At 50.3% G+C, this 72,089-nt stretch overlaps 1 long non-coding RNA gene and 1 pseudogene across 1 annotated transcript; one reads left to right on the forward strand and one right to left on the reverse strand.

Moving 5' to 3' along the window:
- Positions 1-16,739: 16,739 nt before the first annotated feature.
- Positions 16,740-17,960, forward strand: LOC120703163 (annotated as a pseudogene).
- A 15,022-nt stretch (positions 17,961-32,982) lies between these two features.
- Positions 32,983-34,899, reverse strand: LOC120703164. The gene is made up of 2 exons (XR_005686823.1): positions 33,724-34,899; positions 32,983-33,238 (listed from the first exon to the last, which is right to left on the reverse strand). It is a non-coding gene; the product is annotated as an uncharacterized LOC120703164 (long non-coding RNA).
- Between the last annotated feature and the right edge of the window lie 37,190 nt (positions 34,900-72,089).

The raw sequence follows: 72,089 nt of genomic DNA on the forward strand, positions 1-72,089 counted from the left end.
GAAATCCAAATATTCTTGAGATATAAGTTGAAAACCACTTATTTGAACTTCTTTAGAACCTGAGTGACCATAGTGTGCATCCATTTTTGATTGATCATGTCCATGCTCAAGTTACTTAGCCTTAACCCCTCTTAATAGTGCGACCTCTACAAAACTATAAAATCTATACTAACCTAAGTGTCCTTCTCAACCTTATGACACTTAGGACTAGAAAGATCCTTAGTCTTGTTATATATTTGAGTTGAATACCGAGATCACCTTTTTGAGTAATGAAATTTAGGGGCCTCTTTAACGTATGACCAAATGAGCGATAATGTTTCATTAAGCTGCACAAACTCATTAGTCACAATAATGGTTGTCATTTATCACCGAAACATACCTAAAGGGCCTAGATGCTTACAGACCGATAATAAGGGAACAACCGGATTCTAGGGTCGAACTTATCCGGACCATCGATCCACTGAAACAAAAAGCAGTGGCAAGGATTCATTAAATCATTCCACTTTCATACGTAGAATGCTCTACCGGTGGTCTTGGGATGCCTCGATTGCTTCACTACTGCCAGCTGATTGCCCGGTTCACACCGACAGAATGTAACACCCTAATTTAATTTTCAGCTTTAATAATAAATTTAATTGGCTTTATTTAATTTTCTAGGATTTAATTTGCTTAGGCTTGCATTTAATCTAATTTTGTTGCATAAGTAATTAAAATTTATTTTAGGGCTAACTTGTTTGTGCATTCATGCTGGTGCATTGTTTTATTTTGATTGAGTGTTAGGGTTGAATTCAAATTCAAATTTGAATTCAAATAGGTTGTGTGGTTTGAAAAAGAAGAAAGGGAAAAGAATAGAAAGCCCAAACCAGTCCAGCCCAACCCTTCCACGCGGGCCCAGTTTTCCCTCTCCTTGCCTTCAGCCCAGCAGTCCAACTCGCAAACCTTCCTCCTGGCCCAATCCCGCGCTCAGCCCAGTTCGCCCTCCCCCGCGGCCCAGCTGCCTCCCGCTCCTTCCCTCCGCTCCGCCCTGGCCCAGCACGCCTGCTGCTCCGGCCCGATTCCGCGCGCCCCGCAGCCCAGCCCCGCGCGCTCATCGCCGCATGCGCGTCGCCCTCCCCGTCTCTCTGACCGGCTGGGCCCGCTGTCAGCACCTTCCCCTTCCTCTGCCCGAAATCCTCGCCGGACTCCCTGTTCCGCCCGCGCTGCGCCCCGCTGCCCCGTGGGCCATCCCAGACCGCGCGGGCCACTCGCCAGCCACCCTCGCACCTTCCCCTATTGCTGCCCTAGCAGGATCACGCAGCGCCGTTAACGATCCAATTTCCCCATGCGCAGCTCAGTCGCAAATCACAGCGAGATTTCGCCGGGCACGCACGCCTAGGACCCCCGGATCCCTTCCTTTAAACACCGAAACCCTCCTCTGCGCCCTCACGACGCCACACCGCAGCCGCCGCCCCGAATCCCATCGCCTCCACCCTCGTCATTGCCGCACAAGACTCTGCGCCGCCGCTGGCACGCGGGCACGCCGCTCCGCCGCACCGGAGCCCAAGCCAAGCCGCACAGGAACATTGCCGTGGGACCAGCGACTTCCCCGAGCCCGCTGCCCTCCGCTCCGACCTCGGCATCGACCTCGTCACCGAGCTCCGCCGTGCGCCGCCGCGGGTTCTCGTCGCCAACCACCCTGCGCCACTTCCCCGCTCGATTCGAGCCTCTGTAAGCGTTCCCCAACTCCCCTCTGTCGTTTTGGCGCAAGCTTGGACGGGCCGTAGCCCTGGAACCCCCGGAGCACCCGCTCGCCGCCGCGTTTCGCCGCGCCGACCCGCCGCCGCGGAACCCAGCGCCGCCACGGACTCCCTTAAGCCCCGCCAAGGCCGCCAGTGCATTACCCATGTCGCGCACATGCGCCATGGCCAAACTACAACTCAAATCGAGCCTGGGAATGCCGGATTGGCCTTCTCCGGTGAGCCCGACGCCGCGGAGCTCTGCTTCGGCGGTATTCCGCCGCCGCCCGCGCGCCCTTTTGTCCCTGGCCACAGGATCAAGATCCAACGGCCCGAGTCAAACCCGCCCGAAGTCAAACAAAGCAGATACCGGTCAGCGCCGGCTGTTTTGCAGAAAACCCCCTGCGTTTCACTAGAATAAACCCGCACTCCGATATAGTGTAAAAGTATTTACACTGAGGCCCAGTTTTTAGCTCTTAAACCCCCGCACTTTTTCCTTTTAGAACCCGCAATCCTAGCCCTGCAGTTTTGCGAGTTAGATCCTAGATCTACCCGTTAATTATGTTTAGGTCTTCGGTTTTTGCAGAAAACCCCTAGAAACATAGTTTTTCTTGCAGATAGGTCCCTGGATCTTGTTTTAGGCCTAGTTTTCGCATTCTAGCTCCGTTTTAGGTGTTCTTTATGTCCACGCAATCGTTGTAACGCGTAGGATAGTTCTAGCTTAGTTTTGTTCACTGTTTTTATGTATTGTTGTACTGTTTCTTAGTGTTTGCTCTTGTTTGCATGTATGTGTTTGTGCTGGACTTGTTTTTGGCCACGTGTTCGTGAGTAGACGTTGATCCTTCGGAGGAGTACCAGTACACGGAGTAGACACCATCTTCTGAGCAGTTTGAGCAGCAGCAGGAGCAGTTTGAGGAAGGCAATTATAACATGAACAACTTATCACTTTTAAATACACTTTCATACTGCATTTTAATATTGTACGCCTATAAGGATTTCCTAGCCACTTTATATCCTTTATATATATCCCTTGGGTTGCATTTTGGGTAGTTATGCTAGGTTGCTGCGCTCTCACACATTATGGTCCTTTATAATTAATTTGATTAATGGTATATGCAACTTAATTCTGGGAGTGACCCGTTTGAGTGGCTCACGTCTCGTTAAAAATTGGTTTTTTAGAAACTTGGTTTAGGGGGCTCGTACTGTGTTTTGTGCTAGCTACTCTCCATAAGGATTGTACATCATTAGAGTGACAACATGGGACAACCGTGCAATCACAAGACTGGCATGGGATGGTCTTGGCTTACTAATTAGGTCATTTTGGTTCGGGAGTAACTTACCGACGGGGCAAGAGGGGGGGGGGTGAGCTTCAATGGTCCCTGTGCTACGAGGCTTGGTCTGTGTTATCTTGTACCCCCTCGAGGTGGGCCCCATCGTTGCGGAGCCTGGATCCTTAGCGGTTACACCTTACGAACGTGGTCCTTTGTAACGGCCTCGTAGTGAGTTTGCTAGTCATCTCACCTAAGGAAGTGTGATGAACAACTAGCGTAGCTCACGACTTGTGGGTAAAGATGTGCAACCTCTGCAGAGTGTAAAACTAGTATACTAGCCGTGCTCATGGTCATGAGCGGCCCGAATCCTCCTTTTGATTAGTGGGGTTACTTTGGTGGTTTCGGTTTGGTTCTCAGTAGTTCATGATTAATTCTGATTAATTACTATGTAACTGGGTTTATGCTAAATCATCAACTTGTAGTAAATAGCTTTAATAAAATTTTGCCAAGATTAAAAGCTAATGCAGTTGAGTCAGCCAACCTTAGAGCCTCATAGTTTGTGTTATACTTGTTGGGTACGAGTTGTATACTCACCTTTGCCTCCTCTACACTTTTTCCTCTTGCTCTTTTGGGGATACTCTACTGCTGCTCAGTTCCTGCCGACGCGAGGGAGTTCATCCGGAGCTACCAGGAGTACGAGGACTTCTAGGCATTCGTCTCCCAATCGACGTCCCTGTGGCGCCCTGCTTTCGAGAGTTCTTCGTATGTGTATTTTACGCTTCCGCTGTATCAGACATTTTGTCATTAATGTAATAAATAACATTCGTACTCGCTTTATTATATCTTTTTACGTGATATGTGTTGTGATATATTGTTCATTCTATTGTATATACGTGTGACTTGATCCTGGCACGTATATGATTGCTCGGTTTATGTCCTTTTATAAACCGGGTGTTACACAGAATGGAACTGGAAGGGCAGGAGGGACTGGGGCATCCTCATCACACTCGGATGGGTACTGTCCATCACCAAGCAGCTTGTACTGGGCATTGCTCATTGCCATGTCTACTGTAGCTACATAAATTCCATTGCCATGTGAAATAAACAAAATACTTGAGGAAACAAAGTATATGCAAATTATTGACAATATACCAGCGTGTGTTGACGGTCCTTAAGTGTCGTTTTCGACCGTCAACTCTTGTAGTTTTTTACCGGAAATAATCACCAAACATAGATATAGGGCTTACAACTAACCATTTCCACGAGTTTTGGTGAATTGTCATCTGTAGGCACCCACATCTGTAAAAGAGGGAAAACACAAGTGAACACGAGGAAAAATGCACAAAAGATCCACAATGAAATGTGTCACTTACAAGGAGGGCCCACATGTCAGAGCAAACGGGGGAACCAAGGCAAATGCACCACGGGATCTTGACATGGGCCCACAGATCAGAGTCCCCGAGGAAGATAAGGACGAGAGGCGACCAGGTGGGGCCGGCTGACCCCCTGGGTCCGCCGAACCTGGCCGGCCTCCCGTCCAGGTGCACTTCGACGTGGCGTACCCCCTACTCCTCCTGATCACCTTCCATATATGCTTTTGGCGGGAACCGACCCTGAAGACTATAAAAGGGGGCTCCCTCCACCTCTCTCTCTCTCACACACACCATTTCATATGTGAAGGAGAAGAGTAGAGAGGCTCCACCTCTTTGTATCATTAGCCTAGGGAGTGTGTGAGGAAGGAGTTCAGAGAAGAGCCGGACTTGTCGGCATCTCTTCGGCTTTGTACCTCTACGGATACGGTATATTTGGAGTACATATCCGGGTTCTTCTATTCGGTGAGTTCTAGTAAAGTTATTCTTTTGTTCTCATTCGTTCGCGGGTTCATTGTCCGTTCTCGTAGCGGATACTCTAGAAGAGGGCCCTTGATAAAGACGGGATAACCCTGCGCAACTCTAGAGTAGTAGTCGAAGGCATAGGCGTGGTGTCTGGGCCTTAGATTACCTTTGTTTGTCTCGTACTCAGCTGGTATTGTGGGGTAGACGGCAGGTGGTGACAGCCCTGTCCGTCCGCTATGGAGACAGTCTGCGTGGTTAGTGCAGTCCCCCCCTGGGTAACACATAGAGCGATACTGGAGGTCCCTGGGAGACCAGGGTCAGTCCGGTACCTGAAGTGAGCGAGTGAAAACATTAGTGTATCTTCCCTTAAACCCATTCTTAGATCATAAACCACACTACTCTAAGGTCTCTCTATCTCTTATCTTCTTCGGTGTAATCTAGTTAGAAGACAGTTACACACTCGTTCCTTGTAGAAAATACGATACCCTGAATACTCCTGGGTGAAGTGCTACAACGGTATTTCCGTGCGCTTGCGGATTTCTCTGTAAGAGTTAAGAAATACCAACAAGCATTTCTGGCGCCGTTACTGGGGAACGGTTGCCGTAGTTGTCTTCGAATCTAGTTGCTCGTGTGTCTTTTCTTTCATCCTTTCTTTCTTTTTATCCTTATTCCATGGACACCCTTTCTATCCACCAACTCTCTGCTCCCTCAGGCGAGTTCTTAGAGCCACCACAGTCATCCAAACCAATCACAGCTTTAGGCTTTGAACTCTACCATGGCTTCATAGCCATGGTCCGGGAACAACCCTTCTCAGGATATGAGCTAGAAAATCCCTACCATCACCTACGAGAGTTCGAGCAAATGTGCTCTTGCTTGTCCATTGCAGGCATGGCACAAGAAACACTTCGGTGGAAGTTATTTCCTTTCTCCCTTGCTGAGAAAGCGAAACATTGGTACACCCATAACGTAGGAAACGTAAACGGAGAATGGGAGGAATTATGGAACAGGTTCTGTCTCGCATTCTTCCCTATTTCTCGCATTGCTTCCCTGTGTAAAGAAATCCTCGACTTCCGTCAGGATGAGAAGGAGACCCTTGGGACAGCCTGGGCTAGATTCTCACAACTCACAAACGCCGGCCCAGACTTGTCCATTCCCGACCATGTGCTGCTTCAGCACTTCTGGTTGGGGCTGAACAATGACACAGCCCAACAGCTTGATATCACCGCTGGGGGATCTTTCGCCTATAAAACCACTTCCGAAGGGGTGAAACTCCTGGATCGTATTCTGGAGAACACTTCCTTCACAGAACTCATCCCAGTAATACAACTTTCAAGCCAAGAGGAAGTTTCGATAGCCGAGCCCGTTCACTCCTTAGTAACCCATGACGAATCACCGACCGAGCCTTCCCCTGAACCAGAAGACCCGGAGGAGGAAGAAATCCTACCTCCATAATTCCTGTTTAATATTGAGGACGATATGTTCTATGACTATGGAAATACCACATTATATCCCTTCAAAAAAAGGCCTCCAGTCCCTTTAGACCCTCCAAGCAGTCTCAATAAGGCTTCCCTTAAAGAGAACGTAAAAAGGGTAGATGCTATCATGAATAGCAAATGGAAACAAGAAGGGGAGACTTAATCTGAAATGATTCAATTTCATGCCCCCTCCTTGACCATTCCATGCTTCGTAAAAGGGGCTGCAGTCACAGCCTTTTGTAATCCCACAATTGGAGTAAACATCATTTCAGCCTCGTTCGCTTCCGATTACTCAGGTGAAAAGCACGTTACTCCAACCACAAAGTCCCTTAGAATTGGACCGACCTCCATTATAAAAGAGATTGGGATTATGCAAGATGTGCCAGTCTAGCACATGAAAACGGAGATCGCTCTAGACTTTCATATCTTCGAAGTCCAAGACTTCGACATCTTGATAGGGCATCCCGTAGAAAAACTTTTCCTAGATGTTTTTACTATAGGAAGGTTAGACGTGTCTCTTGGGGGAAAAGCCTACTCCTTACCTATCGACCCAGCCAAGATCTCCATGGCTGAATCTATTCCCCCAGAAGAACCAATTGAGGAAGTGTTGGCAGTCATGCCAGAAGATGACTCTAAGCCCTCCTTAGAATGAGATGCTGAACTCTTCATCCAAGAAGAGGACGACTTAGAGGAAAAACTCGAACTGCCCATTCACGGGAAGCCGACACAACCTCCAATAGAACTAAAAGTTCATCCTGACGGTCTCCACTATGCTTTTCTCAATGGTGACACACAAACTCCCTTCATCATTAGTAGTCACCTTTCCGACGAGGAGACAGCTAAACTCTTAGCCGTATTAGAAAAGCATAGATCCGTCTTTGGCTATTCACTCGAGGACCTAAAAGGGATCAGTCCTACCCTTTGCACTCATTGTATCCCTATCAACTCTACCTGCACACCTTCTAGGGAGCCTCAGCGTAGGCTAAACAACACGATGAGAGATGTCGTTAAGAAAGAGGTCCTTAAGCTCTTGCTCGCCGGGATCATTTATCCCGTGCCACATAGCGAGTGGGCAAGCCCGGTACAGTTGTACCAAAGAAGGGAGGTATGATGATCATTCAGAACAGCAAGAATGAACTCATACCTCAAAGACTTGTCACGGGGGTGGAGGATGTGCATAGACTATCGGAAACTTAACTCGACCACGAAGAAAGATCACTTTCCGCTGCCCTTCATTGACGAAATGTTAGAACGGTTGGCCAAGCATTCTTTCTTCTGTTTCCTTGATGGGTATTCCGGTTATCACCAAATTCCCATCCATCCTGATGATCAAAGCAAGACCACGTTTACTTGCCCATACGGAACCTATGCTTATCACAGGATGTCTTTCAGGCTTTGTAACGCTCCCGCATCGTTTCAGCGGTGCATGATGTCTATCTTTTCAGACATGATCGAGGAAATCATGGAAGTTTTCATGGACGACTTCTCCGTCTATGGGAAAACTTTTGATCGTTGTCATGAAAATTTAGATAGGGTCTTGCAGCGATGCCAGGAAAAGGACCTAGTGCTGAATTGGGAAAATGTCATTTCATGGTCCGCGAAGGCATCGTCCTTGGACACCTTGTGTCCGAGAGGGGAATTGAGGTGGACAAAGCAAAAATCGACGTTATAGAACGTCTCCCACCTCCAGTTAACGTCAAGGGGATCCGTAGCTTCTTAGGTCATGCGCGGTTCTATCGCCATTTTATTAAAGACTTCTCTCAGATCGCTAGACACCTTACAAACCTCTTAGCTAAGGATGCGCCCTTTGAATTCACGGATGAGTGCCTTCACGCCATTGAAATCCTAAAAAAGGCACTCATCTCGGCTCCAATCATCCAACCCCAAGATTGGAGCCTCCCATTCGAAATAATGTGTGATGCTAGCGACTATGTTGTTGGTGCGGTCTTAGGCCAAACCAAAGATAAGAAGCATCATGCAATTGCCTATGCTAGCAAAACTCTGACAGGAGCACAATTAAATTATGCCACTACTGAAAAAGAGCTCCTTGCAGTTGTTTTTGCTATTGATAAGTTTTGATCTTACTTGGTTGGAGCAAAAGTTATTGTTTATACTGACCATGCAGCTTTGAAATATTTGCTCACCAAGAAAGATGCTAAGCCCCGTTTGATTCGGTAGATTATCTTACTCCAAGAATTTGACTTTGAAATAAAAGATAAAAAAGGAGTAGAGAATACTGTAGCCGATCATTTGTCGCGTATGCAAGTTACTAACCTGCAGGAACCACCAATCAATGACTTCCTACGCGACGACATGCTGCTCAAGGTGACGGACTCCAACCCATGGTACGCAAACATTGTGAATTTCATGGTTGCAGGTTATGTACCACCTAGGGAAAATAAGAAAAAGCTGATCTTCGAGAGCAGACGTCACCTTTGGGATCCACCGTACCTGTACAGGGTGTGTACGGATGGATTATTGAGGAGATGTGTCCCTACAGCAGAAGGGGTACAGACCATAGAGAAATGCCCTACTGCAGCGTATGGAGACCACTTTGGAGCTTTCAGAACACAAGCAAAAATTTGGCAAAGTGGTTTCTTCTGGCCCACAATGTATGAAGACACCAGAGAATTTATTTGAAGGTGCCGAAGGTGCCAGTCGCAGGGAGGCATCACTGCTCGCAATGCAATGCCCCTCACATACAATCTCCAAGTTGAACTGTTCGATGTCTGGGGTATTGACTTCATGGGGCCATTCCTAAAGTCCCATGATTGTGAGTACATCCTGGTTGCTGTGGACTACGTCTCCAAATGGGTGGAGGCATTACCCTGTCGAGCTGTAGATGCCAAGCATGTGAGGAAGATGTTTCATGAAATCATCTTCCCTCATTTCGGAACACCAAGGATGGTTATAAGTGACGGGGGGGTCCCATTTCGTTGACAAGACCTTCTGCCGCTTCCTAAAAGAACTCGGCGCAAGACACAACATCGCTACACCCTACCACCCTCAGACCAGTGAACAGGCAGAAACTTCTAACAAGCAAATCAAGAGTATTCTGCAGAAAATGGTGAACGAGATGGGTAAAGGATGGAAGAATATGCTACCTGATGCACTTTGGGCATACAGAACAGCATATAAGACCCCCATCGCTATGTCACCATATCAACTGGTCTACGGGAAGACGTGTCATCTCCCAGTTGAGCTTGAGCACAGGGCCCACTGGGCCATAAAGAAATGGAATATGGACTACAAACTCGCTGGGAGGAATAGACAAATGCAGCTGGCAAAGCTAGAGGAATGGAGAGAGAAGGCGTACCATAGTGCCAAGATATACAAGGACCGTACCAAAAGATGGCATGACAAGAGGATCAAGACCAAGGAGTTCAAGCCAGGTGACAAGGTATTAATGTTTAATTCCAAGGAAAAACTCTTTGGAGAAGGAAAACTTCGCAGCAAATGGAAGGGCCCGTACACCGTCGTCAACACATCTTCTCACGGGGCAATCACACTACAAGATGATGACGGTGAGTACTTCAAGGTAAATGGCCATCGGCTTAAACTTTTCCATGAACCCTTTCGGCCCGGTGAAGTTTTCGATGAAATTAAGTTAGTAGATTTCGATTCTACACATGACCTTAGAAGCCCACACAAAGAAACTGAGGCCCAGTTGAGCCCAGAGGGGGGCGGCTGAACCTAGGGGTCGGCCGGCCCCACCTCATGACCGTTGGTGCTGAATCTTTGAATTTGAACTCTCCAACGTCCCTTTTCGTGTTTCCTTGTGTGGAGACACCAAACTTCGGAAGGTTTGGCACCATTTTGATCCTCTCTTCCCTTTAAATTCATCCCCTCTCCTGTCCTTCTCCTCATTCACCCAAGATCCAAGCACTCCACCTTTCCTCAGCCTCTTCCCACCTGCAAAGCACCATCTCCATGGCCGGAAAGTCAATCGTACCGTTCGTTGGGTCCGAGTCAACGTACGGACTCAACGGCGAGCCGTCTCCCGCCAACCAAGCTTTAGCGAGCCCTGCAGTGGAAGAAGAGGCAATGCACATTGCCACGACATCGCTGGCGATCATGTCAGCATCTGGGAGGAAGATAACACTGAGGGACGCCGAGGAGGGGGCGGCTGACCCCCTGGTTCGGCCGAACCAGGGAGGAGGGCCCTCGGCCTCCCCTTCGGCACGGCGCATCGTCAAGAGGGCTACTGCCCAGAGGGGCAGGGGAAGGCGCCCAGGGACTACGCCGAGGCCAACGACGGGCGAACTTCGCCCAAAGGATGTCGCCGTTCGCCTCTTCGCCGACCCGATGCCTCCGATGCCCATGGAAGAGGGAATGCAACATGCTTACACCATGAGGAACAAAAGCGGCGACATAGTTAGCCACCATTACACCACCTCTCTCACCCCCGTTAGCGACAATTCTCCAAAGCGTTTTAGGGTCGTAGGAGTCCGGACTCCCGGAGGGGGGTACAGTAAGGGCCTCTTTCCCACGCTCTCCCCCAAGGAGAAGGGAGAGGCCGAATCAGTTGCGTCCACCCCTAAAAAGGTGAAGAGGCACCTAACTCCTCCTCCCATCACACGTCCTGGGGTGCAGTATGAGAGTGAGGACGAGAAGGTCCTAAAGGGGCCCAAGGTCGTCCAGCTTCTGAGGACTATAGTTGCGTTAAAGAAGGAGAATCAGAAGCAGGGCGACCAACTGGCGGAGTTGTCCTTAGAGCTGAAATCGGTCAAAGATGACCTCGATACCCTCCGCCGTGGCCTCAGCTCCAGGATCTCACGCCTGGAGAAGGGTAAGGACATCGCTTAGGTGTACGCCACCACCAAGCGACAGGGCGCATTTACTTTTCATGTGTTAGTTCTTGAGTTTACCTGTGCATCATGTAATAAGCTCCCTTTTCATTCCAATATAATAAAGTTTGAGCTCCTCGGATTCCAATCCGGCAGAGTTCCCTTTTTATTTGTGCCATATTTTGTCTTGAGATTTTGTACAGGCACATAAACAAGTGTGGGGGGGATGCACCTCACAAAAATGCGACACAAAACTGACACGACCAGCACGCAAAAGAGGAGGGAGAGAGGGCCCACCTCAGGGACGGCCGAACCCATGGGTCGGCCGGCCCCTGGTGAAGCCCACTCGACTCCATCCATCTCCAGATCATTGGTTTGGGTCCCCAAAACCTTAAACCTCCCTGCATTCATTTAAATTCAATGAATTTCTTCGCAGAAAAGTTAAAAAAAAACTCCTTATGCTTCCAAAGAATAAAACTTTGCATGCATTTTATTCTTAGCTTTCTTTTTAACCTTGTGAATAAATTCCTATAGGGACCCCATGCGTTCTAAGTAATTGACCATTGAGATATGACTTGGTTTGATGGTGCCATGCTCTTCCTTGCAAAATCACTTGTTTTCCTTTTCAAAAAAAAAGCTTGACTCCACAAATTATCATAAATTCCTACCAAAGCCAAAGACAAGTTTTCATGCCCAACTTTCAAATGCTGTTTACCTCTGCTTTGAGCTTTGTCAAATTCTTCGACCCTTGTTAGAAACTTGTCATGCTCTCTTGATCAAGATCACATACACATACTATATTTCCACACTGGGAGATAGTCGCCACATCCATCCACAAAAATAAGAACTCTATGACCTTGCTCTCCAAAACGACTTGGGCTATGCAAAAAGAAAATAAAAGATGTCTACCCAAAGAAGGTAGACCACATGCTCAATGAGTATGTTAAAAAAAGAGAAAGAAAGAAAAGATGCATACCCAAAGAAGGTATGCCACATGCTTGCAAAGGCATGTCAAAAAAAAAGTTGATAGCCTGTATTGGAAATAACAAAAGAAAGAGAGTCATGCAAAAGAGTTCATCCTCAAATCATCAGAAATAGTCCAAACACTTGCACATCTTGATCAGACTGTATGACTCATTTCTGCTCGGATCTTGTTTTTAACTCAGCAATACAAGCAAGGCAAACATGCCCTTCCATTCCTACCCTGAGCCCCACATAAGCCTGAATAAATGGTAGGAGAAGGATGGCAACATCTTTGCCTTGGTGAGGACATAAAACAAAAAGAGTGATCCAGAGAGTAATGAGGAGCAGGGCTATCTCTTTGTTTTAAAATAAAACATCCAGGTGCTAAGCAGGAAGAGTCAGGAGCCTGAATTCTGAGTCGTTCCTTTGTTCAATCACCCAAGACTGCATGGTAGCCAAACAAAAAATTCACCAGGGTGAGAAGAAACTTGGAATAACTTGTATGCAGGTTGAATTCAATGAGTAGCATCCACCTTGGTCCTTCAAACTTTACTCGAGGACGAGCAAAGGACTAAGTGTGGGGGTATTGTTGACGGTCCTTAAGTGTCGTTTTCGACCGTCAATTCTTGTAGTTTTTTACTGGAAATAATCACCAAACATAGATATAGGGCTTACAACTAACCATTTCCACGAGTTTTGGTGAATTGTCATCTGCAGGCACCCACATCTGTAAAAAAGGGAAAATACAAGTGAACACGAGGAAAAATGCACAAAAAATCCACACTGAAACGTGTCACTTACAAGGAGGGCCCACATGTCAGAGCAAACGGGGGAACCAAGGCAAATGCACCACGGGATCTTGACATGGGCCCACAGATCAGAGTCCCCGAGGAAGATAAGGACGAGAGGCGACCAGGTGGTGCCAGCCGACCCCCCTGGGTCGGCCGAACCTCGCCGGCCTCCCGTCCAGGTGCACTTCGATGTGGCATGCCCCCTACTCCTCCTGATCACCTTCCATATATGCTTTTGGCGGGAACCGACCCTGAAGACTATAAAAAGGGGCTCCCTCCACCTCTCACACACACACACCATTTCATATGTGAAGGAGAAGAGTAGAGAGGCTCCACCTCTTTGTATCATTAGCCTAGGGAGTGTGTGAGGAAGGAGTTCGGAGAAGAGCCGGACTTGTCGGCATCTCTTCGGCTTTGTACCTCTACGGATACGGTATATTTGGAGTACATATTCGGGTTCTTCTATTCGGTGAGTTCTAGTAAAGTTATTCTTTTGTTCTCATTTGTTCGCAGGTTCATCGTCCGTTCTCGTAGCGGATACTCTAGAAGAGGGCCCCTGATAAAGATGGGATAACCCTGCGCAACTCTAGAGTAGTAGTCGAAGGCATAGGCGTGGTGTTTGGGCCTTAGATTACCTTTGTTTGTCTCGTACTCAGCTGGTATTGTGGGGTAGACGGCAGATGGTGATAGCCCTGTTCGTCCGCTACGGAGACAGTCTGCGTGGTTAGTGCACTCCCCCTCGCCTCGACATCGAGCGATACTGGAGGTCCCTGGCAGACCAGGGTAAGACCGATGCCTGAAGTGAGCGAGTGAAAACATTAGTGTATCTTTCCTTGAATCCATCCTTAGATCAGAACCACACTACCCTAAGGTCTCTCTATCTCTTATCTTCTTCGGGATAATCTAGTTAGAAGACAGTTACACACCCGTTCCTCGTGGAAAATACGATACCCTGAATACTCTCGGGTGAAGTGCTACAACGGTATTTCCGTGCGCTTGCGGATTTCTCTGTAAGAGTTAAGAAATACCAACAACGTGCAAAATATAATGTGTACATTCATAAAACTATGGAATAAAATTGCATGTAACTCATATTAACCTTTCCACTACTTAATCCTACAAATTATATTAATCGAGTCATGCAAGTAATTCGTCACGACAAAATCGCGAGCAGAGTACCATCTTCGTATCACCTAAACCTCCAATCATAGTTATACTAACAACAACACCACTATTTCTCAAATCAAGAACCTAACCCTAATCACAAAAAACCACCAATAACTAATAATGCACACGGTTAAAGAAAGAGAAAATGGGAGCAATACCTTCGGGGGAAGGGTGGAGAGCGTTTCCCCCCACTTTCCCCCCCCCCCCCCCCCCCTCAAAACGCCGGATTTAGGGGATGGGGGGCGGAGGACCCCTGGAGGAGCTCTGGTCGGGGAGGAGGGAAAGAAAGGGAGGGTGGGGGAGAAGGGGCTTGCGCAGGCCCGGGACATTGGTCTTGTCGCGCCAGCCCGCACGGCGCGACAGGCTTGTCGCGCCAGTGCATGCGGCGCGACAGGCCCAGCCACGTCAGTGCCTCCGTGGCGGAGTGCCGCCTCGGCCGGCCAGCGTGTCAACCCTGTTGCGCCACATGCAGTGGCACGACAGAGGCTAACTGTCGCGCCGGGGCAAGTGGCGCGACTAAACGGGCTACGGCGTGTAAATAAAAACCAATACGAGTTAAAATTAAAATATTAATAGAAAAAAGATTAAAAATAAAAAAATTCAAACTAGTGAGATGCCCTTTGGATCTGACATTAGCTAGCGTTCACGTGATCACGTCCGTAGTGATATAGTGTACACCATCAACGACACTCGTAGCGACGTAGCCATGCTAGCAACGTGAGCAGCAGCATGATTTTAGCAGATTATGAATTATTATATAGTCTAGGGCCTAGGGGTGTAGATTATATAATCCGATGAAAAAGCTAGAGTGTTTGTTTTCTTTTTTAGATTATTTTTAAAATTTTAAGCTGGATTATTTAATCTTATGGGCAAACAAACATGATCGAAGCTAACGACAATTTCAATTATTGCAGGATAAATAAAGAAAAAATAAAGGCAGGAAGTTTCAATTTTGGCAGAAAATTCGACAACAGAACAAACCGTGGCAACTTCAGTGAAATTGTCTTCCACCTTTGGCAAGGGGAGTGAAATCAGTTACGTTTTGCACGTTAGCTTCTACACGGGTGCCAAAGAAGAGATGCGCCGGGCTGCGTGAGAGTGGCCCTATAAACTTGCCATCTCATCAGGTGGCCCGCTGACTAATGTTTGACTTGTTCGTAATTTTATTTTCACATATTTCCATCCGTGGATGTGGCCCACTTGTAATGCTACCAGGCTCCTAATAATCAAGGCCCATTACAAGTCACACACGAAGGCCCGTTCGGATGGCCTGAAAATCGCTGGCTAGGCTGGGCTGATCAGCCAGCCCAGCCGGCGCAGCACCAGCCGTTCGGCTGGAATAAACCGCGGCGAGCAGGCAAGCGACGACGGCTGCTCCCCTTCGCGTGGCCTCCACGCGGCTCGGCTCCCCTCCTCCCTCGCGGCTGGTGGGCTTGGCTCCGGCGCGCGGCCGGCGGGCACTCCTCCTCCCTCGCGGTCGACGCGCGCGGCTCCAGCGGCTCGCGGGCAGGGGGAGCTCTGCGGCGCAGGACGTCCTCGCGGCCCCTGCTCCCATGCGCCATCCTTCCCCGCCTCGCCCGAGAAGCACACGCCCGCAAGCTGCGGCATGGAGGAGGCCCGCCGGTGCGGCGGCGGAGAAGCTCGCGCGGCGCAGACCGGGGCCACGCGGTGGTGGACCGCCCCTCCCCTACATCCGGGAACGCGGGCGCGGCGCGGCAAGGCAAAGGGGAGCGAGCATGGGCGAGGCGGAGGAAGGAGGGCGCTCAGTCCCGTCGCCGGCGTCCCTCCTCCCTTCCGCTCCCTCAGCTTGCGCGCTGGGCGCGGCAGCGAGCGGGGCAGTGGAGGCGAGGCACGGCACGCTCCGCGCCCCTCGCGCCCGGCGACACGCACAAGCCCGCGGCCCTCGTGCCCGGCGCGGCCATGGCAGTCCGGGGCCTCGAGCCACGAAGTCGCCGCCGGCGTGCGGGGCGGGGGGCGAAGTCGCGCGCCGGCCGACGGTGGCCCAGCGCGAAGTCGGTGAGCAGGCAAGGGACGACGGCGGCTGCATAGCGGGGGCGGCGCCCACGGCCCGCCAGTGATGCGGGCGGTGCTGGGCGCCGAGCGAAGGGGAGGGAGGCGTTCTGGCCCGGGGAGACGGGGCGAGCGTGCGGCGGCGCGGACGGGATGGCGGCCGGGGACGGAGCAGCGGCGGCGTGGATGGCGGGCAGGGACGGAGCGGCGAGCTGAGGAGAGGGGTGAGTCCGGGGAGAGCTGTCCGCTGGGTGGGTCGCTGGCACCAACAGTAACAGTAAATTCCAGCTGCTACAGTTCATTCCAGCCAGCAGCCATCCCAGCCAGCGATTTTCAGGCCATCCGAACGGGGCAGAAGACTGTGCAGCTCGAGCCAGAATTCGATGTCCACGTGGAATATTCCTTGGGCCTTGGCTCTTGGGAGCCCACCCAGGATGCAGAGTGTGGCCCCACGTTTCAGCGACTCACTAGCGTACCTAATCGATGGCCTTCACTGGACTGGAGCGGCTCAACGGCGTGCCGAGTGTCCTTGCAATCATCCACTCCGCCGAGAAAGAGTAGCGGCCAAGCCTTCTAGCCCAGGGCCGTTACCACTCGCGAGGCCGCACGAATCGCGAGGCAGGGCACCGGCGCACTGGAACCGTCGATGCTCCTTGACCATCCCCTCCCCCAAGAAATCTCCAGCTTTTAAACCCCCACACCACTTCCGTCGCTGTCAAGCCACTCCTCGCAGCGCTCCGCTAGAATCCAAAACCCCAATCACACAGGGTAGAGAGAGAGGAGAGAGAGGGAGATCCATCCATGGCTTCCGCCGGGATGAGTCTCCTCTGCAGTACTACAGGGAGACTCTCCCACTGACCTGTGGCCCTCTGAACCATGGGGCCCGCAGGTCAGTGGCACCGAGTCCCTCTGCAGTACTGCAGAGGAACCGGTTCCCTTCCGCCGCCGTCGTCAAGGGTGCCCCGATGGCCGGCCTCCTCAAGGAGCTCCCCGCCACGCCGTCATCGTTCGAGAAGCCCGCCGCCTGCGCCCTCTGCCTCCTCAACACCAAGGGAGGCGGCGGCGCTGACACCTCCGAGAAGCCCAGCGGCAACGACGCCGTCGACGGCCGCCTCTCGCTCGGCCTCTCCGTCCCCAAGCCCTTCTCCCCATGTACTGTACCTTCTCGTGTTGGCTCGTTCCTTCTTCCCCTTGTTTGCTCTAACCTGGCGAAGCGAGGCCGGGCACTGATCATTTTGGGGTTTTCTGCAGACGCACTGGACCTGTTCGGCGAGCCGTCCAAGCTGCTCCAGTTGCTGGCGCTGATGGAGGACGGTGGCACGGCGTACGGGACCGGCCTCTCCGGGCACGGGTGGTGGTTGTCCAAGGAGGATGCCGACGCGATGCAGCTGAAGGTGGCAATGCCGGGGCTGGGGAAGGAGCACGTCAAGGTGTCCACGGAGAAGAACATCCTGGTGATCAAGGGCGAGGGCGACAAGGACCCCGAGGACAGCAAGGGCCCCGCCGCTTCCAGCTCCCCGCGGAGGCCTTCAAGATGGACCAGATTAAGGCGAAGATGAGCAACGGCGTGCTCAAGGTGACCGTTCCCAAGATCAAGGCCGAGGAGCGCAAGGACGTGTTCCAGATCAAGGTCGAGTAGGGGTGTGGGGATCGAACCGGCCGGTCAGTCCAGGTCTCGTAGTTGCAGTCCATATCGTAGTTGCGCAGTGCTCTAGTGGTAGTTTAATTAGTGGAGGGGTCGTTGCTGATGGAGATGTTGCGACTTGCGAACGAGAGGGAGACGTTTCTTTTTGGTGATGGTGTTGTCTCGCCTGATGTCTGATAAGGCGGCCCTGTTTACCTTTCTGTTCGTCCTGCAGATTTTAGTTTCTTGGATGGTGATGGTCACTGATGACCTTGTCATGAACTTCTAATGGAAATGGTATCTGCAGTTACTGATCGGCATCTATCTGTGCTTTTCTTGTGAATTACTGCATTGCTCAGCCTTTATGAATTTGTTTTTGACGTTGGCTAAATCTGAACGTGTTGATGGTTCAGACTTGATGTGAAGTTTGCAGCTTGCAACCTTTCCCTGTTTATCCTGTTGAGTTTCTTGGATAGGTGGTGATGATCTGTCCTGAATTATTTCGAGTAAAATGACGTGCCTCGTTACAGGCATCTATTCCTATTGCTTGTTCTTGTGGGTTTTCTTTCCTGCAGCGCTTATGGATTGCAAAGTTGTTTGTTTATCCTTGGTTAAATCTGAACTTGTTTATACTTGGTTAAATCTGAACTTTTTTAATACTTGGTTAAATCTGAATTGGTTTATCCTGTGTCGAATCTGAACATGTTGATAGGTTGCCTCTGAGTAAGCATATTGGTTATAATCCAGATACAAGATTCAGCAGAATTCTCAAACTGTGAAGGAAATGGAGTCTATTTGTAATAATAAACATATCCAGAAGCAAGACTTCTGTGACCTAAACCATAACTGAATGGAAGTTCATTTGCTTCCTGTATTTGAAGGTCACATGTTAGTATTTTCTACCAGAAGGTGCCTATATTATTTTTAGTTCCTTTTATGTCTTTATTAGGACCTTAAGAATAAAATGAAGGCCTTCAAAGGTCAGTATGAAGCAGGGGCGGAGCCAGGATGGTGATTTTTTCATTGTTAGGGGGGGCCAACCATATAAATTTATATAAAAATTTAATCAAAATTTAAATTTGTAGTGTAAATTTGGGGATGGCAGGCCCCTGCCCGCCCCCCTGTCTCCGCCCCTGGTATGAAGAGGAAAGATGCAAAACACAGGGAGGATTTAAAGCATCTTAATAAGCAGAAAACCAAGAAGCTGGAGGGAGAGAGACCCAAATCGCAGGAGCTATTGAATGAAGAAGAGAAGGTGTATAGGTAGAGCGGATGAAAGAATCCTCTCAAGGTGAAGTTAGCCTATGTTGTCCCTTGCACATTGAATTATTATGTCCAAACCTTTTCCATTTGTAGTTACAGTCTTACAGAAGAAACTGAAAGATCCACGCTGAACTGAACTTGAACCATGAAAAAAAATCAAATTATTGAGCGTAACTGAAGGTCAGATATTGCATCAGCTGCAACAAGCCAACAAAGTTGTTGAAACAAAAGGTAGGCCTTCTGTACACCACACCCCCTTCTTTTTTCCTCACACCATGTTTCTCCTATTTGGAAACAAGACTGTTGTCAAGTTTGAAAATGCACTTTGCCTATTTGTTAAGCTACTTGGCTGCCTGACTGCTTGTTCACTCATAGATTTCGATTCCTAATTATTTTTGCCATTCCAACCAGGGCTTACCTTGTTGGTGTGCAATAAGAATTCTGCGTGACATTGACACTGCAATAGTTTCAGAAAAAATATACCTAGCCCTTTAATGTGTTTGTGTGACATTGACATTAATTATGTCGGTGCCCTGTAACAGGGATACCCACTCCTACTGCAGCAAGGCAGGACTCGCGTAGTCATCCGTAACTACGCCATAAGGGGCGGAGCAGCCGGGTCCCATGGGTCAGGCTCTTACCTCACCGGGCCAACGGCCCCGGACCCGCTCCCCGCTCAGGGACGGGTCCGATGACGCCACGTGTCCCTGAGGAGGGGAAGCTCCGCGCTAGCGGCCGAGGGCCCGGACCCCGCATAGGAGTCCGGGACCTCCCCGCGTCCGTTCAGACCTCCCACGCGCGTAGAACCAACATACCGCCGGGGCGGGGTCCGGAGGCGCCACGTGTCCCGCAGGCGTAGGCGCGGGCGCGAGTCTTCCGCTGGAAGACTCGCCCACCCACCGCATTCAATGCGGGTGGTTCAGGCGTGCTCTGCCGCCGCGGCACGCGGGATAGCCTTTGTCAGGCCTCACTGTAGACCGCATATTACCGAGGTACACAGTGCAGCCGCATGCGCCGCATCCGCGCAGAGCCCGTCTGCCACATTAAATGGATACGACGGCATGACACCTTTTCATCATACTGCCTACGCCGCAAGCTACACGGCCCGTTCGGCTATGCTGCAGGCAACGCCGCAAGCTACACCCTGGCGCCGTTTCGACAAGGCAGGGCATGGCTATGCCGGACGGAAGATTCCCACGGGCAGAGCAAGGAAATCCAGGAATGAGATCTCCGTCGCCTGCAATGCCATAATGTCTGAACAGTATGTCATTTTATACTACATCGTTGGGCCCACCTGTCGGGGACTCAACGGCCATGTACGCGCCTCCCTTGAGATATAAAAGGGAGGCGCTCGCAGCTCACTACAGACTCATCTCTAGACACGCCAAGACTCTCACAACACAAGCTCGGTTTCACTCCGAACAACCCTGCTCTCAACCTCTTGAGAGCGCAAGCAATACAACACACAGTGGACGTATGGTATTACGCTCCGGCAGCCCGAACCACTCTAAACCTGTTGTGTTCATCGCATTCTTCCATCGAGATTGGGCTAATCCTAGCTAACCCCCGAGTACTCACCCTCTGGGTTTAGGCGGGTGCACTACACCACCCAGCTGTGGGTTTGCACACCACGACATCTGGCGCGCCAGGTAGGGGTGCTTTAGCTAGTTTTAGTTCATCTCTTCCCCATCTCCATGGTTCGGCTGGTTGAGCACTCCCACCACGACGACGACGTGGAGATGACGGAGGGTGTGGCGTCATTCGCGCCACACGCCTCTCGCCTTCCTGCGCCAGGGGCAACCGTGCCTGTGGAGCAGCCACCGTCGGCAGCGGCGCACGCTGCACGTCGGCAAGAGTCAGGGCGCCCGTCAAGGGCCCCCTCACAAGCTGTGAGCGGCGGAGCGCTGGCGGCAGCTAGGGAGTTGCTTCGCAACCCTCCGGCTGCTGCAGCCTTGCCAGACGCCCTGAGGCAGTGGCGGGACGAAGTTGACCGTCTCCTCCATCTGGCTCAGGCCTCCCAGTTCTGCAAGGACTGGGCAACGACCTCCACCTGGCAATGCGGTGGTACCCTGCCACCGGCGCCAGGGCAGTGCGTCGGCGTCCATGCGCTCCCCCACGGTGAGGGGTGCACGAACAGAAGACCTGCGGGCGAAGCTCAACCGCAGGCACGCGGGTGAGGACGCCTGCATCTCCGTTTAGGGTTTAGGGTTTAGGAGCTCAACCGTGGAAAGGGCGCGAGAACGCCGCCTCAACATTGAGGGCTGCAACCTCAACGCCGACTTGGATGCAGCGGCACCCAAGCCTCCGGGAAACGGCCGGATACAGGCGGGCACCCCGGTGGCTGGGGTGGGTTGCGCTGCGCTGGCGGATCACCTCCGCGCGGTGGCATGGCCGTCCAAGTTCCGCCCGCACCTGCCGGAGAAGTACGATGGTATCACTAATCCGTCGGAATTCCTGCAGGTGTATGTTACCGCCATCACAGCAGCTGGTGTTAACGACGTTGTCATGGTGAGCTACTTTCATGTAGCCTTGACTGGGCCAGCCCAGACTTGGCTCATGAACCTCACTCCTGGAACGATTCAGTCCTGGGAGGAGCTCTGTGCGAGGTTCCCTGCGAACTTCGCCAGTGCGTACCAGCAGCATGGTATGGAGGCTCACCTCCACGCCGTGAGGCAGAAACCCGGAGAGATGCTCCGGGCATTCATCTCGCGCTTCACCAAGGTACGGGGTACCATTCCTCGTATCTCTGACGCATCTATCATTACTGCTTTCCGTCAGGGGGTACGTGATGAGAAGATGCTCGAGAAACTGGCGGCGCACGAGGTGGGAAGCGTTACCACGCTTTTCTCCCTGGCTGACAAGTGTGCCAGGGCCGCGCATGGCACTCAGCCCCCCAAGACAGAGACGCCAAGGCTGGTGGCTCTGGGGCTACCGTCCAGGGCGGTGGCAAGAAAAAGAAGAACAAGAACCGGGGTCGCAGGGAGCCACATCCCGGCGGTCCAGTCGCTGCAGCAACGACACCAGCGGCAGCGGCAGCGGCTAGGGGCCAGAATGCACATGGCAAGCGTCCGCGCCTGCAAGGTGGCAATGGAGGTTCATGCCCAGTTCATCCCAGCGCTCGCCACAATGCCGCTGACTGCCGCGAGATCCAGAAACTCGCGAAGCAGGTCAGTGGGCGGCGTGAGCAGGCCTCCAAGGACGGCTCACCCCCTCCTCACCAGCGGTCTGGCAAGGAGAAAGCCTCCGACAGCGAGACCGCTGTCGGGGATAAGGAGCTGGGGTACCAATCCCCCGCTCGAGAGCTGAAGGGCGTTTACAGCCACAACAACTCCGACTCCGACAACGAGGACCGCCGCAAGAAGCTGTACGTAATGTATGGCGGAAGCTGGGAGCTTGTCTCCCGGCGGGACATGAAGACCCTTCGCCGAGAGATCCTTTCAGCGAAGCCGGGGGTCCCGAAGGTGGCGCCGCACCACAGGTGGAGGAACACCACCATCTCTTTCGGGCCATCTGACTGCCCGAAGAACATGGCCGGGGCTGGTGTACTACCTCTAGTCACTGCCCCTGTCATAGCCAACATCAAGCTCTATCACGTGCTGATTGACAGTGGGGCTGGCCTCAACGTCATCAGCTATGCAGCGTTCAAGCAGCTGCAGATCCCGGAGTCCAAGCTGACTCCCTCTCGCCCATTCTCCGGAGTGGGCCCACATCCGGTGTTCCCTCTGGGGAGCATCACTCTGCCGGTTACGTTAGGGACCGAGGAGAACTTCCGCACAGAGAGCGTCCAGTTCGATGTTGCGGAGGTGAACCTCCCATTCAATGCCATCATTGGCAGGCCGGCTCTCTACCGCTTCATGGCCATTGCCCATTACGGGCATTTGGTCCTGAAGATGCCTTCCCCTACCGGTGTCCTCACAGTGCGGGGTGACCGCACCGCTGTCGTCGCTGCAGTTGAGAAACTGCATGCTCTGGCGGCAGAGGCTACACGTTCCCAGGAGGACCCATCCACCTCGCGAGCCAGGGCGCCCGCAAAGGCACCTAAGGTTCAGCCGTCTGATCCGGACAATGTTCCCGTGAAGACCGTGCAGATCGGAGCGGACTCCTCCAGGACCACCCGCATCGCGGGAAACCTGGAGGAGAAATAGGAAGACGTGCTCATCACTTTCCTCCGGGCAAATGTGGACGTGTTCGCCTGGGAACCATCACAGATGCCCGGGATCCCCAGGGAAGTGATCGAGCACCATCTGAGGATCTACCCCAACGCCACGCCGGTACGCCAGAAACCCCGGAAGAAGTCTGTGGAGCGGCAGAACTTCATCCGTGAAGAAGTCTGCAAGCTGCTACGCGCTGGCTTCATCGAGGAGGTCCACCACCCCGAGTGGTTGGCCAACCCGGTCGTCGTCCCAAAGGCCAACGGGAAGCTTCGGATGTGCATCGACTACACCAGCCTCAACAAGGCATGTCCTAGAGACCCCTATCCTCTTCCACGTATCGATCAGATTGTGGACTCCACCTCCGGGTGTGATCTTTTGTCTTTCCTAGATGCATACTCTGGTTTCCACCAGATTTAGATGTCTAGAGAGGAGAGGAAACATACTGCTTTTGTAATAGTGGATGAACTTTATTGCTATATTGTCATGTCATATGGTCTGCGGAATGCCTTACCCACGTTTGTGCGAGCTATGAACAAAACTTTATGTAATCTAATTAGAGATATAGTTGAGGTGTATGTCGATGATATTGTAGTCAAGACTAAGGTAGGGTCAACACTAGTTGAGGACCTGTCCCTCGTCTTCGACCGACTGCGCGCCACGCGCACGAAGCTGAATCCCGAGAAGTGCATTTTCGGCGTCTCGGCAGGGAAGCTACTGGGTTTCCTGGTCTCACATCGAGGCATCGAGGCAAACCCAGCCAAGATCAAGGTGATCGAGGCGATGAGGCCTCCCGGCCGCATCAAGAACGTCCAGAAGCTTACTGAATCTCTGGCCGCTCTTAGCCGCTTCATTTCGAGGCTAGCTGAGAGGGCCCTCCCCTTCTTCAAGCTATTGAGGAGGTCCGATCCATTCTCTTGGACTGAAGAGGCTGAACAAGCCTTCCAGGAGCTGAAGCAGCACCTCACCTCGCTGCCAGTATTGGTGGCTCCAGAGCCAGGTGAGACGTTGTTTTTGTATCTTGCTGCGTCTGCAGAATCGGTCAGCATGGTGCTGGTCGCCGAGAGGATGGAGCAAGCTCTCCAGGGGGACACCAGGGTCCCTCCGGCCAAGGATGGTGAGCCGGGCCATAGACATGGGGGTCCGGCAACCACTCCTCTGTCTGAAGGTTTGGACCCCGCACAAGGGGGTCCGGAGGAGCCTCGACCCAGTGGGAACCCAGAACCGCTGGGGCCCAAGGACCTGACGTGGTGGACAAGGGCGAGCCGGACCCGGTGGCCAGGGTTCGGACCATCCAGAAGCCAGTCTACTACGTCAGCGAAGTCCTCCATGAGGCAAAGGCCAGGTATCTTGAGACGCATAAGCTTATCTATGCCATACTTATTGCGTCCAGGAAACTGTAACACTATTTTCAGGCACACAGAGTTGTCGTAGTGACCTCTTATCTGCTGAGAGCGATCCTGCACAACTCCAACGCCACGGGCAACATCGCCAAGTGGGCAGCAGAGTTGACTGAGTTCCAGCTAGACTTCCAGCCCCGCCATGCAGTCAAAAGCCAAATCCTGGCTGATTTCATAGCAGAATGGACTCCTTCCCCAAGCAATTCTGGGGGTCCGGACCTCAACGCCGGACCCCCGGAGCCGGAAGTCAGGACACCAGTCTTCACCGAGCCCCACTAGACACTCTTCTTCGACGAGTCCATCCGCAAACAGTGGGCTGGAGCTGGTGTGGTCCTCATCGACCCAAATGGAGATCAGCTGAAGTACATGGTGCACCTTGAGTTCAAGGCCACCAACAACATGGCAGAGTACGAAGCTTTGATCTTTGACCTGACACAAGCCCTGTCTCTTGGGTCTGGCAGCTCCTGGTGAAGGGAGATTCTCAGCTAATCATCAAGCAGGTCCGGGGGGATTGCAGCTGCAACAATCCCCAGCTCGCGGCATACCTCATTCATGTGAGGAAGCTCAAGAAGGACTTCGACGCCTTGGAACTGCAACATGTTCCCCGCGAATTCAACTCAGCAGCAGATGATCTCTCCACGAGAGCATCTACCTGGGTATCCGTGCCCAAGGGCGTCTTCGAAAGACGGTTGCTGAAACCTACCGCCCAACCTGCCGAACTGGGTGAAGGGGATCCAGCTAGCACCTCGAAGCTAGCGGTCCCGGCGGCATTCCATCTGTGGTGCCCGCCCTGGGTTGTGTGCTCTGTTGAGGACCCTGGAGACCTCATAGAGCCACTCCCACCTGCTCAGGGAGGTCCTGATGCATGGATCTCTGAGATCCGGGACTACCTGAAAGACAATATCCTTCCTGATGACGATGTGTCCACTGAGCGCATAGTACGATTGGCTAAATGCTACGCGGTGGTAGAAGGGGATCTCTACCGCTGTGACGCCAATGATATCCTCATGCGGTGCATTTCCCAGGGAGAGGGCCACGAGTTGCTCGCGGAGATCCATGGAGGCGAGTGTGGAAGTCATTCCTCATCTCGCACGCTTGTTGGTAAGGCCTTTCGGCATGACTTCTACTGGCCGACAGCACTCCAGGATGCGGCTGAGCTGGGTCCTGCAAAGCATGCCAGTTCCATGCAAAGCAAATACACACACCGGCTCAAGCTCTGCAAATGATCCCACCCTCATGGCCATTCGTCGTATGGGGCATGGATATCCTGGAGCTGTTCCCCCGGGCCGTCGGCGGGTACCGGTTCCTCTACGTCACCATTGACAAATTCACAAAATGGCCGGAGGTTACCCTTATGGTGAACATCACCAAAAAATCAGCAGTCGCATTCCTCAAGTCCATTGTGTGCAGATTTGGCGTCCCAAGCCGCATCATCGTGGACAACGGGACCCAATTCAAAAGCAGACTCTTCCAAGAGTACTGCGAGGACATCGGCATCTAGCTATGCTTTGCGTCCGTGGCACATCCCCACAGCAATGGACAGGTCGAGAGAGCGAATGCAGAGGTCCTTAGGGGACTCAAGACCTGCACCTATAACTGCTTGAAGAAGCATGGTGCAAAATGGGTTGATGAGCTTCTGTGCGTACTATGGGGCAACCGGACCACACCCAGCCGAGCCACCGGGGAGACCCTATTCTTCCTGGTCTACGGGGCTGAAGCATGCCTTCCCCCGGAAATTCACCTGGGCTCACCACGGGTCCAGGCTTTTGACGAATCCATGTAGGAACAACTGCGGCGTGACGATGTGGACTTCGTTGACGAACGAAGGTGGCGAGCAGCAATCCGAAATGCACGCTACAACCATGCGCTATCATTAACGGTTCGTGCACAGTAGGGAGCTCCGGGCTAGGGACCTCGTCCTAAGGCGGATTCTGAACCGAGCAGGGCTGCACAAACTCTCCCCCAGCTGGGAGGGTCCCTTCAAGGTTACAGAAGTATGCCGGTCCGGATGCGTTCGCCTTGCCACAGAAGAAGGGGTGCCGCTACCCAGCCCATGGAACATTGAGCATCTGCGTAAGTTTTACACTTAGATAGAGCAGGAAAATGAATTTTTCCATTGTAATAAGATAGAATTAGAGTGTGGTCCAGAGCGGTGGGGGTCCGTACTCGTAAACCCGGCCTCTGGCATCCATCGCACCATCGGCTAGCATTAACGCGCGGCCCAGATCGGTAGAGGTCGCCCTCATAAATCCGGCCTCTGGCACCCATCGCAAGCCATGTATATCAAGTTGCAAAGGAAAGATTTGCCCCCAGTTCTGCCTTTGTGTCAAAATCTTATTTTGCATTTTGATTCTCGAGCTTTCACCTTTCTAACCCCCGCGTGGACTTCCACTCTTGTCGCTGCAGCTAAGATCTGTATTGAGTTGCCGGACTGCCGTACAGGTCCGGACCCCCTTGTTGCTGGGAGAGGGGTCTGGACCCCTAGGGACCTGCTCTGGAGATGGGGTGCTTGTTTCCTGGGGTGGTCCAGAGTCTTGTGTAGCCGCTTAGCCGGTTCCATACCCAAAGCCTACACGCTCCACCACCCTGTAACGAGTGCTCATGTACCCGGAGCTGGGTAGTTAGGGGTCCGGACCTCGTTCTAGCTCAAGGGTTGGCTTCCTAAGTCCTACACGGCAGGTCCAGCTCCATATCTCAAAGGATCGAGTACGACAGAATGGCCTCACCCACTGCTAGAGAGGGGTCCGGAACATCGGAGCCAGATCCGGTAAAGTCGTGTTTGTTTCCTGGAGTGGTCCGGAGCTCTGTGTAGCACCTTAGTCTGGTTCCGTACCCTAATCCTACACACTCCACCACTCTATAACAAGCATTGAGCTGCTTGGACCTGTGTATCCGGAGCCCCGGACCTCGTACTAGCTTGGGGGCCGGTCCAGAATAAGTCCCACGGGCCTGCTACTAAGCTTTGACTTTGAGTGGTATGCAGGTTATGCCTTGACTGGTGGTAGCTAGTCTCAAACCATTGAGTCTACCTACCAGGGGGTCCCGGCATCTGCTTTAAGGCTTCATGCAGATCGAGGTCCAGTCTCAGTGGTAGACAGACTCAAAACAACTGAGCCTGTCTCCCAGGGGGGCCGGAGCGTTCGCTTTGAGCCAGACACCAAGGATCGATTCTGCATGCGTCAAACAGCTAAGTTGCAGTATCATTACTACCATCCCAGTGAGTTTGATTTTCCTCTCTGTAATTTTTTCTGCTATACAGGGAGTAAGTCGCTCGTTCAACTTGCAATTTATGCTACACCTATGCCCATGGACACTTGGTCAACCTCATACGGGGGTCCGGAGCGTCTTCTTCGGCTCCAATGGCAGATAGGTTCTAACAACTGAACCTATCTACCAGGGGGCCAGGACGCCGGGGTGCTGCATACCGCAAACCAGAGCAACTGACAAACAGTTAAGTTGAAATTTTCTTCTATTAAAATTTCAACAAGTACAAAGTTTTTACATAACACAAAAAACAAAAGTTCGCCTGCTGTGATGGTCCAGCTCAGGAATTTGCAGGCTCCCGCTTAAAATAAGCAGCTACGAAGTCGACGACATCCCGCACGCTTTCCCGAGCGAAGGTCTCCGTCTCCGCCACTAGAACATCGACGACGGGGGCTAGCGAGATGGCAAGGTCGTGGCTCCGGAGGCAGGTCAAAATGTACTCCGCCTCCATCCGGCACAGGTAGCGGCCCTCGACTTCAAGGTGGCCAGCAAGGATCGGCTCCCGGCGCCGGAGTCTATCTGAAGCAGAGTTCAGCACTGGGAGGGCGTCAGCAATTGAAGCTGGTGGCTCCGCCACTTGGATTGGACTCATTCCAAGTGGCACCAGAGCTGAGCTTGCTACGCTCGCCTAGTCGATGATTCGCTGGGCCCCCATGCGCTGGTCCTCCTGCAGCTTCTGGACTGCCTCCTGGACCACCTCCTGCACCTGGGCATCCAATACCGCCTGAGCCGCCTCTAGCTGGTGGGCCTTCTCCTGGAGCGAGGCCTCTTGCCGCGCCGATGACTCCTTTAGGTTCTTAGGACACTCGCGCTGGCGTGCAAGGGCCTGCTCCATGCTGGTGGTGAGGGATTCCCGCCGAGCAAGGGACTTCCTCTCCCCCCTCGAGCTCTATCTCGGCAATAGCCTGCTGGCTGGCGGTCTCCTGCAGTTCCTGGCGCCATTGATGCAGGGACTTCCTCTCCCCCTCCAGCTTGCGGACCTCGAGTCCCTGGCTGCGAGCCTCGATCTCGGATCGCTGGGCCGCGAGGCTGGCCTCCTCCTTGGCAATAGCCTCCTCCCGTAGTGCCAGGCCTTTCTCCCATCCCGACGCCGCGAACTCCTAGTCGAACACTTTCCGGAGCCCTTTCCTGTAGGACTCAAGGTCGGCCTCAAGCTCGGACCAGGCGGCGGCGGCACGGGAGGCTTCGGCCTTCGTGCGCTCCTCCAGGCGGATATGCCAGTCGCCGAGGTGCTGATGCTCGCTCTCTAGAGCTGCCCACTCCCGCCGGAATGCCGCCTCTGCGGTAGAGGTCGCCTCTTCTATCATCCGCCGGACCTGGACCAGCACCCGGGGGAGGGGAACTGCATCCTCCTCTGGGGGACCCTGCAGGAGCCGTCTACCAATGACCACCTCCAGCTCTTCCTCTGCTGCAGGTTGGGAGCTGGGGGAGGGGATATCCGGCACAGATGTCAGGACCTCGGGTACCGAGGTGCTCGCCGTTGCCGCGCCCGCTACCACTGTGCTCGCCGTCGCCAAGCCCAGTGTCGGCGCGACTGCCGCCATAGCCGGGGCCTTAGGGGCCACCGCGTCGGGCGTTGCTGCGCCTGGCACTAGTGCATCCACCGCCGCCGCGTTGGGCGCCATCGGGTTAGCGGAGGTCATCGTACCCGAGCTCCCCACATCCGCCGTCGCTTCCGCCGTTGCCGCCGAGGCGCCGGTCGCCTGGACCCTGCTCGAATCCCCCAGGCAGTCTCCTGTGAACTCCACCAAAGCAGGCAGCGCACCGTGTTCAGTTCCTCCTCGGTTTGGAAATGACGGGGACAAACGAGGGACGCCATCTTGCTATGGAGGCGAGGAACAATCTACGCAGAAGAGAAAGGTGCGAGGAGGATCGAAGGCAAAGGGACGCAAAGGTTTGGAAGGAAGAAGGCGAATGCGGAAAAGTAACCGCGGTACGCGGTTCGGCCCTTAATGAAGCCTGACCCATCCGCCGCGCCCCAGAACCATCGCTGGAAGCCAAGCGACGCTCACGCCTGGTGTTAGCCGCCCAGTCCATGACAAGGGGGCCCAGGCCCGCTTGTCAGGGAGGGCGGGTAACAAACATAGGTGTGAAAAGGCGGGATTTGAACTGTCGCCTGCACGCAAAGCGAGGCGGAAGCTGAGCTGACGTGTGCGCACAAAGCGCTGGCATGACCAGGCTTTTCGGGAACTGCGCTGGTGGTAAAAATTCCATTTACCCCGGCCACAACAATGTTGAGCGTCGCTCGCGTGACTAGGTGTACCACTGTATGTGGGGGCCACGAGTCAGTAAGTCGTTACGATGTGACGAGGCAGCGAAAAACCCGATGGATGGTCAAAGCCGAACAAGACTCCTGCAGTGTACATAGTCTAACGCTAGAGGTTTCAAGTTATGCAGAGCCAAATCACAGTAGTGGCCCCCACCTGCGGGTTCGTCTCCTCTCCCGAGATGGGCCCGGGGGCCACTGTCGGTACCCTGTAGCAGGGATACACACTCCTACTACAGCAAGGCAGGACTCGCATAGTCATCCGTAACTACGCCATAAGGGGCGGAGCAGCCGGGCCCCATGGGTCAGGCTCTTCCCACACCGGGCCAACGGCCTCGGACCCGCTCCCCGCTAAGGGACGGGTCCGGTGACGCCACGGCTCCCTGAGGAGGGGAAGCTCCGCACCAGCGGCCGAGGGCCCGGACCCCCCATAGGGGTCCGGGACCTCTCCGTGTCCGTCTGGACCTTCCACGCGCGTAGAACCAACATACCGCCGGGGCGGGGTCTGGAGGCGCCACGTGTCCCGCAGGCGCAGGCGCGGGCTCGAGTTTTCCGCTGAAAGACTCACCCACCCACCGCATTAAATGCAGGTGGTTGAGGCGTACTCTGCCGCCGCAGCACGCGGGGCAACCTTTGTCAGGCCTCACTATAGACCGCATATTACCGAGGTACACAGTGCAGCCGCATGCACCGCATCCGCGCAGAGCCCGTCTGCCACATTAAATGGATACGATGGCACGGCACCTTTTCATCATACCGCCTATGCCGCAAGTTACACGGCCCGTTCGGCTACGCTGCAGGCAACGCCGCAAGCTACACCCTGGCGCCGTTTCGACAAGACAAGGCATGGCTATGTCGGACGGAAGATTTCCATGGGCAGAGCAAGGAAATCCAGGAATGAGATCTCCGTCGCCTGCAATGCCATAATGTCTGAACAGTATGTCATTTTATACTACATCGTTGGGCCCACCTGTCGGGGACTCAACGGCCATGTACGCGCCTCCATTAAGATATAAAAGGGAGGCGCTCGCAGCTCACTACAGACTCAGCCCTAAACACGCCAAGACTCTCACAACACAAGCTCGGTTTCACTCCGAACAACCCTGCTCTCAACCTCTTGAGAGTGCAAGTAATACAACACACAGTGGACGTAGGGTATTACGCTCCGGCGGCCCGAACCACTCTAAACCTGTTGTAGTCATCGCGTTCTTCCATCGAGATTGGGCTAATCCTAGCTAACCCCCGAGTACTCACCCTCTGGGTTTAGGCTGGTGCACTACGTCGCCCCGCTGTGGGTTTGCACACCACGACAAATTAGATATATAATTTTTCCGGTCTTCTATCCACTTGATTTTGTGGCCTATTTTCAGCACAATCGAGCTCAGGTAGAATTGAGTGATGCTCAGGAGAAAGTTAAAGGATTCGTACATTGTGTGGATTCAATAAAAAACAGAGAAACACCAGATCGAAGCATCTGAAGCCCGCAAAATTGAACAGGTAAGTCATTTCCAGCTTAGTTTGAGACATTTACCCCCCTGCAACCATTAAGTTTTGCCATCACTTATCTTTGGTAGTTTGATGTACACTGACTATTGCGTGCAAAATTTTATTATAGGAATGCAAATAACAGGAGGATTCACTGATCCCTATGGAGCAAGCAGCAAGGCAGAAAGTTGCAGAAATGGATTCTGAGAAGAACCGGAAAGAAATTTTCCAAGCACATGGAACCATAAATAAACATGCATGGTACTACAGAGGTCAGGGGCATGCATTAAGCTGCACACTGCATATACCCATTAAAAATGAAATTCACACTCATTTGGTGCCTGCTCCAATTATTAGGAGGGGTGTACAATACAAAGCCCACGATCAGGGCACCACACACCAAACATTAACTAAAGGGTTTTTTTTATCCATGCCACCGTTATTTCCCGAGTTTTGAAATATGCCATTACTATTCACGATATTGGAACCATGCCATTACTATTCTGAAAAACTTTGATCTATGCTATTATGTACGCTTCTCGAGCGTTTGGACCCACATGCATGCCACTGTTTCCAGTCATGCCCCTGGAGCAGCCGGTCAACGGCATCCGCCATGGACGCCGACGACTCCCTGCTCCCTGCCACCGTCATGCTCCTCTGCTCCTGCCCCCTCTCCATGGCCCGCGCCGCCGCCCCTACTCCCCGCCCGCGCCGCCGTGCCCCTGCTCCCTCCACTGCAGAGGCTCCCTTCTGCCATGGATTTTGTAGATCTGGGGCTCATGGAGGTCAAAGGCGGTCCGGGCCGAAATTCGGCAAGGTGGTGGCCGGCCGGCGGCAAGGGAGGTGTGTGGAAGCACCAAGGCGGCGAGAGCTACCTTGGGGTGGTCTCGGTGGGATCGGGGGTGGTCGGGAAGGTGGGCACCGGCGTGCGCAGGGGCTCGGCGGTGGTGGTGCGCGGCGGCGGCGATGCTCCAGCGAGCTAGGGCGGCGGTGGTGGGGTCGGTGAGCTTCAGGAGGTCGAGGAGGTGGTGTTTATGTGCTTGTCTTGGGCGGGGGATAGCCGGAAGTGGGGGCGCGGCGGCGGCCATGGCTGGTGGTGATGGCGCTTGGGCGAGCGAGCTAGGAGCAAATAGGTTCGGCACGCGCGGAGCAGGGGCGCGTGGAGGCGCGGCGCACGAGCGGCACGGCGGCGGGGGCCGCAAGTGACGGCGGGTGGACGGACGCGTTCGGGGGCGCGAGCGGCGCAGGACCGCGGGTGACGGCGGGCAGGCGGCCGCGCGCGGGGGGTGGGTGGGGGTGGGCGGCCGCGCTCGAGGGACGGGCGTAGCAGAGCAACTATAGAGTTGGTGGCATTTCTGTCCATACTAAAATACGGTACCTGGGAAAGCCACCCAATACGTGTGTAATGGCATGGATCAAAGATTTTCAAAATAGTAATGACATGGTTCTAATATCGTGAATAGTAATGGCATATTTCAAAACTCAGGAAATAACGGTGGCATGGATAAAAAACCCTTAACTAAATGGTGCCCCCCTTATTCACTTCACTTAGGCTTACTTAGATGGTAATAGTGTTGTTTTCAGATCGCCGCCGCCGCTTCCTCGTGCAGGCTTGGTGTCATACTTCATCTTGGGCGCCATCCAGATAGCACATACCAAATTTATCGTCAGGATAACATAAACCGGCCATAGATCCCACCAGTTGTCATAAAGCTTGACCAGCAACGCGATCACGAAAATGATTATGGACGTACAGCACGACGAACACATCCTACAAAGCAGAGACAAGCAGCGAGAGCAAAAGATTAGGAGGCGGGGCGGGAGTAAATAATTAATGCGTTGTTTGTGTCTACAATCCACCGTAACGATTTATGAATTCACTGGAAAGTTTGACAGATTGAGTTTACACCAGGACGATCATCATCAACTAAAGAGCAACACAATGATCTGCAGCCTGAAAGTAATTTAGCAAAGTTTACACCAGGATGATCATCATCAACTAAAGAGCAACACAATGATCTGCAGCCTAAAAGTAATTTAGCAACACAGTAATACTAGCACAGTGGGTAACTGTCAGAAAGAAATTGAAATTGAAAACAGGGGATGTTGCTTTTGATTATGCTCGACCATGTTCGGCTCGGAGAATCTGTCAGTTCTAAGCTGCTTCAGACAGCCGGATAGCAATCCAGCAGATTACGCATTCGGAGCAAAGCTTGGGAGTGCGGAGAAGGAAGGGACAGCGGGATAAGCCCTCACCACCGAAACCTTGAAACACATCTTCAGGCCCACATCGCACGCCGGTCCAGCTCCTCCTCCTCGGCCGCCGCCGCCTTCGACCCGGTGGCGCCTTTCTCGAGATCTACGGGATCATCTGAACTCGCCTTCTCCCCAGTGGCGCCGTTGCTTCCGAGATCCAAGGGAGCATCATCGGAGCCCGCCCCCAACGTCATAGACGACGCCGCGGCGCGAGAGAACGACCGGCTTCGCGGCGGCGCAAGGGCGCTCTCACGGGGAGCGCGGGCAGGACGGGGGGCGGTGTCGCGGTCGAACAGGAGGGGAGGCCCGATCAGCGTCGACGTCTTTTGTGAGGCGGCCCGACGGGAGGGATTGGGGTCTCCAGGTTCTATTCGGTAACGAGCTCTTGTTCGTCTTGATGGGAAACGCCGCTGCTCGTGTTCTTCATTTCTTGAATCGATCGAGGCGGCCGGTGCGCCTCCGGAGTCCGGACGGGATCGATCAGAATTCGGCGCGATTTCAATTTTCAAGAGCTCCATCCGTAGCGTCTTCATCGTCTCCAACCCATCCGATGCCAAACTGCGAACAGAGATGGATCTCGCCGCGGGCGGCGCCTCGGTGCCCGTGGGCCGAGCTCCCCGCCGACACGCTCAGCGAGATCGCTGGCCACCTGCGCGACGCCAGCGACCTGGTCCGCTTCTTCGCCGTGTGCAGGCCGTGGCGCCGGGCTCCGCCGCCGCCCCGCGCGCCTAGCAGCTTCCTCCCGTGCCTCGTGGAGGTGGAGCCGTCCGGCGCGTTCGACTGCCCCGGCCTGGGCCTCCACTCGCCCTTGTCGGCGAGGAAAATCCGGTTCCTCCTGCCCCTCCCGTCGCTCCGCGGCAAGATGGTGGAGAGATCCGACGCCTCCGGCGGCCGCCTCCTTGCCGTCAGCGGCTCCGACGGCTTCCAAGAGGCCGAGCTCATCAACCCGCTCAACGGAGACGCCACCTCCCTGCCTCCGCCGCCTCGTCACGTATCCTCCGAGTCGCGGAGCGCGAGCGGCGGCGTCGTCTCCCGCAACGGCGCTGTCGTGGTCCCAACGCTCCACACGAACCCGCACCTCGACCTGGCGGCCGTCCTACTGCTACGGCCCGGCGAGCTCGCCTGGGAGGAAGTCGGCGTGACCTTCTCGGCGAGGGCGCGTGAGGTGGAGTAACACCCAGGTGTTAATCCCCGTAACTAAAAAGTTAATTCCATAGTTAATATGATTATTAGCACTAAACTTGTCTGAAGAAAACCACTGCTAGCAGTTTAATCTGTGAAATGAGAAAATCTCTTTTAAAATGATTTCTAAATAAAAATTCGTGTCATTTTTGAAATCAAATAATATTAAAAGGTAGGAACATGGAAGGAAGAGTGTTTAGCTAAAAAAAATATAGTTGGGGTTGTCAAATGACTCAATTTTGATGTTTGAACAAATTTTCAAAACGAATCAAATCGACTCAAAACTCATTTCAAATTTTGGAGCCAGAGGAACCCGGATACTCCGGGTTTGAACCCGGAAATTTCGGATTTACCCGGATACTCCAGATTTTCTTCCGGATAGTCCAGACCTGAAGTTTTATATCACGTGCCTTGGTCCTTTTTACTATTTCCAAACGTTAAAACATCAGCCACTCTCTTTCCTCACTCCCCCACGAGCTCTCCCTCTCCTCTTAGCCCTAACTTCCAAATCTTCCATCCCAAATCCATCTCAAGGCCAAGGGAGCCTCAAATCATCGTGAAAGACTCGCTTCCCTATGTGTTCCACCTTGGGGTGGCTTTGTTTTCAAGTTATTCGGGCAAGAAAGGTGAGCTCAAGGTACTAAAAAGCTAGGGCTAGCCGATTTGGTGGTTTTGGGAGGTTTTGAGTGATTTCTTTTGGGTGAATCATCTCCATATGAGTCACTCTATTAGGATCTAGAACGGTTTTGATTTTTGTGGGTCAGTTTTGCCGAAATCAGAAATTCAGTTTTGGGAGCGAAAACTGTGAGAAACCCGGATACTCCGGGTATTAACCCGGATACTCCGGAAAATCCGGATATTCCGGATAGGAATTCCGGGTATTCTGGGTTGCTTTAGGAATGTTAAGTATAAATGGTACAAATTAGTAGTATTTATACTCGGTACTTGTTAAGTTGTTGTTGTATGTCATATTTGCATTCTTATGTCATATGCATCTCATGTAGATGCACTAGATATACAGTGTGTGAGCGTGAAGCATGCGATGTTGGAGCCGAACCCCAAGACGGTATTTGGTGGATGTATCCTAAAGAGAGAAGGACCAGCTGGCGCAACTGAAGACCCGGCCCAAGGTCGGAAGGGCCCAAGGCCTTGATAGCATTAACACTGACTTAGTGTTACCCTCAGGCAAGCCCCGGTGTGTGTCCTACTGTTTCAATTTATGAATCACTATGTATGCTTATTACTTGTGCATTACGTTTCAGGAGTTGTTTGAAACCTTAGTTGCATGATCCCTAAGTTTTCCTGGGTCTTATACTAGTATGTGTAGGTCGGTAGCACTGCTATGCTTAATAGGTCTCGATAGAAGTCGAGTGATATCCTGTTACTCGCGAGATATATGATATTTTAGAGTCGAGTAATTTTCTGTTACTCGCGAGATATAGGATGTCTCTATAAATTGAATATATAGAATATTGGAAGATGCAGGAAAGGAAAGGAATTGGAGACCGGGCGGGGAATGTTTAGCCCCGTCTGTGTCGGTTAAGGACCGTACCGTTGTCTGGCCCTACTGATCGAGTTTGATATTGTACTAACCGCATGCCGGGAGTAGGAGGTAGTCGAAACCGGTAAGCCTAGTACTGCCTCGTTTTGAAAGTACAGAACTTCATCACCACCCCTTAGGGCGAGTCGAGTAGTCTCGGAGAAACGGGATGCATATGTTTACTTTTGGTGGTCTCTCGTTGAGCTCGGCTGACTATATGTAGGTGGGGCGGTTCTGTAGTTCGAGGCGGGGAGGGGAAGGGTTGGCGCGTGGGATCCGAAGGGGCTTTTGCGTGCCGTGTTGGTTAGGTCCACCTTGCAAGGTTAAATCGAATCGATTCGCCGTCAGTCGCTCTCGGATATGAGCACCTTGATCGCAGCATCGCATCGTAGTGATACAATATGGAATATGGATTATACATTTATGATGATGGTTACATTGAATTATAGTATATTTGCTCTACCATGTGTGCTCTAGTTGGTTTAGGCAAATATTAGATTATAGTTAATCTATATAGAACCTGGAGCTAAAATATTAAAAATAAGGATCCACCTTTTAGATGTTTTTTCTGCAAAATAAACCACCAGCCAAATGTCTTGCATGTCTAGATATGTGGGCTAAGTATACCCAATAGTCGGGTAAGTCTTGCTGAGTATTAGTTGCTCCGGGTTTGTTGTTTACCCTATTCCAGATTTAGGAGCTAACTAGGTGTTATATCGGTGGACTCGATGTGGTGCCTTATCTTCACGTCTCGGTAGTTCTCGAATTATTTAGTTTGTTTTATTTATTCTCTAGTAAAAATGCTTTGTAAGTTAGATTCTCTTCCGTGCTGTCATTTCTTTTGTCAATTTTAAATTTAAAGCTGTTTTGTAAAAGTCTTAGTTTTAATTACTATTTTTGTAAGATTTTATCATGCTGGTACCTTCTGCGCTCGCCTTCGTGTGAGACTTCCGGTGTGTTTCGATCGGCCTGTGGGTTTGAAACAGCCTGTCAAGTTATACTTAATTAAGCTAATGCGACTGATGTGTTCAAATGATGACGATTACGCTTAATTAAGCGTTTTAACTCGGCGGGTCTGTGGACACGAGGTGTACGGATGAGCAGGATCGCGTCGCCGCGGCGCTACGCGCTTCCACAGTCCTCCCCGGAGCTGCCGCCGCCGCCGCATGCGCCACCGCGAAGCTGCCGCGTCAGCCTCCATGCTGTCACAGATACCTGGCGAAGCTGCCGCGTCAGCCTCCATGCTGTAATAGATACCTGCTCGAGTTCCGCGGCGATCTTTTCTGCGTCGACGTGGCGATACGAGTGCCGTTGCATTGCAAGCAGGTCCTGCTGGAGTTGGTGTCCGTCCACAGGATGTGTTAGAAATTTAGGCAATTTCGGGCACAATTTAATTCCAAAATTAAATGTATAAACTAGCAATATTTCTATGACTTTAAGGAGTAAAATAAAACATGTGAACATGTTTATACTTATCACACAGATAAGCATAAACAATATAAATAACCAAAGTTTCAGGGAGTACCCTGAAGCGGGGCTGTTGCCGGAGGCATTGGCTGCGTTGTTACCAACTAAAGTAGACATCTACTCGGTTGGCCTCAGTCGAAGTAGTCGAACTAAATCGGTGCAGGAAGAAGTTCGCAGTGCAGTCCCGCGAACGGTCACCAAGATGTAGTCGACGTAGTCGTTCGGCCACCAGAATGTAGTCAACGTAATCGTTCGGCTCGTCCACCAGGAAGTAGTCGTTCAATCGGGCAAAGCCTTTGTATTTTTGAGCAGTCACGCTAAAGCGTTACCCAAAAATCTGATTGCCCGCCTATCCCGTGCAGGATCTCAAGGCGAGCAAGGTTTCGGAGGCCTGCTCACGCTAATTCTGTGCGCGCAGAAATTAGCGTTGGGGAACTCAGTTGTTGCAACTGGAGAGGGAGAAGAGAGGAGCCGAGTTGCCTCAGTGCCCTGGTGCAGAATCGATGAGGGAAATGACACTTCTTATATAGTGACTCAGGTGCTCAGGATCGTTGAACCTGGACACCATCAGAGTCATTTAGGTGATGCGGTTATGGCCATTAATTACTGATTTAATTGCACGTTTAATCGCACGATTAATTGCTGTCAACGGCAAAATAGCCATCACACCGCACCGCACCGCACCGGCACCTGCACGTCACGTCCGACCGCGCACGCGCACGTGCACCGCACCGCCCGTCCGGCCGCGCCGCGCCGCGCCTCGGCCACGGCCACGGCCCGGCCCGGCCCGGCCCGGCTCGGCGAGGCGAGCGAGCGCGCGCGCGTGTGGTTCACCATCCTCCTCTTACCGGCTTCACAAGTGGTGTACACGAAGTCCACCTTTTAAGTCGGTTGAGATCCTCCTCAATTCCCGGTACGGAATTAAGCATTGATTCCCTAGCATTAATAGTGGGCTTTAAATTCTTTTAATGCTTTAGAAGTAATGGGCCAAGCCCATTACTCCAACAATCCCCACCAAGAAATTCAAGCCACACTAGAAATACCCTCATTCCCTCATTGATATACCAGTATTCGACAGAGACTGTTAAGTTGAACTTCCATCTAGGACAAAGGCTACACTTATTCACAACTGTGCAATGGACTATGCCTTGAATTGCCAGTTTTGTGCAAACAAGTTTGACCAGAGCCCTACACTGGTACTAGGCTGCAAAAGCATCCCCGCGGTTTGGAGCTTATAAGTCATACTCTAGGCCCTTCATGAGTTTCTAGAGAATACCCAATTCTCATATATCATGACCAGTGGTCAAACTCATATAGGTGTGTTCCTTTCAGATGTTCTGTAGGACAACATCTTTGTTTCAAGAAAACAACTCATTTGTTTAAAAGAAACCACCTGGCTCACATTAAGGTATAGACCAACCTGCCATACAGATTAGAAGAGAAATGCACCTTATACACGGAATGAGCCCTTTTCACAAAGGTTCTCTTCTCACAGTCAGACTTTAGTTTGTTTCACCATCCTAATTCACGGGATCTCCGATCACATAGGATAGGTTTCCACTATAGAATGACTCACGTGGGTCTCAAGCCCAATTCCATAGATGCATTGTCTATCACATTTCGTGAAAGACCCTTTGTAAACTGATCTGCCAGATTCTTAGCCGTCTGAACATAGTCCAGGGCTATAACTCCGGAGTTTCTCAATTTTCTGACAGATTTCAACCGCCTTTTCACATGTCTAGATGACTTCATGTTATCCTTTGAACTATTCACCTTGACAATTACCGTTTGATTGTCACAGTTCATTAGGATTGCCGGTAACGGTTTTTCAACTATCGGCAAGTCCATAAGGAGCTCACGAAGCCACTCAGCCTCAACAGTGGCGGTATCTAATACTGTGAGTTCTGCTTCCATAGTTGACCTCGTTAAGATGGTCTGCTTGCAAGACTTCCAGGAAACAGCTCCACCACCAAGTGTAAACACATATCCACTTGTGGCCTTTATCTCATCAGTATCAGAAATCCAATTTGAATCACTATACCCTTCTAGTACCCTTGGGTACCCGGTGTAGTGAATTTCATAGTTCATTGTCCCCTTCAGATAGTGCATTACTCTTTCAAGAGCCTTCCAATGATCATCTCCCGGGTTTGAAACAAACCGGCTCAGTTTGCTTACAGCAAACGAGATGTCAGGTCTTGTAGCGCTCGCTAAATACATTAATGAACCAATGATCTGAGAATATCTCAGCTGATCTCGCATTATCCTTTTGTTCTTTCTAAGAATTAAACTGGCATCATATGGTATTGAGATAGGTTTATAGTCGCTATAACCAAAGCAACTTAACACCTTCTCCACATAGTGAGACTGTGTAAGAATCACCCCACCATTGATCTCTTTTACCAGTTTTATATTAAGGATAACATCAGCTTCTGCCAGATTCTTCATCTCAAAATTTTGAGATAAAAACTCTTTGACTTCCTTAATCACATTAAGGCTAGTGCCAAAGATCAGTATGTCATCCACATACAAGCACAAAATCACTCCTTCAGCCCCACCATAGCGATAGTACACACATCTGTCAGCTTCGTTCACAACAAAGCCGGCAGAGGTCAAAGTTCTATCAAACTTTTCATGCCACTGCTTAGGCGCTTGCTTGAGACCATATAAAGATTTTAACAACTTACAAACCATTCCTTCTTGGCCCTTTGATACAAACCCATCCGGCTGATCCATATAGATCTCCTCTTCTAACTCTCCATTGAGGAAAGCCGTCTTAACGTCCATCTGATGAACGAGAAGACCATAAGAGGCTGCCAGGGAAAGTAACACTCGAATTGTGGTCAATCGGGCAACTGGTGAATAAGTGTCAAAGAAATCTTCTCCTTCTTTTTGGGTATAACCCTTGGCCACAAGCCTAGCCTTGTACTTTTCAATAGTACCATCTGGCCTAAGCTTTTTCTTGAACACCCACTTGCATCCAACCGGTTTACATCCATAAGGACGTTCAACGACCTCCCAGGTTCCATTAGACATAATAGAATCCATCTCGCTCCTTACTGCTTCCTTCCAATAGTCAGCATCAGGAGATGAATATGCCTCTTCAATGGTTCTGGGTGTATCATCTATGAGGTATACAATGAAATCATTACCAAAAGACTTTACAGTCCTTTGTCTCTTGCTCTTACTCGGAGCATCATTGTTATCCTCCTCAGGATTTTCTACAAGTGTATGTTCATTGTGTTCTATCGGCTCAGCAGAGCCATCATCCTCGATGAACTCTTGCCTAGATGAACTTGTTTCATCTCTCATGGGAAAAATGTTTTCAAAAAATGTAGCATCTCTGGACTCCATTATAGTACCAACATGCATGTCAGGTACTCCAGATTTCACTATTAAAAATCTATATCCAACGCTGTGAATAGCATAACCTAGAAAGATACAATCCACAGTTTTAGGTCCAAGCTTACGTTTCTTGGTTATTGGCACACTCACTTTTGCCAAACAACCCCATGTACGTAAGTATGACAGTGTTGGCCTTTTCTTCTCCCATTCCTCGAATGGAGTTATCTCTTTATTCTTTGTAGGAACACAGTTTAGGACATGACATGCAGTCAATATAGCCTCACCCCACCATTCCTTGGAAAGTCCCGCTGTATCTAACATGGCGTTAACCAAATCCGTTAGAGTGCGGTTCTTTCTTTCGGCAACCCCATTTGACTGAGGTGAATAGGGAGGCGTCCTTTCATGAATAATACCATGTTCCTCGCAGAATAAAGTAAATAAATTTGAGAAATACTCGCCACCACGATCTGACCTAACTCTTTTGATCTTTCTCTCAAGTTGATTTTCTACTTCAGCTTTATAGATTTTTAAGTAGTGTAAAGCTTCATCTTTTGACTTCAACAAATAGATGTAACAAAATCTAGTACTATCATCAATCAAAGTCATGAAATATTTTTTACCACCTTTTGTCAACACTCCATTCATTTCGCACAAATCGGAATGAATTAATTCTAAGGGTGCCAAGCTCCTTGCCTCCGCGGTCTTATGAGGCTTACGAGTTTGTTTTGATTCAACACATACATGACACTTAGAATTATTGACAAAAGTGAACTTTGGAATTAAGCACAAATTAGCTAAGCGCATCATACAACCAAAATTAACGTGACAAAGCCTCGAATGCCAAACATTTATTTCATCAACGTTAATAACATTGTATGCAATTTTATTACAAACATCTGACAAAGAAAGACGGAACAAGCCTCCGCTTTCATAACCTTTTCCAACAAAAGTACCAAACTTAGACAAGATACATTTATTGGACTCAAAGACTAATTTGAAACCATCTCTACACAGTAGAGAGGCGCTGACTAAATTCTTCTTGATGGTGGGGACATGCTGCACGTTCTTCAGCTGCACGGTCTTCCCCGAAGTAAACTTTAGATTTACCGTACCAACACCAAGAACACGCGCATGTGATCCGTTCCCCATCAGCAAGGAGGAAGTCCCGCCGGTCTGGTAAGAAGAGAACAAAGAAGCATCAGCACAAACATGAATATTAGCACTAGTGTCAACCCACCACTCGGGTGAACCAAAGACTGAAAGAACAGTAGGTAATAAATTACCGTACCCCGAAGTTCCTCCAGGCTCGCTAATAACCATGTTGGCGGAGTCGTTGCCTTTGCGGTTCGGACACTTTGCAGCAAAGTGATCCGTACTAGCGCACACATAGCAAGCTCCCGTCTTCTTCTTCTTAAAAGTGGTTGTCTTCTTAGTCTTTGGTTGGTTCTGCGGTGGCTTTTTCTTGTTCTTGTGGGAGTTGTTCTTCTGAACAAGATTGGCACTTGAAGCACCAACAACTCCTTTCCCACGTATGTCCTTTGCTCTCGCCTTCTCCTCAACATCAAGAGTCCCTATGAGTCCATCTATTGTGAACTCCTGTCTCTTGTGTTTTAGAGAAGTAGCAAAGTCTCTCCAAGAAGGTGGCAGCTTAGAGATTATACCTCCGGCCACAAACTTATTGGGTAACACACATGGGGACTCTTTGCTGCAATTTTTGAGATCTTTTGCCAGAGTATGTATTTCATGAGCTGTTCCACTACAGAACGGTCTTCGACCATCCTGTACTCAAGGAATTGCTCCATGATATACAACTCACTCCCGGCGTCAGATACTCCATATTGAGCCTCAAGAGCATCCCACAATGCTTTGCCAGTTGGCAGCCGGATATAAGAATCCACCAGGTTATCACCGAGAACACTAATGATCAAGCCTCGAAAGAGGATATCAGCCTCATCGAACGCACTCCCTTCCTCTGGAGAGAATTGTTCAGGCTTACCCTCTTTCACATGGATCACTCTCGATAGTGTTAACCACAGTATAAGCCGCTCTTGCCAACGTTTGTAATTTGAACCATCAAAAGGTGGTGGTTTGATTGATGTAGCAAAGCTAGATACCGAAAGCCTATTAACACAATCAGGTTTTTGGATTGTTAGAAATTTAGGCAATTTCGGGCACAATTTAATTCCAAAATTAAATGTATAAACTAGCAATATTTCTATGACTTTAAGGAGTAAAATAAAACATGTGAACATGTTTATACTTATCACACAGATAAGCATAAACAATATAAATAACCAAAGTTTCAGGGAGTACCCTGAAGCGGGGCCGTTGCCGGAGGCATTGGCTGCGCTGTTACCAACTAGAGTAGACATCTACTCGGTTGGCCTCAGTCGAAGTAGTCGAACTAAATCGGTGCAGGAAGAAGTTCGCAGTGCAGTCCCGCGAACGGTCACCAAGATGTAGTCGACGTAGTCGTTCGGCCACCAGAATGTAGTCGACGTAGTCGTTCGGCTCGTCCACCAGGAAGTAGTCGTTCAATCGGGCAAAGCCTTTGTATTTTTGAGCAGTCACGCTAAAGCGTTACCCAAAAACCTGATTGCCCGCCTATCCCGTGCAGGATCTCAAGGCGAGCAAGGTTTCGGAGGCCTGCTCACGCTAATTCTGTGCGCGCAGAAATTAGCGTTGGGGAACTCAGTTGTTGCAACTGGAGAGGGAGAAGAGAGGAGCCGAGTTGCCTCAGTGCTCTGGTGCAGAATGGATGAGGGGAATGGCACTTCTTATATAGTGACTCAGGTGCTCAGGATCGTTGAACCTGGACACCATCAGAGTCATTTAGGTGATGCACGGCAAAATAGCCATCGCACCGCACCGCACCGCACCGGCACTTGCACGTCACGTCCGGCCGCGCACGCGCACGCGCACGCGCACCGCACCGCCCGTCCGGCCGGCCGGCCGCGCCGCGCCTCGTCTCGGCCACGGCCACGGCCCCGGCCCGGCCCGGCGAGGCAAGCGAGCGCGCGCGCGTGTGGTTCACCATCCTCCTCTTACCGGCTTCACAAGTGGTGTACACGAAGTCCACCTTTTAAGTCGGTTGAGATCCTCCTCAATTCCCGGTACGGAATTAAGCATTGATTCCCTAGCATTAATAGTGGGCTTTAAATTCTTTTAATGCTTTAGAAGTAATGGGCCAAGCCCATTACTCCAACAGGATGCAGATTGGAGACGAAGGGAGGCCGCGGTGGATGGAGAGTGATCACCGCCGGGGTGATACCGACCATCTCTGCTTCTTCCTCACTCTGGAGTTGGTGTCCGTCCACAGGATGCAGGTCGGAGACAAAGGGAGGCCGCGGTGGGTGGAGAGTGATCACCGCCGGGGTGATACCGACCATCTCTGCTTCTTCCTCACTCCCAGGGGCAGCTTCGCCGTCGACGGCTCGACGCTCAGGAGTACGCCGGCAGCGCGGAGGTGACCGGCGGGTGCGCCTTCTTCTGCAGCTGGTACCCGACGATTTTGCTGATCAGGAGGTTTTAAGGTGTGTACAAGTATAGCTTCCGGAACGGCAAGGTCACGCTCGTCGCTGAGCTACGTACCTTCTTTGACAAAATTCCGATGTGGTTCATACCTCGCCCGAGGATGGCTCCATTGTGGTCATGAGGTGCGCAGCAGCAACAAACCAGGTTGCTTCATACTTTTCGTGTTCAGGTTTACCTCAAGCTGCTAATGGTTTGGATCCTAACCGGGTTGAGTGATTTGGTTTTACCTCTGGGTTCTGATTGGATGGGGGCAAATGGCCTCTACACACATATGATTTGGTCTGGATTGGTTTCAAGGTGCAAACGGTTTGAATTAGTTTGGATTGGTATGGTTCGCTTTCTTACACGATCTTCACATGACTAGTAGCTACTCTGTGCAAAGCAGTGTGACTAGAACTACACGTGGGTCTTATGTCAAGAGTCGGACCCTCGAAATAAAACCTCGCGTTCACACTATAAAATTTTATCAAAATTGATTGAATTTTTTTTGGAGATGACTCAGTATGACTAGCAGATACTCTGTGCAAAGCAATGTAGCTTGAACTATATGTGGACCCCACGTCAAGAGCGGAGCCACTAAACTAGTTGGAGAGAATTTGATGTAGTAGTTTGAAACCGGTTTGTTTGGATTCAAACTATTGATTTGGTTTGTTTTGGAGGAAGAGAGCAACTAGTTTGGGTTGGTTTGGGTGGAATAGCAAGTGGATGGAGTTGATTTGATTTCTAAATAAAGTATATTAATAATTTAATAATTTGGTGTGATTTTGGTTTGGTTTTCAAACCATTAGCAGGGTGACACCTACCTTGAGATCCTAAAAAACATATGTACTCTGTTGTGCTAGCAATCAGCAGCAGTATTTTTCTCTCATACTAAATTAGCACCAGTCACCAGCCAGCCAGCAGTACTTTTATCTCACAGCAAATCAACACTAGCCACCAGTTACAGCCAGCCGAACAAATACATGGTCGATAGCAGTAATTTATCAAGATTCTAATATCTGTATCTCCGTATGTGTCATCTCCAGAACTGAGGGAATCAATCTGGCATCAATCTTGAAGTTTCAAGTGTCTAGAAACTGTTCTTTTGTTTTGTCGATGCCCGAAACTGTAGTACTGATTCTGCCCTTAAATTATTTCACCATATTATCTATTTGGTCCTTCACACTTTAGTTTACCGTTTAGATTGCATATATAATCACTACTCCATTCACCCCTTTCACCGCCGGTTCTAAAAACACATCACCACCGGTTTTGAGCATCGTTTGATCTAACTCGATGGTGATGGGTAAAGCTAATACCGTCGGTTCACCACCCGACAGTGTTGCTCTTTGAAAAAAACAAAAAAAAATCACGCCACAGCTGCTACTGCCCACGAGCTGCCGCCTCGCTTGCCGTCGGCTGACTCGGTCCCACATGTGGCTGCCCCGCTCGGGCTGCTCGGCTTGCAATCGCCATGCTCGCCGCTGCCCTGCGCGCCTTGGCAGCCGCTGCGCTTGAAGCCGCTGTGCTCGCTGCCGCTGCGTTGGCAGCCGCCGTGCTGGCAGCCGCCGAGCTTGCCGCCGCTGCGCTCGCCGCTGCCCCGCGCGCCTCGGCCGCACGCGGGATTCGCCCTGCTCGTCACCCACCACCGCTGCTCACTGCCCCGCTGCCACCGCGAGCGAGGGGTGAGCGGAGGGGAGCGGATGCGCCGCCAACACCACGAGCGAGGGTTGAGCGGAGGGGCACCGGATCCCGCCGTCGCAGCTGTCCTGCGAGAGATTGAGGGAGAGGAGAGGGGCAGCACAGAGATGAAGAGGAGGGGATTGAGAGCCAGAGAGGAGAGGCTGAGAGGGGCAGGAAGGAGAGAGGGATTGGGGATAGAAGGGTGTGGGTGAATGGATAAGGACAGACAGGCAGAGAGAGCTACGAGGGATTTTAATTGTTCTCTTGGCTTATCTCCAACAGATCATATTTGGAACCGGCGGTGATGGTGCTTTATCACCGCCGGTTCGTATTATGATCCGGCGGTGATACGCTCGTAGAGTATCACCGTCGGGTCGTAATACAAATCGGCGGTGATGTGCATCATCACCGTCGGTTCCAAATATAGCCGGCGGTAATAGACTATCACCGCCGGTTCAAATTAAACCGGCGGTGATGAGCTATTTGCGATAACGAATTCTGTAGTAGTGAATGCTAAGGTATTGTAACGGAAAATCTCCTTTACCGTTTAGTACTGATTCTGCCCTTAAATTATTTCACCACCCCAAACGTCGTTTGCTTCCGTTAGCAAAGAGAGATCATAGGTCCCACATGCTAAAAGGTATTTCGATTCTACAGTCTTCCATTCTGACATTTCTCTTCTCAAACCAATCCAAAAGACAACACTGTAGATTGAAATGTGTATATATAGATGATCCGCTTTTTAGTACAAGAAATATCTTATGATCTGAATGGTTTCTTGGCTTTTGTCTAGAAAAATAGATTCTAACGGATATGACCTTTCTATTAAGGTCTGAATGATTTCTTGCTTTTTTGTCAAGAAAGCTGCTACCGGAGATGATCTTACCTCCGGTGCACATTGAAACAAGATGGAAAAAAGGTTCCAGTGAAAAACAGCATCCGATAACTTCAAAAGAAAATAGCATCTGCTTGGGGGCTGGGAGCGATTGATAGCATTCTTTCACTTTTCTATAAAATACAGACGAGTTTTTTTTTTGAAGAAGAAGAAGTACACACGAAGCTACACTGATCTAGTATTTGTGAAAAGCTAGCCATATTGTTGACCATGAATCCAAAATCTCTCCAGAACAATTCATGGAATCGATCTGACCATGAAGCTACACTGTCGACCATGAATCCAAAGCTATGGCCGGGATTCGAACTTAGGATCTCTGATTTCAGATGCACCTTTCTTACCATCTCACCTACACATCACTTCTGATGGAAAGAGAGATATTTTCCTTTTAAAGTAATCTATGGATGAGCCTAAGGTACCGATTGGTAACACCAACCGGTACCTAAGACTCCTAAGGTACCGGTTGGTAATACCAACCTATACCTAAGGCTCATCCATAGGCACCGGTTGGTGGTACCACCCGGTCCTAATGTAAAAATTACCACCCAGTGCCTATGGAGAGCCTTAGGTACTGGTTGGTGTTATCAACCGGTACTTAAGGCTCGTCCATATGTTCCATCTAGTATAGGTACCGGTTTATCTTCGTATCGATACTTTTGGGGTGGATCTTTGACATGTTTTCTAGTAGTATGGATTGCTGTCACATGAAGCATTGAGGAGAGGAAAAGACTCTGCGCACCTGGACTAGCAACAGCTACAGCTGAGCATCGCTCGCCTCATCATGCACTCATGCCTAGCCTAGTTGCTGCTGCAGCAGCTGCCGCCGCCGCACATGAACTAGCTGGAGAAACAATATGGCTCCACCACACCTGGACTAGCTTGGCGTGGTGGTGGCTACCACGAGCTAGCAGTACTGGTCTGCTAGACGGAGGAGCTGCCTCGTCGCCTTGCACGTCCTCATTGTCCATGGTGGTAAAAACGGTGCTGCCGAGAGTAGCAGCCGGATGTATTTCAAACAAAGAAAAAAGAGTAGGTAGAAGATGAGCTTGTCCAGACATCTTTTGGGACAGTGAAAGGAAATAGGCCAAGCATAAAATGACGAAAGTACTGCTTCACCCGTGAATACGTGAGCTTCAGTGGAGTATCACGCCGTTAGCTTCCATCAACATCTCAGGATCAATCTCCAGCACTAGAATTCATCCGACGGTGAACAGCATGGGTGGGCACATGCCCCTATGCGCATAAAAGCCGCACTCGTATTGTAAACTCATTGTCCATTTGCGCTGCCGATGGTTATTCAATGAGATCATTATTTAGTGGCATTTATATTTTGGTGGGATTGAGGTAGCAGCATTCACGTGTCTATTTTGAGTCCATACTAGTGATTGCATTTTTTTAGCATCTACTCCTTCCTTCCCTGTTTATAAGGCATACACGTATATCAAGATTCAAACCTTGTCATCTTTGACCAATAATTTGACTATTAAAATTTTATTTTTATAATGCAAATTTCATATAATTGGATTCATAATCAAATATATTTTATAATGATTATAAGTTTATAATCAAAAGTGATATAATATATGATAAATAAATGGTCAAAGTGTTGTTTAGAAGACCGTGTCATGTTCCACCATGCCTTATAAACGGGGAAGGAGGGAGTATGTTGTTTATTCTATTAGGCCAGTCTCAGTAGAAATTTTATAGACACAGATATTTAGACTGGAAATAGGTAACCGTGTCAAATGAGATTCATGGTGATGAAACTCTCCTCACATCCCATTAAACTCCATCTTTCTCTCTCCTTGCCATAACAGCAAAATTGATGATATTTAATATCATGAAACTCTTCATGAAATTTCCACTGAGACTGGCCTTAGTTTGACTGGTAGCAAGTGGTAACTATGCCCGTATATTGCTAGTTCAAAGGTTCATTACGGGTCGTGGTTGATTTTTTTCCCTCGATGATAGGTTTTCTTCGATACAAATTATATTGTGTTTTCATATTTTTATTTTATTCAAATTCGTTTAGATTACAATGTAACGTTGTTATTTGATTCTCATTGTATACGCTTGAGGCCCACTTGTCGTTGATGCATGTTGGATCAAATTAAAATTTTTGGTAGAAACATTGTGTGCTTTAGAAATAGATGAGTAAAATTCATTTTTGGACATCGAACTATCGTCTACGTCCAGATTTGGTAGAAACGTGAATACGACCAGTCAACTCTAAAAACCGTTCATATTTGGCTATCAAATAGACGTATATTGATTGGTGATTTTGCTGACATGAATACCATGCGATAGTGGGGCCCACTTGTCAGCCTTTCTCTCTCTTCTCACATCTCTCAGGCTCTCACCCTGCACCGGGCGCCCCCCTTCCCCCTGCCTGTCCAGCTTGCCTGCTCGGCGGCTCTGGCCCACGGCGAAGCTCCAGCTCGCCCATCCAGAGCGCCGTCACGCGGGCCGGCTGCGGCGCCCCTGCACCTTCATCCGCGCAGCCGGCAAGGCACCCCCGCTCCTCCAATCCTCCATCCCCACCGCCCGAGCCCCGCTCCTCTACATGTGGTCCACCGCCAGCCAAATCAAGCCCTAGCACCTCCTTCGCTTCCTAGCCACCCCGAGCTCGAGCGCGGGTTCCTATCGGGTGAAATCAAGTTGCGCTGCCGTTTCCCCCAAATCCGACGGTAAGAAGGTTCAGGTGCCGAACCTAGTCTGGCATGGCATTACTCAACTGACAACTGATCTGGAATGGGCTAATATTCATGTTGATAGCTGGCATAAGGTTCACTACCAATGTTTGCTCCTGTGGAATTTTGGTGGGTCCCCCAATTGACAAGTGGATGTGGATCTGCATTGTTCCATTGAATTTATCACTTCAAAAAGCACAATTTAGGATTGAAAACTTTGTACGATCTTATCACAGTGGTTGCATTTTGATCAAGTGATGGTCATATCGAAAAATCGGAACAAAATACAGTTGTGAACAAAAACAACCGCATCAAATAAATTCGGGATCAAACTTTCAGCTCCATAGTTCTACCAAGTGAGAAGCATTTCCCAAATCATATAGAAGATCTTAAGATGCATTATTAAATTAATTGCCTGAACTTTGGAGAGGAGAAATAGAATGGTAGAACAGCTACCATCATCAGCCTTTTAGCAGGATTCATAAATTGTGTGGATTCAATAAAAAAACAGAGAAACACCAAATCGAAGCATCTTAAGCTCGTAAAATTGAACAGGCAAATCACTTCCTGCTTTGTTTGAGAAATTTACCCCCCCCCCCCCCCCCCCCCCCCCCCGGAACCATTAAGTTTTGTTTGCCATCACTTATGTTTGGTAGATTGGTGTGCACTGACTATTGCGTGCAAAATTTTATTATTGGAATGCAAATAACAGGAGGATTCACTGATCCCTATAGACCAAGCAGCAACGCAGAAAGTTGCAGAGATGAAGACCATAATGGATTCTGAGAAGAACGAAGCACTGCTCTGAAAGCAATTTTCCAAGCACATGGTGTTATGTGGGGAAAACATTATGTCAGGCGTGCAAAGAAAGTGGCAGGTTAAGCCACATGTATCTTCTTTTATTTGGCAAGTTAGATTTCGGTTAGCTAATATGGTTAGTAGATTGGTTTGTTAGGATTTGGCATATCGTGGCTTGTACGAGGGCAACACAGCCAGGTATATACAAGCGTGGAGCAAGGGGGACTTGATCCGTCTCCTCTACTGTCTCTACCCTAGCCATTACATTGGTATCAGACGTCCAGCGATCCTTCGCCATGTGATAGGTGCCGATATATTCTAGCACAAGGATGGCCTGATCTTCACGATAGTAGGTTCAAGAACAAGGATAACTTTGCTACGAACAGCGGGTAAATAGCTTTATATCTGTCAAGGTTGGATGCGACCAAGCGACGGGGAGAGAGACACCGAAACCTTGAGGACTTCGACTCGATCTCCAATCGATCACAGAATCACAAACCAGGACTAATCCACACAAAAATGTACAGCCATACTGGAAACCATAGAGCCGAAGTAGCAGAACCCAGAGGGATCTCTTCACAAGTCCAAGAAGAACAAGGAAGAACAAGGGTGTGCAAGGCACTCAGCAGCTCGGCTGCAAAATAATTTCAGTTTATCAAAATGATCCAAAGTTCTTCTAATCTCTGAGATACATAGGATATTTATACAAGGAACAACCCTCCTTGCTGGGTGTGAATGGACCTTAGAGTTTCTGGAGTTATGGTAAATGAAAAGTCACCACGAATTGAATTCCCGAGGAGCCTCGCGTGGCCGTTGGTCTTCTGTGCAGTCTCCACTCATTTAGTCATAACTCTTTATTGGGAAGTCCAAATGATATGAGGTTTGTTGCGTTGGAAAATAGACTTATTTATCTTTCAAACCATGTATAGCTTGCACCATGATACTCTGTAGATTGGTACAGTTTTGCATGAGAAGTTGAAGGTCCGGCAGACTGTTGATCTTTTGATCAGTCTTGAGTCATTTCACTATAACTTTTTATTGGGGAGTCGAAACGATGTGAGGTTTCCTGGGTTGGAAAGTAGACTTAAGAATATTTCCAACGAGTACTCATGGGCCCTCATATCTTCTGGGAATCAAAAGTTATAGCGGTTTCTTTTGATGGTCCGAACTGATGGTCCGATCTGATCTGGTGCTCTTTTGGATCCGATCTGGTGCTCTTTCTTCATGTGTACACCTAAGCACAACCAATGTAGAACATTTAGATAGTCTAACATTCTTAGAAGTCATAAAAGCACAATCGGTTAGGAATGAATTCACCTGCTCTTGTAGTTTCTTGGCACGACGTCTTGTAAGTGGCCTTTGATTTGTATCTTTGATGTTGGATGGTGAATTCTTGACATTTGAAGTATCATGCACGGTTGGGATGTCCTCATCACCATGGGTGACGAAGCCAAGGTGGCGGCTGATGCCGCGACGGCCGCAGAGAAGGAACACCGAGAGCTCATGGCTGCTCTCCTCAAGAAGTTTGACATCCTCGACAAGCTTGAGGATCGACTCGATCGCATCGAGTCCACATAGAAGCAGATGGTCCTCCGCGCCCACGGCCCGAAGATCCTTTAGCAGTGCAAAGAGGGACAAGTTGGATTTCCCAACGTTCGACGGCACGGGCGATCCCTTGCCTTTCCTCAATCATTGTGAACATTACTTCCGAGGTCAGCGTACCCTCAAGGAAGAACAAGTCTGGCTGGCGGCACTCCATCTTCATGGGCCAGCGCAGCAGTGGTACATGCGGCTTGAGCGGGACGAAGGCGTTCCATCGTGGCGGCGCTTCTCCACCCTCCTAGACATATGCTTTAGTCCACCCCTTCGATCGAATCCGCTCGGTGAATTGGCGGCCTGCCACCGCTCCAGCACCATCGCCGAGTACTAGGACCGCTTTCTGGTGCTCCTCACCCGCACCGGTCCCCTCACGGAAGCTCAGCAGATCCAGCTTTTTACTGTCGAGTTAGGCGAACCCCTCAGCATCGACGTGCAGCTCCAAGGCGCTCAATCGCTGGAAGTCGCCATGAGTCTGGCACGTGCTTATGAGTGTCGCGCAGCTCACCACGCCACCCCCTCGCGCGGGACGTGCCACTGCATCTTCATCTCGCGGCCTCCTCCCGAACACGCCAAAACCGGTGGCCGCCTTGCAGGGCTCTACCTCGATACCGCCCCTGGCGCTACCTGCGCCACCGCCCGGGACTGTCACGGTGGCCGGACGCACCGTGCACCGTCTCTCGCCGGCCGAGATTGAGGAACGCCGTCATAAAAGCACAATCAGTTAGGAATGAATTCACCTGCTCTTGTAGTTTCTTGGCACGACATCTTGTAAGTGGCCCTTGATTTGTATCTTTGATGTTGGATGATGAATTCTTGACATTTGAAGTGCCATGCACGGTTGGGATGTCCTCATCATCCTCCCCCTCTTGAAAAGGAATCGTCCTCGACTCATCCAATCCATAGAATGGAGAAAGATCGGCGACATTGAAACTTGTGCTCACAGCATAAGTATTTGGAAGATCAATTTCATATGCATTGTCATTAATTTTGCGAAGCACTTTGAATGGACCATCAGCTCTGGGCTGCAACTTGCTCTTGTGTTGTTCAGAAAAGCGATCATTCTGTAAGTGCACACAAACCAAGTCACCTGGTTCAAATAGCATCTCTTTGCGACCCTTGTTGGCGCGCTTCTCATACATCTTGGTCATCTTTTCAATGTTTGCTCTAGCTCGATCATGAATATTCTTGACAAATTCAGCCCTCTTGCTTGCATCAAAATTCACACGTTCCTGCATAAGCAAAGGCAAAAGATCGATAGGAGCAGTAGGTTTGAAACCATATACAATCTCAAATGGATAAAATTTAATGGTTTAGTGTACCGCCCTGTTGTATGCAAATTCCACATGAGGCAAATATTCTTCCCATAGTTTCAAGTTCTTCTTAAGAACAGCTCGCAGCATTGTTGACAACATACGGTTGACAACTTCGGTTTGCCCATCAGTTTGTAGATGATATGTTGTGGAGAACAGCAGCCTTGTCCCAAGTTTACCCTACAAGGTCTTCCAAAAATAACTCAAGAACTTGGTGTCACGATCCGACACAATGGTATGTGGTACTCCATGTAGACGCACAATTTTCCTGAAAAATAATTCAGCAATGTGTGAAGCATCGTCGCTCTTATGACAAGGAATAAAGTGTGCCATTTTGCTAAAACGATCAACTACAACAAAGATTGAATCCCTCCCCCTCTTGGTTCGAGGTAAACCAAGAACAAAGTCCATAGAAATGTCTTTCCAAGGGACACTAGGGATGGGTAAAGGGGTGTATAAACCATAAGGGTTCAAGTGTGACTTAGCTTTGTGGCATGTTACGCAGTGAAGAACATATCTCTCCACATCTCGCCGCATCTTTGGCCAAAAGAAATGATCAGCCAGCACTTGCTCTGTTTTCTTGGCACCAAAGTGACCCATAAGTCCTCCGACATGAGCTTCCTGCAAAAGCATTAGGCGAACAGAGCAATCTGGAATGCAGAGTTTGTTAGCTCTAAACAAAAATTCATCATACAAATGAAACTTTTCCCAACTCTTGCCATCACAATATTTAGCAAATGGTTCAGCAAAGAATGAATCAATAGCATACAAATCTTTGATGTTCTCCAAACCAAGAATTTTAGCATCAAGTTGGGACAGCAAAGCATGGCGTCTAGATAAAGCATCCGCAATAATATTTTTCTTCCCTTTTTTGTACTTGACAATATAAGGAAAAGATTCATTGAATTCACTCCATTTAGCTTGTCTTTTGTTTAGTTTTAGTTGGCCCTTTAAGTGTTTCAAAGATTCATGGTCTGAATGTATCACAAATTCTTTAGGTAAAAGGTAGTGTTGCCAAGTTTCCAAACTGCTCACAAGAGCATAAAGTTCTTTGTCATAAACTGAATAATTCAGAGTTGGACCACTTAGCTTTTCACTAAAGTATGCAATAGGTCCTTTTTCTTGCATGAGCACACCTCCTATCCCTACACCACTTGCATCACATTCAATTTCGAATGTCTTACCGAAATCTGGAAGTGCAAGGAGTGGAGCTGATGTCAACCTTTTCTTCAACTCTTCAAATGCGTTCTCTTGTGCTTCACCCCAGTGGAATGGTATATCTTTCATTGTCAACTGATTTATTGGGGCAGCAATGGAACTGAAATCTTTCACAAACCGACGGTAGAAGCCGGCAAGTCCAAGGAAGCTTCACACTTGGCTCACATTTTGTGGAGGCTTCCACTCACGAACAGCTTTGATCTTTTCCTCATCAACCTCCACGCCATGAGCTGAAATCACAAAGTCAAAAAAGACTACCTTGTTCGTGCAAAAGGTGCACTTTTCAAGGTTAGCATACAAACATTCCTTCCGCAAAACAGCAAGTACACATTTTATATGTTCAACATGTTTATCAAGTGACTTGCTGTAAATCAAGATATCATCAAAGTAAACAACAACAAACTTACCAATGAAATGCCTAAGCACATGGTTCATCAATCTCATGAATGTGCTAGGTGCATTGGTCAATCCAAAAGGCATCACCAACCATTCATACAACCCAAACTTTGTTTTGAAAGCTGTTTTCCACTCATCTCCTTCTCTCATTTGGATTTGATGATAGCCACTTCTCAAGTCAATTTTTGTAAAGATCATAGTACCACTAAGCTCATCAAGCATGTCATCAAGCCTAGATATGGAGTGTCTATATCTTATTGTGATGTTATTTATAGCTCGGCAATCAATACACATTCTCCATGAGCCATCTTTCTTTGGAACTAAAAGAACAGGAACAACACAAGGGGAGAGACTTTCCTTCACATAACCTTTGTTGATGAGCTCTTGTACTTGGCGCTGAATTTTTTTTGTTTCCTCCGGGTTGGTGCGGTGTAACACCCGGTTTATAAAAGAACATAAACCGAGCAATCATATACGTGCCAGGATCAAGTCACACGTATATACAACAGAATGAACAGTATATCATAGCACATATCACGTAAAAAGCTATAATAAAGCGAATACGAATGTTATTTATTACATTAATGACAAACATGTCTGATACAGCGGAAGCGAAGTACAAAATACGAATAAAGCTCTCCGAAGCTGAAGCAGGGCGCCACAGGGACGTCGACTGGGAGACGAACACCTAGAAGTCCTCGTAGTCCTGGTAGCGCTGGACGAACTCCCTCGTGTCGGCAGGAACTGAGCAGCAGTAGCATAGCCAAGAGGAAAAAAAGTAGAGAAGAGGCAAGAGTGAGTACACAACCGTACTCAACAAGTATAACACAAACTATGAGGCTCTAAGGTGGGCTGACTCAACTGCATTAGCTTTTAAGTGTGGGCAAGATTTTATTTAAGCTATTTACTACTAGTTGATGAATTACCATTGACCCAGTTACATAGTAATTAATCAGAATTAATTATACTACTACTGAGAACCATACCAAAACCAAGCCACCAAGGTAACCCCGAGAAGCACCTCCCTCGTCGGAAGGAGATAACTTCACTAATCAAAAGGTGGATCTGGGCCGCTCATAACCGTGAGCACGGCTAGTATACCAGTTTTACACTCTGCAGAGGTTGCACATCTTTACCCACAAGTCGTGAGCTACGCCAGAGGTTCATCACACTTCCTTAGGTGAGATGACTAGCGACTCACTACGAGGCCGTTACAAAGAATCTCGTTGGTAGGGCGTAACCGCGAGAGATAGGTCAGCGACGATGGGGCCCACCTCCGGGGGTACAAGCACAGGAGCGCAATCCAAGCACAGACCAGCCAGAGGAGCAGGGACCATTGAAGCTTACTACTCTTGCCCCGCAGGTAAGTTACTCCAAACCAAAAAGACTTAATTAGTAAGCCAAGTCTATCCCATTCTAGCCTTGTGGTAGCACTGTTGTCCCAGGTTGTCGCTCTATGAACCGGTCCTTATGGAGAGTGGCCAACCAAGCACTAAGCACCGTGCTGGCCCCCTAAACCATGTTTCTACAAAAACCATCTTTTAACGAGACGTGAGCCACTCATCCACACAGAGGGCCACTCTCAGAATTATGTTCAAGTAAACCATTAATCAATTTAATTAAAAAGGACCAAAGTGTGTTATAGCGCAGCAACCTAGCACAACTAACCAAAATGCAACCCAAGGATATATATAAAGGATATAAAGTGGCTAGGAAAGTCCTTATAGGCATACATTATTAAATGCAGTATGAAATTGTATTTAAAAGTGATAGGTTGTTCATGTTACACTTGCCTTCCTCGTACTGCTCCTGCTGCTGCTCAAATTGCTCGGAAGACGGCTGCTCCGGGTACTGGTACTGGGGCTCCTCAGATGGATCAGCGTCTACTCACGAACACATGGCCAAAACAATGCACAACAATAAGCATACAAGCAAATACTGACAAAAACTAAGAAACAGTACACCAATACATAAAAACAGCACACTAAACTAGTCTAAAGCTATTCTACGCGTTACAACGATCGCGTGGATATAAAGAACGCTAAAAACAGAGCTAAAACGCGTATTCTAGGCTAAAAACAAGTTCTAGGGGCTTATCTGCGATAAAAACTAAGTTCCAGGGGGTTTTCTGCAAAAACCGAGGGCCTAAACATAATTAAACTATAGATCCAGGGTCTGACACACAAAAACACCAAGGCTGGATGGTGGCCACTAATTCTGGAAAGATTAGGGGCCTAAACATTAAAACCAGGACCTATCCGTAATTACTTTTGAACAGATTTGGACCGCGGGTTGATTACCCAAAAGAATAGGGGCTCTTTAGCAAGTTTTCCAGGCCGAACCGGTATCTTCAGATCAGGACCGTTGGATCCAGATCTGGCGGCTTAGATCTATACGTGGCACGATCTAATCCCGGACGTCCGTGCGGGATCGGACGGCCAGGACTGGCTGGGCGCGCGGGACGGCGGCGCAGGACACCGGCGACCTTGCTCCGCGGCGGAGCTTCGCCGGAGCACGCCGAACTTGGCCGTCCGAGGCTAGATTCGACTCGATCTTGGCCTGGGATGGAGTACGCGGCATGCGTAATCCACCTGGGCCTCGTGCGCGGGGCGGGGAGGCCTGCAGGGGGCTCGCCACGGCGAGGCTGGGGTGTGGGCGGCGGTGGAACGTCGGCGTGAGGTGTCCCGGCTTTGGTGCGAGGCTACAGGCTATAGGGTCGAGCGCAACAGGGCGGGGAGGTCGTAGGGATACTCATCGAGCGCTGAATTGGGGAGGTGTGAGGCGAAGCGGGGTTGACGGTCGTTGGTCCGGCGGCGGCGCTCCGGGAAAATCCTGTGCGCGCAAGGGTCGAAGCCGGCGGCTGCGGGCTTGGAGACGTTCCTGACCGTGAGGCGAGGACGCGGCACCGACTTGCGGAAGTGGAGCGGCAGCAAGGGAGCGTGTCCACAGCGGTGCGGCGGAGCTCTGAGCCGCGGGTCGTGGCGAAGGCGGCGCTAGGGTTCTGGGGATGGATTGGGGTGGGGATAGGGTTCGCTGGAGGTCGCGGATCCCATTTATAGGGCGGCTGCGGCCTAGGCGTTGGTGCCCGGGAAGGAAAGGCGCGGCGGAAACACGGCGAGAATCTCGGCCAGGCGTTGCTCTGCTCGGCGGGGACGAAGGCCCGACAGGTGGGCCAAGTCTGTCAGCGGGGGTGATGGCAGCGTCACGCGGGGGAACGGGCTGAGCGCGGGGAGCGGTTCGCGGTTGAGTCGCTGGCGCGTGGGCCTGCGCTCGCGCGTGAGCGGGCGGCGCGCGTGCGGAGGGATGGCCTGCTGCACTGGGCCATGCGTCTCGCGGCTGAGCGTGGAAGGAGGGAAGCTGGGCCGCGCGGTGCTGGGCTGCGAGCGGGGTGAGCGGGCCGAGGAGAGAGAGGCCATGGGCTTGAGGAAAGGAGGGAGCGGGTCAGGCCGATTTCTAGGTTTGGGCTGGTTTGGGTGCTGGGTGTGGGCTGAGGTTTTCATTTCTCTTTTCTATTTGCTATTTCAAACACCACTCAAACTAAACACCAATTGAATTCAAATTCAAATTTGAATTGAAACCTAGCACTCAAACAAAAGAACAATGCACCAGCATGAATGCACAAGCATGTTGAACTTAGACAAATTTTAATTGCTTGTGAAACAAAATTAGATTAAATGCGAGGCTAAACATAATAATTCTTAGAAAATTAAATAAATCAATTAAATTTATTATTAATTACTGAAATTTGAATTAGGGTGTTACAAATCCTACCCCCTTACAGGAATCTCGTCCCGAGATTCTGGGCTGGCTAGCAAAGAGATCAGGATAGGTCTTCATCAACTCCTCTTCCTTCTTCTGGCAAGTCCTCCGAAAAGACATCCGGGCATTCAGACACCACGCGAATACCATCCGTGGGTCTAGCCTCCATCTGATGAAGAAAACCAAAAGACTCCGTAGCACTGATTGTCACCTCTTGGTCATCAGATGCTGACAAGTGAACTGTCCGCTGAGCACAATCAATACGGACTCCCCATCTGGTAAGGGTCTCCATGCCCAAAATCACATCTATCTCTGAGGAATCAATGATGATCAAACCAGTGCGGAATTCTGCTCCCCTTATGACAATACTAACTCTGGAGCATATAGAGCATGTGTGTATCTGGCCCCCAGGTGAGGTAACTACCATAGCTGACCTTAGACACGAAACTAGAATACGATGCTGCTCGGCAAATGACTTGGAAATGAAAGAATGAGTAGCACCGGTATCGAAAAACACCATAGCTGGATAAGAGTTGACCATGAATGTACCAATAACCACGTTAGGAGCCTCGGCCGCTGACTCGGCCGTCACGTGGTTCACCTTCCCCTGTTGTGGGGCCCTGGGTTGGGCTGGGCGCCCCTGCTGTCCTGCCTGCCGTGGAGCCTGAGGTGCTGGACAACTTTTAGCATAATGACCTTTTTGCCCGCATTTGTAGCACATGCGGTGGCGGTGAATGGTGCTACTTGGTTGACCTCCCTGTGAACTTATCTTCACATCTTGCATTATTTCTGCTGCTTGTTCCTTGGACTCCTGGTGGCCGTGTGGCTGGATCACATTCATAGTGATAGTCAACCCATCAGCATAATCATAGAGTGCTTGATTCTCGACCTGTGTATCTCTAGAGAACTCAGGATCCTTTCTCTTCTGGATAGTCTGTAGCTCATCGACCGATGGACCGTCGAGGAAAAGGGAATCCTCTGTCAGCTGCTCTTGATGAGACCTCTTTCTCTTTGTACCGGAGAACAACCTCTGGTTCCTCCTAATTGTAGCTTCATCTTCAGTCGCACAAGCTTGACGACAAGGAACGCCATAGAATTGACAACACGGGCAAGCTTTCTCACCATCACCCATTGCACTGACTCCAAGGTCTTTTTGTTCTGCCGACATCTGAGCTGGGATAAAAGGAAAATACATATTGGTAAGGTCAAGGAAGAGAGAAAACTCCATTATTTAAGGTTCTATCCCATTTAGACAACACTGCACAGACATTACTGCTGATAACTCCAGATAAATGTCACATAAATCTGGGAAAAAGGAACTAGAGCATAACTCTTCTGTTTCATCTGAGAGATTTTCAACTTCTCTTGTACTAAATATAGGCCGGGGTGTCACATGCGGTATGGTGTACGGTTAGGAAGTGGAGCACCAGGAACAAGGTCGATTTGATGTTCAATCCCTCTCTTTGTTGGCAGCCCTGGTGGTACTTCCTTAGGAAACACATCTCCAAATTCCTGTAACACATCAAAAACAACACTAGACAAAGTAGAGGGTAAATCGTTAGTGACAAGAAAATTGTCCTTGTACAGGAGTACATAGAACATGGCATTGGGTTCACTCAATTCTTTTAAATCCCCTTTCCTAGCCATCATCACTAAACCCTCTTTTTCTTTTGGCTTGGTTATTTGCAGCTGTGGAGTTTTATTTGGCTTTGAAAACACTCCCTCACTATTTATGTGGGTCACTCGCAAATGGTTCTCACTCTCTCGCTGTTTTCTTTTCATATCATCCTTTAAAATTTCCTCGGGGAACAAAGGAAGCAAAGTGATTCGGTCTCCCTTGTATATGAAAACAACCTTGTTGGCACGACCACAAATCTGAACATCTCGATCATGCAACCATGGTCTTCCCAAAAGCAATTGGCATGCTTGCATGGACACCACGTCACACTCAACATGATCATTGTATCTTCCAATAGAGAAAGGAACGGTCACAATGTTGCTCACACGCAGCGTTCCACACTCATTTAACCATTGGATCTTATATGGAGAAGGATGACGCCGCTGTTTCAATCCCATTCTCTCAACCAATTCTTGAATTGCAATATTATTGCAGCTACCATTATCAATAATGATGCTGCACAACTTATCCTTGATCATGCCTCGGGTGTGAAAAAGATTGTGCCGCTGATAATTCTCCTCTTTCACAGAAGCAACACTAAGCACTCGGCGAGAAACAAAACAATTATTGTATCCGTCATCGGGTTGAATTTCCTCACCTTCATCATGCTTAATGTCTTCATCATATCTTGGAGCATCTTCCTCCGGTTCACTTTCAGATTCCCATTCACCTTGCTCATTTATAATCATGGTTCTTCGACTGGGACACTGAGCAGCAACATGCCCACGACCTTGACACTTGTGACAAACAATGCCTCGACTATGGGAAGAAGAAGCAACAGCTGATGCAACAGAGGGGGCTGTTGTACTTGTAGAAGAACGCCGTTGTTCTTGTAGAAGAACGCCGTTGTTCTTGCTGAATTGCAGGTGAAGAAGCAGTAGAACGTGTTGTCTTTGCAGCACCAAAAGATGGAGAAGGCCTAGCAGCAACTCCTTGTGATTTCCCCCCAATAATAGAGGTACCGGCCAGCTGTCGACGCCATGGAGCTGAAATGGATTGATTCCCATAAGGCCTTCCACGTCCCTCTTGCTTAATTTTTCTCTCGGTGCGCATAGCTTGATCAACAAGAGCTTGCAAATTATGATATGGAAACATCTCAACAAAATCATAAATTTCTTCATTGAGACCATTCAAAATTTTTGCCATTTTTGATTATTCATCTTCTCTAATTCCAAATCTCACCAAGAGTAACTCCATCTCCTTGAAATAATCATCAACAGATTTTTGATCCTTGTCTCAATATTTGTAACCTATTACGAAGATCACGTTGATAGCTTGATGGAACAAATCGTCTTCTCATTACCCTTTTCATTTCATCCCATGTGTTGATATGATCACATCCCAACACAAGCTGATTTTCTTGAATTTGATTCCACCAAGTGAGAGCATAACCAGAGAACTCAACAGAAGCAAGATTTACACATCTCTGATTAGAGAGATTATGCACTCTGAAAATTTGATCACATTGGTCTTCCCACTCAAGATATGCATCTGCATCTTCCCTTCCAGTGAATTTTGGAACACTCAACTTGACTCGAGCAATGCTGTCCGGATCATCCCTATTGTGACGACCACGATGATGTCCTTCATCATAACCAGCCCCTCGACGACGATCATGGTGCTGTCCAAACAGTCCGTGGCCAGCAAAAGGATTTTCATTATCATTAAAGCCGTCATCATATTCAGCACGAGCTTCATCTTCATCATCAAAATGCACATGACGATCACGTCTACGTCCTCCTCCATGCTGATTATAAAAATCAGCACGCCGTCCACCACCACGACCATTGCCAAAACGATCATGAAATCCATTACCAAATCCAGAATTTTCATCACCAGATTCTTCTTCTTGTGGACCTCAACCACCTGCTGCGGGAAGACGTTCATTAAACATCCTCTCCATCGCCTCCAAGAATGAGTTCCCTAGTTGGCGTAACTCAGCCCGCGCAACTGGGGGTTCTTCATTCCATGGTTCCCACCATGAACACTCGAATCAGATCCTGCCATGTTAGATTGGTAGCAAGAAAAGTGGAATAGAGGGGGGAAAATTTGTGGATTCACACTATCTCACCACTTGCTTACCCAAGTTCTTAGTCATTCTCAAGAACTGTGAGTGTGCTAAAGTGGCAGTACCGCAGCTGTGATTAAGCGATCGAAAGGATACAAGGCGAGGGGTCCGGTTTCAGATTTTTGTGGAGCTATAGGTTGCTATTCAAGGGAGGCTTATGGTACTTAAAATTCAAGTGTGTAAGCCACTCAAAGATGTTAAACGTTGCTGTTACTAGCACTACAAACTTTCAAATTCTAAATTTGGAACTTGCAGTGACACAAACCACAAAATAACCCCTTTCAACTTCTTTTTTTTACTTTTTCCACTCTTTCTTTCTGATCGCTCCTTTTTTCTCTTTCTTTTTTTTCAGCAGACACAAGATAGCATACGAGGAGGGAGGGTGGGAAAAAATAACAAGAGTATGACGGAAGAACAACAATGGTGACTAGCAAGCAACAAGCTGAGTGCAAACAATACAAGATAATCAGTACCAACAAAAGGCTATAAGATTTTTTTTGTATGGCTTTTCAGTGGACTATAGGATATGGCAAAAGAAATATATGTGATGGATAAAAACAGTAACAGATGGTAAACAAAGGATAGATAAGCGGGTGATAACAAAATCTACCGTAACAACGATAGCTCTGATACCACATGATAGGTGCCGATATATTCTAGCACAAGGATGACCCGATCTTCACGACAGTAGGTTCAAGAATAAGGATAACTTTGCTGCGAACAGTGGATAAATAGTTTTATACCTGCCAAGGTTGGATGCGACCAAGCGACGGGGAGAGAGACACCGAAACCTTGAGGACTTCGACTTGATCTCCAATCGATCGTAGAATCACAAACCAGGACTAATCCACACAAAATGGTACAGCCGTACTGGAAACCGTAGAGCACGAAGTAGCAGAACCCAGAGGGATCTCTTCACAAGTCCAAGAAGAACAAGCAAGAACAAGGGTGTGCAAGACACTCAGCAGCTCGGTTGCAAAGCAATTTCAGTTTATCAAAATGATCCAATAATCTTCTAATCTCTGAGATACATATGATATTTATACAAGCAACAACCCTTCTTGCTGGGTGTGAATGGACCTTAGAGTTTCTGGAGTTATGGTAAATAAAAAGTCACCACGAACTGAATTCTCGAGGAGCCTCGCGTGGCTGTTGGTCTTCTGTGCAGTCTCCACTCATTCAGTCATAACTCTTTATTGGGAAGTCCAAATGACATGAGGTTTGTTGCATTGGAAAGTAGACAGATTTATCTTTCCAACCATGTATAGCTTGCAACATTAAACTCTGTAGATTGGTACAGTTTTGCATGAGAAGTTGAAGGTCCGGCAAACTGTTGACCTTCTGACCAGTCTTGAGTCATTTCACTATAACTTTTTATTGGGGAGTCTAAACGATGTGAAGTTTCCTGGGTTGGAAAGTAGACTTAAGAATCTTTCCAAGAGTACTCATGGGCCCTCATATCTTCTGAGAATCAAAAGTTATATCTATTTCTTTTGTTGGTCCGAACTGGTGGTCCGAACTGATGGTCCGATCTGATCTGGTGCTCTTTTGAATCCCATCTGGTGCTCTTTCTTCATGTGTACACCTAAGCACAACTAATGTAGAAAATTTAGGTAGTATAACATCCTTAGAAGTCATAAAAGCACAATCGGTTAGGAATGAATTCACCTGCTCTTGTAGTTTCTTGGCACGACGTCTTGTAAGTGGCCCTTGATTTGTATCTTTGATGTTGGATGATGAATTCTTGACATTTGAAGTATCATGCATGGTTGGGATGTCCTCATAACCATGGGTGACGAAGCCAAGGCGGCGGCTGATGCTGCGGCGGCCGCAGAGAAGGAACACCGAGAGCTCATGGCTGCTCTCCTCAAGAAGTTTGACATCCTCGACAAGCTTGAAGATCGACTCGATCGCATTGAGTCCACACAGAAGCAGATGGTCCTCCATGCCCACGGCCCGGACATCCTTCAGCAGCGCAAAGAGGGACAAGTTGGATTTCCCAACGTTCGACGGCACGGGCGATCCCTTGTCTTTACTCAATCGCTGCGAACATTACTTCCGAGGTCAGCGTACCCTCGAGGAAGAACAAGTCTGGCTGGCAGCACTCCATCTTCATGGGCCAGCGCAGCAGTGGTACATGCGGCTTGAGCGGGATGAAGGCGTTCCATCGTGGTGACGCTTCTCCACCCTCCTGGACATGCGCTTCGGTCCACCCCTCCGATCGAATCCGCCCGGTGAATTGGCGGCCTGCCGCTGCTCCAGCACCGTCGCCGAGTACTAGGACCGCTTTCTGGCGCTCCTCACCCGTGCCAGTCCCCTCACGGAAGCTCAACAGATCCAACTTTTTACTGTCGGGTTAGGCGAACCTCTCAACATCGACGTGCAGCTCCAGGGTGCTCAAGCGCTGGAAGTCGCCATGCGTCTGGCACGTGCTTATGAGCGTCGCGCAGCTCACCGCGCCACCCACTCGCGTGGGATGTGCCACCGCATCTTCATCTCGCGGCCTTCTCCCGAACACGTCAACACTGGCGACCGGCTTGTAGGGCTCTACCTCGACACCGCCCCTGACGCTACATGCGCCACCGCCCGGACTGTCACGATGGCCGGACGCACCGTGCGCCGTCTCTCGCCCCCCGAGATTGAGGAACGCCGTCGCTTCAATTGTGATGAGAAGTACGTCCGTGGCCACAACAAGGCCTGAGCACGCCTCTTCACCATGGAGGTGGCCAACCACGAGGACGACGACCCGGCAACTGACGACAATATCGAGTCACAGCCACAGATCTCCCTCCATGCGATCGCGGGGGTCCGTACCCGTGACACCATGCAAGTTGTCGTCCAGCTTGGCCGCGTCACGGTGACCGCCCTGATTGACTCCGGATCCACTCATAACTTCGTGTCGGAGGCGGTGGCAACGTGAACATGCTTGTGCTTCATTCCGCGCACTGACCTGGCTATCAAGGTTGCCAACGGCGACTGCGTGCGCTGCCCTAGAGTCTTTCGTGATGCCGCGTTCTCCATCGACGACGAGCCGTTCCGCGCCGATGTCTATGTGCTACCATTGGGTGGACATGACATGGTCCTGGGGACTGATTGGCTGGCCACTCTGGGCCCGATCCTCTGGGATTTTGGTCGCTAAACCATGTCCCTCTGGTGCTCCAACAGACGAGTCGAGTGTGGCGTGCTCGGACCGCTCGGCACCCAGCTCCATACTGTCCATGCGTGCGATCTGCTGGACCTCCTCCTGGATGAGTTCGCCGACGTGTTTGCTCCTCCAGTTGGGCTCCCTCCGCCACGTTCCAGAGACCACTCCATTCACCTCCTGCCGGCTACAGCGCCAGTGGCTGTCCACCCCTACAGATATCCTCAGCTCCAGAAGGATGAATTGGAACATTAATGCCGCACCATGGAGGCTCAAGGCCACATCCGCCGTAGCTCCTCGCCTTTTTCAGCACCAGTTCTCCTCGTCAAGAAGGCCGACGGTACCTGGCACCTCTGTGTTGATTACAGAGCCCTCAACGAGCACACAGTAAAGGACAAATTCTCAATCCCAGTTGTGGAAGAACTCTTGGACGAGCTGCACGGCGCCCGATTCTTTTCCAAACTCGACCTCCGCTCCGGGTATCATCAAGTGTGCATGAATCCAGAGGACATTGCCAAGACAGTGTTCAGAACACATGAGGATCTCTACGAATTTCTCATCATGCCCTTCGGCCTCACCAATGCGCCAGCAACATTCCAAGCCTTGATGAATGAGGTGTTGCGACTGTTCCTCAGGCAGTTCGTGCTCATCTTCTTCGATGACATTCTGATTTATAGTGCCACATGGGCCGAGCACATGAGGCACATCCGTGCAGTCCTCACCATGTTGCGCGAGCACCAATTGTTCTTGAAGCGTTCTAAGTGTTCCTTTGGCGAGACATCTGTGGCCTACTTGGGCCATGTGGTTTCCGGAGAAGGTGTCGCGATGGACACCAGCAAGGTTCAGGCCATCATGGAGTGGCCGACGCCGTCGTCAGTACGCGCCCTCCGCGGGTTCCTTGGCCTGGCCGGGTACTATCGGCACTTCATCAAGGATTTCGGCTCGATCGCAACGCCGCTCACCGCCTTGCTCCACTGGTCTCCGAAGGCGGACGTCGCATTCAAGGCGCTTCAGCATGCCCTAACATCGGAGCCAATATTGACCCTTCCCGACTTCTCCAAGCGCTTCCTCGTCGAGTGCGATGCCTCGGGTTCCGGCATTGGCGCGGTTCTCCACCAGGACAGCGGCGCGATCGCCTTCTTTAGCCGCGCCCTGCCTCCTCGCCATCGCGGCCTTGCGGCATATGAGCGCGAGCTCATTGGCCTAGCTCAGGCAGTGCGCCACTGGCGCCCGTACCTTTGGGGCCGCTCCTTCATCATCCGCACCGACCATCAGCCCTTGAAGTTCATCCTTGACTAGTGTCTCGCCACAATACCGCAACATCACTGGGTGAGCAAACTTTTGGGTTTTGATTTCGCAGTGGAATACAAGCCAGGAGGGGCGAACATCATGGCGGATGCCCTTTCCCGCCGTGACGCCGACACGATCTTCGGGCTCGCCGTGTCCGTGCCTTCCTTCGACCTCGTGACGGCCTTCCGGGCAGCGGCGGCGACAAACGACACCTTATGCAAGCTCCGGGAGTGGCTGGACCACGGCGAGCTGGGGGAACCTTGGCACCTCGTGGACGAGCTAGTGACCTTCCATAACCGCCTATACGTGCCGGCCACGTTCTTCCTCCTGCCGTCCATCCTCACCGCAGCGCACGATGACAACCACGAAGGCGTCCAGCGCACACTTCATCGACTCCGCCGCGACTTCCATGTGGCCAGCGGCCGCAACGCCATCCAGGATTTCATCCGCGCCTGTGTCATCTGCTAGAGGAATAAGGTCGAACACCTTCATCCGGCCGGCCTCCTGCAGCCACTCCCCGTTCCATCAGCGGTCTGGCAAGATGTCAGCATGGACTTCATTGAGGTTCTCTCCAAGGTCGGCAGCAAGTCGGTCATCCTCACCATGGTGGACCGTTTCCCCAAATACGCCTACTTCATTCCACTGGGAAATCCATACACTGCAGAATTAGTGGCGCGCGTGTTCTTCGCTGAAGTGGTGCGCCTCCACGGCATTCCGGCATCCATTGTCTCAGACCGCGACCCAGTGTTTACATCGGCCTTCTGGAAGGTGCTCTTCACAGCATCAGGCTCGAAGCTCCTCATGAGTTCGGCCTTTCACCCCCAAACAGATGGCCAGTCGGAGGTGGTGAACAAGGCAATTAGCATGTATCTCAGGTGCATGACAGGCGACCGCCCTCGGCAGTGGGTTCGCTGGCTACCTTGGGCAGAATACATCTACAATATGGCCTTCCACACCATCCTCAAGGGTACACCATTTTGAGTGGTGTATGGCCGGGATCCTTCAAGCTTGCGCTCTTATGATCATGGCGAGATCAGGGTAGCTGCCGTCACTCAGCACATGGCCAAATGGGATGCTTTCATTGAAGAGGTTCGGCTGCACCTGGAACAAGCTCAGGCGGTCACCAAGGCAACATATGATCACTCTCATCGGCCGCTTTCATTTGATGTTGGAGACTGGGTCTAGCTGCGTCTTCATCACAGGCCGCATGGTTCTTTAGCGGAATCTGCAAAGGGCAAGCTGTGCCAACGCTTCTTTGGGCCTTATCAGGTCACGGAGAAGATCAATGAGGTGGCATTCCGCCTCGCCTTGCCTCCTGGTACTCGCCTGCACAACGCCTTCCATGTGGGTCTTCTGAAGAAATTTGTGGGCACCCATCCTGTGGTTCCACCATCCATACCGCCAACACACAATGGTGCCATTGTTCCAGTTCCTGCTAAGGCGATCAAGGCCTGTCTCTACCGAGGTGTTCGTCAAATTTTGGTACAGTGGGAAAGTCTCCCTGCTTCATCAGCTTCCTGGGAAGACATTATGACGTTTCAAGAATGCTATCCTTCCTTTCAGCTTGAGGACAAGCTGTTGCTCGAGGGGGGGGGAGTGATGTTATGTGGGGAAAGCATTATGTTAGGCGTGCAAAAAAAGTGACAGGTTAAGCCACATGTATCTTCTTTTATTTGGCAAGTTAGATTTCGGTTAGCTAATATGGTTAGTAGATTGGTTTGTTAGGATTTGGCATCTCGTGGCTTGTACGAGGGGCAACTCAGCTGGGTATATATCTGGCCGTGTAAACTCTATTGGCAAGCAATGAAAGTATCTTCCTCTCCCATCTAATCTATACAAGCATGGAGCAAGGAGGACTTGATCCCTCTCCTCTATCATCTCTACCCTACCCATTACACATGGGACCAGAAATAAACATGAAAGGTACTACAGAGGTCAGGGGAATTAAGTTGCACACTCCATATAACCACTAAAATAGAAATTCACACACATCTGGTGCCTGCTCCAATTATCAGGAGGGGCGTACAAAGCTCAAGAACTAGACTAAAAGCAGGCACCACACATACTACCAGTCCAGTACTACGATCAGGGCACCGCACACCAAACATTAACTAAACGGTGCCCCCTTGTTCACTTCACTCAGGCTTACTTCTTAGATGGCAATAGCATTGTCTTCAAATCGCCGTCACGGCTTCCTTGTGCAGGCTTGGTGACATACTCCATATTGGGTGCCATCCAGAGAGCACATACCAAGTTTATCGTCAGGATAAGATAAGCCGGCCATGGATCCCACCAGTTGTCATAACGCCTGGCCATCACCGTGATCATGCCAATGTAATAGAAGACGTGGCACGGCGCACACATCCTACAAAGCGGAACAAGCAGCGTGAGCAAAAGATTAGGAGGCGGGAGGAAGTAAACAATGCGTTAGTTTGCATCTACAATCCAACGTAATGATTACGAATTCACTGGAAAGTTTGACTGATTGAGTTTACAAGGGACGATCATCATCGACTAAAGAGCAACACAATGACCTGTAACCTAAAAGTAATTTAGCAACCATGGTACTAAACAACTAGCCATAGCCACTGGTATAGCCTTGTCGGTACCCCAGGACTGGGGTACCCCTCTTGCTGTGTCTGAGCACGGGTCTCGTAGTTATCCTTAGCTATGCCTTGACGGCCGAGCAGCCGGACCCCTGTGGTCTGGAGCCCTACTCTCCCGGCAAATGGCCCCGGACCCGCTCCCCGCTCGGGGAGGGTCCGGTGACGCCACGTGTCCACAGGTCTGGGCACGCGCACGGTACCACTTGGCTTCCACTGGAAGACTCGCCTGCCTACCGCATTCAATGCGGTAGACGGAAGTGCGTCTTGCCACAGCAGAGCCCGAGGCGGCTTTTGCTAGGTTGCACTATTGGCCGTGTGTTACCAAGGCGCATAGTACAGTCGCTGGCACCGTCCACGCCGCGTATGTCAGTCTACTATGCTAGTTGGACATGACAGCTCGGCTTCGCCCATTATGACGCCTACATGGTAGACCCAGCAGTCTACGCCGCAAGCTACATTGCCCCAACGGGCGCCTCGCTGATGGGACAAATAAGGACTCCCCTCGGTCAGAGAGTCTACAGGGCGATGAAGTGTATCCGGCAAGGGATTCTCCATCACTGTAGCACCATTAGTGACTATTTAGTATAGTATACATCCTTGTTGGGCCTACCTGTCGGGATCCAACGCCTGTGTACGCGTCCCCCTTGCTCTATAAAAGGGAGACGCCCGTTAGAGAAAGACTCAAGTCCAACAGGGGACTTGGAGGCAGAGGATAGACTCATCCACAGACACAAGAGCAATACAACTCTCAGTGGACGTAGGGTATTACGCTCCGGCGGCCCGAACCACTCTAAATCGCCGTGAGTTCATGTGTGCTTGCCTCCGGGCTAGATTAGCCTAACCGCCTAGTACTTCCCCGAGTCCTCCCTCACCGGGAATAGGCGGGTGCGCTCCGCCACCCGGCTGTGGGTACCCTAAAAATCCCGGGACATTTTTGCATCGTCCGTGGGGAGGATGCAGGCGTTGGCTAGATCTCCAAGTTTTTGAGGCTGAGCTCATCCTCTGCGACAGCAGCGAGAAGATGAAGAGAGGCATGGTGGCACCTACGGCGCATGTCACTACGCTGAGGCACCAGCACCCTCGGTTCGGCGGTGCAAGGCAGCTGCGCCTGCTGTGCGTCGCCACTGCGACGCCTCAGAGCCGGCACGGTGGTGCGCGGGGGCGACGCCTGTTGCGTGTCGCCCCGCGCCATCCCAGAGTCGGCTCAAGGTTTTCTCTCAAGCAACGGCCACGCTTCCTTTGCGGTGGCATGACGTCGGCTCAAGGCTTTCTCTCAACATGGAGCCTGAAGCCAACGGCCATCCTGGAGGAAGTTGGCCGTGTCATCGTGTCGTCTCTGGCACCACCCGAGGTGCTTGGTGCTGCCGCTGACAGGACCCCGCCACCAGGTGCGGGGGCCCCTGGCGCTAGCACCAAGGACAAGCCGGCGAACGACCGCCCTTCTCCACGCCCCGTGCTCGTCCATATGAGCACCCATTCTCCTGCTGCACCAGGGCGGAAGACCAGGTTCTGCCGCAGCAAGCGGCAGGCAGGTTGGCTCCCGGTGGCAGACGACGACGGCAGGGGGGGCCTCTTCCATTCAAAGCCAAAGAATTTGTCTCATGCTACCTAAGCATATGACAGCTCTTAGGCAAGGAATGGTCCCCCGAGCTCCCGAGGTGATACTGGATGATGCAGTTTAGGCACATCCAGGGCGCCTTCACCTCCGACGACTATGAAGAATCCAGGAGTAGCGGTACAACTTCCAATCAGAGAAGGACATGCTGTATAGGATGCAGCCGAAGGTTACTCCTAAGATAAGACTAAGAAAACTCCTCCTTTGTAATAACGTGGCGCCTAAGTGTGAGTCCAGAGCGGTCAAGGTCCGACCTTGTAAACCCGGCCTCTGGCCCTATCACACAAACAGGCAAAAAACGGTCTGGAGCGGTAGAGGTCCGACCTCGTAATCCCGACCTCTGATGTACCATGACAACCACAATAATAAAGGGGATTTTCTTTCTCAGTTTTATCAAGGCTCCACCTTGATTATATTTATTTGCCTTGGTTTAACTATTCTTTCCTCTTAAGCAGAATCTTCCTTTTATTGCTAACAATCCAAGTTAAGTTGCTGGCTTGTGGCTGGGTGGGGACACCCCTTCTAGCTGGAAGGCAGTTCGGACCCCTAAGGACCTGCTCCGGAGAAGTAGTATT

This window comes from Panicum virgatum, chromosome 4K, assembly GCF_016808335.1.
Source record: "Panicum virgatum strain AP13 chromosome 4K, P.virgatum_v5, whole genome shotgun sequence".
In the NCBI taxonomy this organism is placed as follows: Eukaryota; Viridiplantae; Streptophyta; class Magnoliopsida; order Poales; family Poaceae; genus Panicum; species Panicum virgatum.